General features: G+C 45.3%; 2 protein-coding genes across 5 annotated transcripts in view; one reads left to right on the plus strand and one right to left on the minus strand.

The window, feature by feature from the left end:
- CUNH6orf203 (chromosome unknown C6orf203 homolog) overlaps window positions 1-16,527 on the plus strand; it is a 17,596-nt gene extending 1,069 nt beyond the window's left edge. Inside the window, exons 2-6 of one of the 4 annotated variants that reach the window (XM_029554643.1) lie at window positions 288-340; window positions 4,322-4,393; window positions 6,715-7,196; window positions 10,485-10,557; window positions 16,034-16,527. In XM_029554643.1, the coding sequence (XP_029410503.1) occupies window positions 6,727-7,196; window positions 10,485-10,557; window positions 16,034-16,213 (723 nt within the window). In that variant the 5' untranslated portion in view covers window positions 288-340; window positions 4,322-4,393; window positions 6,715-6,726 and the 3' untranslated portion in view covers window positions 16,214-16,527. Of the gene's footprint in view, window positions 1-287; window positions 341-4,321; window positions 4,394-4,812; window positions 4,958-6,714; window positions 7,197-10,484; window positions 10,558-16,033 lie in introns of all 4 variants that reach the window. The other 3 variants (XM_008850307.3, XM_008850308.3, XM_008850306.2) reach the window with 3 other exon arrangements.
- Window positions 16,528-30,525: 13,998 nt separating this feature from the next.
- On the minus strand, window positions 30,526-58,964 carry Bend3 (BEN domain containing 3). The gene is made up of 3 exons (XM_008850325.2): window positions 58,915-58,964; window positions 57,982-58,184; window positions 30,526-33,151 (listed from the first exon to the last, which is right to left on the minus strand). Exons 1-3 carry the CDS (start codon window positions 58,949-58,951, stop codon window positions 30,911-30,913), a joined length of 2,481 nt encoding a protein of 826 aa, XP_008848547.1. The 5' UTR covers window positions 58,952-58,964; the 3' UTR covers window positions 30,526-30,910.
- Window positions 58,965-71,303: the final 12,339 nt, after the last annotated feature.

Here is a 71,303-nt window from a genome sequence, read left to right on the forward strand (position 1 = left end):
TATACATGCAAACAAACAATACTCGGTAAATTAAAGGGCAGCATGTGATAAGTGCTATGGGGGAAAAGTGAGTTAAGAAGGATTGGGAAGGTGGGATGGAAGGTGAGAATGGGTAGGCCTCATTTGAAGGGCAGTTACATAAGGGACCATTCTCAGTTTGCTTTCCATGGCTGCAACTGAATTCCACAGTTTGGGCAATTTAAAAAGAATAGAGATATATGTTCTGCCAACCTAGCCTGTGAGTTATTGGACTCAGCTGTGTTACCTAGTTTGTCTCAAATTCCTAGGCTCATGAAGGTTTTTTGCCTCGGCTTCCCAAGGGGACCTTCACTTGAAGAAGGTAAGTTACCTTTGCGAATAATCTAGGCAAGTGTGTTTTTGGCCCATCTAGAACAAGGAGGTTCCAGGTTTGGTGCGAACGTGTTCCAAAGTTTCATGTGTTAGAAATTGGATGCAGCACTGTTGAGAGGCTGGACCTTTGGGAAGTGAATAGGTCACGAAAGTTCTTTCCTGTGAATGGATTAATGGGTTATCAAGAGAGTAAGTGGCTTTGTTACAAAAACAAGCTCTGTCTGGCATGCCTCCCCATAATTCATCCACTTTGTTATAATACAAGAAGGCACAAGGCACTTCACTAGAGGTCAGCATCTGAAGTCTGCGAAAGGGAAAAAAGGTCTTTTGGTTTGGTTTGTCTTTTTTTTTAGATGCAGTAGACCTTCAATTTCCTAGACTCCATCAGCTACATAAAATTTTAAATTGTCCAGGCTGTGGAATTGAGTTGATCTCTGGAAATCCCACAAAAAAAGCTAAATGGGTGGTACAAATCCATAATCCCAGTATGCCTAAGGCAAGATGGGAACAGAGACAGGAGAATTGCCTGGATTCAGCTAACCTGGAGTACACAGTGTGCCAGAAACAAGACAGACCCTGCCTCAAAAATAAATAGAAGGTAAAAGGGGAGAAGGGACTCCTGGAAGACGGTCTCTGGCCTCCACATATACTCATGCCTCCCTATTCTTCATGAATTATATGCACATATACATATGCAATAATAATAATTAAAATTAAACTAGCCAGGCATGTTGTTTATACACCTGTTTCCAGCACTTGGGAGGTGAAGGCAGAGGAGTTCAACGTCAGCCTAGAAAATTTGAGACTAGTCTGGGCTACTTGAGACTCTGTCTTAAAGCAAGGAAAAAAATTAATCACTAGAAGTTGGGCCTGGGAGGGCACACTTACAATTCCGGCACTTGGGAAGCTTAGGCAGGAGGATTGTGAATTGGAGGACAGCTGGACCCTGTATTGAAAAGAAGAAAAACCAGGGCTAGAGAGATGACTCAGCAATAAGAGCACTGTCTGCTCTTACAGAGGACCTGGGTTTGGTTTTCCCAGCACCCACATGGTGACTAACAACTACCCATAACTCCAGTTCCAGGGGATCCCTGGCTTATGCAGGAATTGCACAAATGGATGCATTTGCATAAATGCAAGCAAAGCACTCATACACATAAAATGAAAAGTAAATAAAAAGGCCAACCATTAGCTTCTGTCTTAAGCAATTAGCTGAGAAAAGGAAGGCTGCAGGTGGAACAGCTCAGGGATCAGGAGTTTGTTTTTGGACTAACTGTAAGGTATCCATGTAGAGATGTCACATAGGCAATTGGACATTGTGCTGGGGATCCCCCACCCAGGATTTGTTGATTCACAAAGAAGATTCATAAGACTCCGCATACAGCCATACTTATGTCTGTGATTTATTATAGCATGGGGATATGAAGCAAAATAAGCAAAGTGGGAAAATGAGGGGACAAAGTAAAGAGTCTTCTCCCAGTGGCACGGCACACAAGACATGTAATTTCTCAGGGCGGAAGAGATGGCTCAGTGGTTAAGAGCACTGACTACTCTTGCAGAGGACCCAGGTTCAGTTCCCAGCACCCACATGGTGGTGAACAACTGTCCATAACTCCAGTTTCAGGGGATCTGACACATTCTTTTGACCTCCACAGGCATTGTACAACATGGGTGCACGTACCCACATGCAAGCAATACACAGAAAATAAAAATAATAAATATTTTTTAAAAAGACATGTAATTTCTCCAGCAACAAATTGTGTAAGAGTCCCAGGTAGGTGTTTGACATAAAGCAAATCGTACAGTTTCAGTGAGTGACTATCAGTTTAGGGACTGGGGGACACTGCCGAAGCCCAGTACCCAGCTTAGAAGCAGGCCTTTCCAAAGAGTACAGTCTCAGGTCCTTCATACTAACTGTGCCCAAGTATACACGTCTGGAATTTGGGAGGAAATAATTTGGCATACAGATGGTATTTAGGGCCACCAAAACCAGGTGTAGTAACCTTTATCTGTCTTAGCAGTACTTGGGAGGCTGAGGCAGAAGGATAAAAAGTTCAAGGCCAGCCTTTGCTCCTATGAAGCATCCTAGGTTAGCTGAAAAAAATAACGGTGGCTGGAGAGATGGCTTAGTGGTTAAGAGTACTGGCTGCTCTTTCAGAGGAGCTAGGTTCAATTCCCAGCAGCCACACGTCAGCTAACAACCATCCATAACTCTTCAAATTCCAGGGAATCCGATGCCCTCTTCTGACCTCTGCAGGCATTGCATGAAACAGGTGTACTTATACACATGCAGGCAATACACTCATACACATAATAAGTAAATAAATAATAAATGAAAGAAAGACAGACAAAATATATTATTGGTGTCAGCAGAGTCTGGAAAGGGATGACCAGTGTAGGGTCAGAGGAGGAGGCACTTATGTGATTGAGAAGATTAGAAGGCCACAGCAAAGGAAGAGAAACCTTTTCAGGTAGTAGAATCGTTTTTACTTTTGTGTGTTTATGTTGCATGCACATGGGTATGTAGCTATGCACCCATGCACACACATGCAGATGTTAGAGCAGGATGTGGGGTATCTTCCTCTATGGCTCTCCATCTTATTGCCTTGAGACAGGGTCTCTCACTGAACAGAAAGCTTGTCATTTTGACTAGTCTGGCTAGGTGGTTAGTGCTCTCTCAGATTCGACTTGTCTGCCTCTTAATGCTGAGGTTAGACATGCATAATCATGCTCAGCTTTTTACATGGGTACTAGGGATTCAAACTCAGGTCCTCATGTTTGCAAAGCAAGCTCTCTTACCCACCAAGCCATCCCCCCAGCCCCTAGAACCCTTTTAAGTTTCTTTTGTTTGGCTTTTTGAGACAGGGTCTCTCTGTAGCCATAGATCCCCCTAGATGAGCAGCCTGGACTCAAACTTGCAGCAGTCCTCCTCTCTGTCTCCCATTGCTGGGTTTACAGGTATGTGCCACCAGGACCAGTCCTGCATTTTGTTTATTCGTTCTGTTTTGTTTGGGTTTTTTTTGGGGGGGGGTCATTTTGAGACAGGATCTCCCTGTAGCCACAGCTGGTCTAGAACTCACTATGCTCACTATGTAGATGAGAGTGGCCTCAAACTTGCTAGGTAGCTGAGGTGGCATTCAACTCCTGTTTCTGCCTCTACTTCTAGTGCTGAGATTACATGCATATTCCACCACAATTGGCAGCTTTTTTTTTTTTTTTTTTTTTTTTTAAATTTTCCCTCTTTTCTGTTCTGAGAATACATTCATTTTCCACCACCATTGGCACGTTTTTTTTTTTTTTTGTCTTTTTTTTAAATGTAATGTAGGGCTGGAGAGATGGCTCAGGGGTTAAGAACACTGTTCTTGCTCTTGCAGAAGACCTGGGTTCGAATCCCAGCACCCATGTGGCAGCTAACAACTGTCTGTAACTCCAGTTCCAGGGGATCCAACAGCCTCTTCTGTCCTCTGCGGGCATTGCACAACATGGATACACTCACCTACATGAAGGCAATACACGCATACTCATAAAATAAAAATAATAAACTATTAAAAAGTAAATAAATAAAATGTAAGATGAAGCCGGGCATGGTGGCGCATGCCTGTAGTCCTAGCACTTGGGAGGCAGAGGCAGGTGGATCTCTGTGAATTCAAGGCCAGCCTGGTCTACACAGTGAGTTCCAGGCCAGCTGGGGCTACAGGGAGACCGTTTCAAAAAGACCAAAAAACAAACAAACAAAATGTAATGTAAGAACCCACCAGAGTTTACTAGCACTACATTGAATTAGAGGGGCCAGGGACCCTTTCTGGGTACCCCACTCCCTACTTAGGGTTCTCCTGGCCATTTCTGGATGTTCAGGTTTCCCCCTTGAGGCCTTAATCATCCGCTGCTAACATCTACAAATGGTCATCTCCAGCAAAAACTAGGATAATAACTTTGCTCAATTTTGTGATTTTCATGTATTTTATCTAAGCTTCCAGCATTTTCCAGTGTTTGTGTGCCAGAAAGTGAAGCAGATCAGAGGGAGTAAGTAATAAGCACAAAGGTAATATTTGGCTTCACATTTTGAAACATTTGCTATGTTGACATGATTTTTTTTTTTTTTTTTTTTTTTTTTTTTTTTTTAGAGTCTCCCAGTAGCCCCAGCTGGCCTGGAACTCACTATGTAGACCAGGCTGGCCTCTGCCTCCTGAGTGCTGGAATTAAAGGAGTACACCACCACGCCCGGCTAACACATGATTTTAAGTTCATATTTTCTGCTAGGTTTTCTAGTGTAGGTAAGTATGCTGCCTGTGGTGGGTACAAAAAGCAGCATAGCCCTGAAAGGAAACAGTGAAGACTGGGAAGCTATGACTTTTTTTTTTGATATTTATTTATTATTTTGTATGTGTGTATACATGCTAGCACATGCATATACTGTGGAGCTCAGAGGACAATTTGCAGGAGTCGGTTCTCTCCTTGCAGGTTCCAGGAGTCATCACTCTGTCATCCTCTCCCTGGTCTGGGTACCTCTTGGGATTTCTTCTGAGTTGGAGTGGCAGTTTCTCTCACTCCACTATCCTTGCTCATTGTACTGAACCATGAACTACAAAATCTAGAACCCGGAGAGGTACTATTTTCTTTTTATTCCGAAATGCAAGGATCAAACTACAGCCTTGCACATGATGTTTGGCAAGAAGTCTACAACTGGGCTACATCCCCAGCCTAGAAATATGCAATTTTTTTCCTTTTTCATGATTCTCTAAAATTAGCATTCTTTCTTTGAATAGATCTCTATTAAATTGGAATATGTATAAATATAATTTCTTGCCAAGCATGGGGTGCACACCTGTAATCTTAGCACTTTGAGACTGAGGCAAAAGGATCATCCATGAGTTGGAGGCCAGCCTGAGCCACATAGTGAGTTCCAGACCATCCTGGGCTACAGTAGCAGATCTGCCTCAGAAAACAAAAACATAAAAACCCATCATCCCTGAAATTGATCGTTTCTTTTTTCATTAGGGTTTAGAATGGGACTCCAGGAATGGAGGAAGAGGACTTGAGCCTGTGTTGTCAGCTTGTTCCAACCTCCAAGTCTTAACCATACATAGAAGTAGCTATGAGTTTTGTGTGAGATATGCAACCTTGTAACTGATGAAAAGTAAGAAGTTAAAAATGAGAGTCATTATCAAAGAAATCAGTCCCAGAGACAAAGGAAAGTCGGTCTCAGACTCAGAATATGAGGATAATTTCTGACTTGTAAGAGTTAGTCAATGAAGCTGGGTGTGGTGGCACAACTCCTTTAATCCCAGCATTTGAAAGGCAGAGGCAGGTGGGTCTCTGGGAGATCAAGGCAAGCCTGGCCTACACTACTGAGTTTTAGGCCAACTGGAGCTACAGGGAGACCCTGTCTCAAAAACACAAACCAGTACCCCCCCACACACACAAAATCTTTTATTAGTAAATCATGATCTCTAAAACCATCTTTTTTTGTGCTGGGGAGGCCTGCCACCATCATAATAACATGGTTTCTGCTGCATGTATGGTGACTATAGGATTTGATTACTGTCTGGCATGTCTAAAATGGCTGCCTATTTGTGGCGTCTTCAGACCCCGTTCTCCTCTGTGAGTAGTGCTCTGCTAAGCAGTGGGAAGGAGCTGTGAAAGGAAGAAACATGCAGATTTCTTCAGTTGTGTATTCCTGACTCTGATTCATCAGGGCTGGAGGTTGAAATAGTTGATTCACTTTTTTTTTTTAGTTTTTAATTATGTACACGTGTGTGTGTATGTATGTAAGTGCAGGTGCCTCCAAGAGCAAAGATATTGGATCCCCTGGAACTAGAGTTATGAGCTGCCTGATGTTCTGGGAACCTAACTTGGGTCCTCTGTACGAGCATGCTCTAACCACTGAGCAATCTCTCCAGGCCTCACTCTAGATTTTATAAAGTCACAATCATCTGGTCTTGGCAGTGTCAGTAGTATAAGGGTATGGTATATGCCCATAAGTCATCCTCCAAATTTTTCTTTTTTCTTTAACAAATAAATTGAGAACTGTTAATATTTTTCAATAGTAGTCAATACTCAAAGCTAATTGGGGAGAGGAAGAAGAGTATAATCAGTATTTTCATACATTTATTTGTGTCTCATTGGACTGTGAGACAGCCCTGTGAGCTGAGCAGGCATGTGAATTGCAGCTGGAAGACTCACCCTGCTGTGATGCATGGCCTGGACTGAGCAGACCCATATAGCCTTTCTTGCACAGGGATATGTAAATATAGCGCTAGATGTAAAGTGCTCGAGGCTCGTGTGCAGGCTTCATGTTCTGAGATCGGTGTAGCACTGGGCTTTATTTCAATAGAAATAAAGTTGAATTTTTTTCTGTTTCAGGTTATATGCACTATGGCTATGACTAGTGTCAGGCTACTCACTGGTGCTATAAGAAAGCCAGATGCCTGGATTGGACTCTGGGGTGTGCTTCAAGGGACATCTTCACACAAACTCTATGCTTCCTGGAATCGATACTTATATTTTTCTAGTACCAAGTTAAATGCATCAAATTACAAAACATTTTTCCATGATATTTTCTCTCTGAGACTTCCAGGGCTTTTAGTATCTCCAGAATGTATTTTTCCATTTTCTGTACGACTCAAAAGCAATATAAGCTCTAAAAAATCCACTAAGAAGACTCTGCAAAAAGTAGCAGATGAGGAGGACTCTGATGAGGAAAGCCAAAACACGGAGAGGCATGAGCAGGAGGAGGAGCTTGAGGATAAGCCTGGTGTGGTCAAGGACTACAAAGATCTGGAGAAGGTCGTGCAGTCTTTTCGGTATGATGTTGTCCTGAAGACAGGCCTTGATATTGGGAGAAAGTGAGTATGATGTGGGCTTTATTTTAAATGTACCTGTTGGTTCTCCGTACCATTACGAGTTACTTAGATTGTGTTATAGGGAATAATAACCACAGGTATAAAAGGACTCTGTAGGTAACCTGTTTCCATTATCTCATTTTACAGATGAGGAATCTTGATTCCCAATAAAGTCAGGTTACTGCCTTCAAATTTTGTGTGCCCCATTTCCTTCATTTTAAGACACAATTGAGTGTACCATGAGCCTTCGATTTAATAACAGACTTCTCTTCTTTTTCCTTTCTTCCTGATGTCAGGAATCAAATCCAGAGCCTTGCACATGGTAGGCAAGTGCTCTACCACTGAGCCACACTTCTACCCCCAATAACAGCTTCTTAAGAAGAAAGCAATTACTGTATTACAGTTAGATAGCAAGCATAGAAATCATGGGGATATGCCAGACTATGAGAAGGTAGACCCAGAACCAATAGGAGAAAAGAAGGCAGCAGCTAGCAGTGTAGGTTCTGGCGCCAGCAAGATGGCTTAACAGATAAGGGTGCTTGTTGCCAAGCCTAATGACCTGGGTTAATTCCTAGGACCCACATAGTAGTGAGAACTGACTCCTGCAAGTTGTCCACAGACCTCCATACCTGTGCTATGGCATGCATGTACCCATACTCACATACTAAGTAAATAACAAAAAATTAGTTTTGGGGTTTTTTTTTTTTTTTTTTGAGACATGGTCTCCCTGTAGCCCTAGCTGGCCTGGATTTGCTATGGAGACCAGGCTGGCCTGGAACTCACAGAGATCAGCCTGCCTCTGCCTCCTGGGTGCTGGGATTTAAAGGCATGCGCCACCACGCCTGGCCAAATTAGTATTTTTTATTTTATGTGTCTGAGTATACTGCCTGCATGTATGAGAGTGCACCTGTGTTGTGCAGTGCCTGCAGAGGTCAGAAGAGGGCAGTGGATTCCCCTAGAATTGGAGTTATGGACGGTTGCATGTGAGTGCTGGGAATTGAACCCAGGTCCTATGCAAGAGCGGCCAGTGCTCTTAACCATTGAGCCATCTCTCCAGCCACCACCCCCCAAATTGTTTTTTAAAGAAAGAAAACAATTTTGGGGTCAACAAGATGGTTCAGTGAGTAAAGGCAGTTGTAGATAAACCTGATACCCTGAGTTTGATCCCCATTCCCACAAGGTAAGAGGAAAGAACCAACTCCTACGTGTTGTCCTCTCACCCCCAGTGCTTCGCTGTGGCACGCACATATCTGCACTCACACACACACACACAAAAGAATGCAGGCTCTTGAGTTGGAGTGCTGGTTCATGCCTCTAATCCCAGCACATGGAAGACTGAGTCAGGAGGCTCTCAAGTCAAAAGCGACCATAGGCTAATATTGAGACTGTCTCCAAAAAAAAAGGTGGACTCTTGGGCAGACTACTAGGATTCTGTGTGCGACCTTAAACAAGTTTCTTAAATACTCTTTCCTCCTCTGTAAAATAGGACTCGTAGAAGCTACGCTAGAAGATAATGGCTAGGATTTTCTTTCCTTTGAGACAGCATCTCAATATGTAATTTGTGCTGACCTAGAGCTCACTCACTACCTAACCCAGGCTGGCATCTCACTGCCCAGGGTTTTAGGGGCTTTTTCTTGGGGGGGAGGGTCAGCTTTTAAAAAATTTGTGGCCAGATATGTTGATATATGCCTTTGAGCCCAGGTCTTAGGAGACAGAGGCAGGTGGATCCCTGTGAGTTCAAGGCCAGACAGGACTACATAGTGAAACCGTGTTCCCCCACCAAAAAATGCATTTGTGTATGTATATGAATGGGGTGGGGTGTGCATGTCACTGCACATGTGGAAGTCGGGACAACTTTGTGGAGTCACCTTTTTCCTTCTACTTTTATGTGAGTTCCAGCTTGTGCAGCAATCTCCTTTACTCAGTGACCCATCTTTCCAGCCTGTTTTTCAGCTTTTTAACCCCCATTATCACACTACAGACCAAGTTGACCTGGAACTCATTATTTAGTCCTTGGTGCCTCAAATTCATAGAAGTCCTTGTGCTTCAGCTTTGCCACATGCTGGGATTGCAGGCATGAGCCACCAGGTCCAGCTAGTTGCTAGATCTAATAAGGATGTAAGGAACTTGTAACTGCCTGGCATGTAGCAGGTACTCAGTGTATTTTAGCTATTATAAAGAAAATACTATGTTCATGTGTAACAAATATATCGAGTATAACTTGCAATTCTCTTAATACATTCATTCTCTCTCTGCTGATGAATTCTAATAGTGACTCTCAGTGTTCATTTATTCTTTTAGCATCATTGATTGTGTGTGCAAGGTAAGAACTGTGATAATAGTAAATTCAGAAAGATTTCCTTATGAAATGTTTTTTGTTTTTTGGTTTTTTTTTTTTTTTTTAAAGACAAGGCCTGCCTGGAACTTACTCTGTAGACCAGGCTGGCCTCAATCTCACAAAGATCCGCCCACCCCTGCCTCCCAAATACTGGGATTAAAGGCATGTGCCACCATGCCCAGTCTGTAATGTGTATCTTTATGGCATAGTTTAAATTGCACATTTTAATTTTTTAATCTGTGGAACTGAAAAGACTCATAGAGATGACGTAGAGCCCATAGGACCTGGCTTTGGGCATCCTGATTGCTGGTTATTATCTGGCAGGTTCCTCCAGGGTCTACTCTCCCAGAGTAGTAGCTGTTACTTCTGTTAAGCTGAGCCTCAAATGTCAGTCATCTGGAGTCAGATCATTAAAGGAAAGGATACTGGTTTTTGTCTCCATCTTCCACTGGCTTGGTCACCCAGTGTTTTAAATTCAGAGAGATGAAGAGCTGTCATACTGGAATTGCTCCAACTTCAGTGCAGACTGGCAGTTTCTTAATGGCCTGGCCATATGTGTGGTGCCTGGTTTTTCTCACAGTGCAGAGCAGGTATCTGAGGGGAAGGAAGTGCCTACTCATTCTGACTGTTGTCCTTATTGTGTGACTGCCATGCAGTTGCTGCAGTAGGTGAATGGCACTTAGCATCCCTACCAAAACCACCCATAAAGCCCCATCCAATTATCCACCCAACAGTACTGGCAGATCCTTGCAGCATTTGAGCATCTAATTGGAAATGCCCTTGAGTCACCTGTTTTAGATGTATATGGACAATGCCAACTTTCAGTACTCAAAATGGAGATTTCATTGGGGAGTCACTGTCAGAATATATATTAACAGCAGGAGTTTTCTCAAACCTGTATAATTATTGAATGCTTTTTGGCATTTTAAGTCTTTTTTGTTTGTTTTTAACAGCAAAGTAGAAGATGCGTTCTACAAAGGTGAACTCAGACTGAATGGGGAAAAGTTATGGAAGAAAAGCAGAACGGTGAGACTTAAACCTCCAGTGACAGTCACAGGGTTCTCTCTGTTGCTCTGCCAGCACTCAGTGCTGCTCCAAATTTCTCCCTGGGCTCCCTACTCAGGGAGGATGATGGCTCCTTCTCTGAGGTTCCTTTATTTATTTATTTATTTTAATTTTTTTATTTTTGGTCTTTTTGAGACAGGGTCTCCCTATAGCCCCAGCTGTCCTGGATCTCTCTATGTAGACCAGGCAGGTGATCTGATACCCTCCTCTGGCCTCCAAAGGGCTTGGGAGTGGTGGCTGTAAGTGGTGGCGCACACCTTTAATCCCAGCACTCAGGAGGCAGAGGCAGGCAGATCTCTGTGAGTTCAAGGCCAGCCTGGTCTACATAGTGAGTTCCAGGCCAGCTAGGCCTACAGGGAGACCCCGTCTCAAAACAAAAAAGGGAAAGGATTGTTTTTTTAAGTTTGAAAACAGGACTTGGGATATAGCTCAGTTGGTAGAGTGCTCGCTTAGCGTGCATGAAGTCGTGGTTTCATTCCCCAGCCCTGTATAAACTGGTGGTGCAAGCTAGAACTCAGGAGGTAGAGAGGAGTAGAAGCTCAAGGTCATCCTCTGCTACACAGTCTGTCTTAGACCAGCCTAGAATACTTCAGACCTGTCTCCACCCCTTTAATCCCAGCACTCGGGAGGCAGAGGCAGGTGGCTCTCTGTGAACAGTGAAAGATTTATCGTCCTCTTTTTTTTTTTTTTTTTTTTTTTTTTTTTAAAAAAAAAAAAAAAAAAAAAAAAAAAAAAAAAAAAAGTTTAAAACCTAAGATCCATGAGATCTTGGAGACATAATCATTAGCCCTGAGGGAATAACAAGGGTTAGACACAATTTTGGAGTGTGGTTTTAGTTTCTTTTTTCATATTTCTAAAACTTCTAGGGCAGAAGAATCTTGCTACTTCCTATTGCCCTGGGATATGGGGCATGAAGCATGTCCTTCGTGTTTCTGGGTGAGCACTGAGGCTTGCTTCAGTCCTTGCCCCCTAGGATCATTTCATGGGCAGATGGGGAAAACTTACCCCATTCTTAGCTCAGCTCTCAGTCAAGGCTGAGGGTCTCTGATAGCCTTGAGCTGGCAAGGTGCAGACTGGCCTGTCCACCACTGCTTAGTGAGGTGCACAAAAGCAGGTGCTCCAGATGGGTCCTGTTTGGTCCCTCTCTGCTGCTGTCTCGCTCCATAGCTGGGTCCCCTTTGCTGCATTACTCCCTGAATACCCCCTCTCTGCTGGGGCCTCATTTACAAACCCCATAAGCCTGTTTTTTCCCCTGCTCTGAGATTTTGTTAACTACAGCCTAACTGCTGTACTTCATTCTGCCTTGGGTATTCTGTTCTCAGCTGCTTTCCATATTTCTCCTGAGGGTCAGCAAAGGCAGAGGCCAGTATTAGCACTCAGCTGCCTTGTTACTAGGAGCCCTGGTAGCCATAGAAACTGCAGCTAAGGGGAGATTTGAAATGTAGATATTTGGAGCAGCCACTAATCCCAGCCAGTTTTGATTTGTGTCTGCTAAAGGACAGGGCCTTCGAGGGGACTGAAAAATGCCTGCTTTCCTTAGCCTGTGCCATGGAGCCAGTCCCTGGCTGTAGGCCCTGAGAACTGGGCTCTTGTCTGTGCTACAGCTCCAGCCCTGAACCTGCCACTAAGCAAAGCTTTTCTGCACTGGACAAACTAGGTGGGCCCAGAATGCACAGGTGCTGAGTGACTGTAGTTACACAGAGGAGAGAGAACCCCAGCCCAGGGATTGATGTCGCCCTTAACTCTCGCCTGTCCTTGAGTTGGCTGGGCAAAGGAGAACATCTCTCTTGCACCTAGGAGCCTACCCCCCAAGCATTCACCCTTCACTCTAGCTGCGCCTTTTACAAATGTCACTTTTTTTCTTTTATTCTTTTTTTTGATATTTTTATATGTTTATTCATTTTTATACATGCATTTATATTTGGTTTTTTGTTTAGGTCTCTTTGAGACAGGGTCTCCCTGTAGCACCAGCTGACCAGGCTGGCCTTGAACTGACAGAGATCCACTTGCCTCTGCCTCTGGAGTACTCAGATTAAAGAGTGGCCTCCATGGCTTACATGCATTTATTTTTATTATATCCAACCCTTCATTATCCTCTCTCATCCTTTTCTCACTCTCCCTGATCGTCTTCCCAATTAGTTCCCCCTATATTTTCATGGTTTGTTTGTTTGGTTTTTTTTTCTTTTTCTTTTTTGTTCATAGTCTCATTGTGTGTGTAGGCCTGCTTGGCCTGAAACTTACTATATAACCCAGCTGGCCTCGAACTTGCAGTGATCCTGCTGCCTCAGCCTCCGAAATACTAAGGTTATAAGCATGAGCAATCACATCTGACTTAAAAGTGAATTTTAGGACTAAAGAGATGGTTCACAGGGTAAATCGCTTGCTGCCAAGACTGACAACCTGAATTCAGTCCCGAGACCCACGTGAGGGAGAGGACCGACACCCACAAGTTGTCCTCTGACCTCCATGAGCACATAAAGGTACAAGTATCGCTCTCACCAAATAAATATAGTTTTTTTTTTTTTTTTTTTTTGGTCTTTTTTGAAACAGGGTCTCTCTGTAGCCCCAGCTGACCTGGAACTCACTATATGGATCTCCTCTGCCTCCTGAGTACTGGGATTAAAGGTGTGTGCTACCATGCCCAGCTTCAAAGAAATTTTTTTTAAGTAAATTTTGGACTAATGAGATGGCTCATGGGTAAGGGCGCTTGCTGCTAAGCCTGACAAACCTGAGTTTGATCCCTGGGGCCCACATGGTGAAGGAACAAACTGACTTCACAAACTTGTTCTCTGATCTATACACATGGTCACATACACCCATCCCTCCCTGGAAAGAACTAAATGTTATATGAAATGTATATATATATATATTTCATATAACATTTAGTGATGTTTAGTGATTTTTTTTTAATGAGCTGGGTGTGGTGGTGCACGCCTTTAATCCCAGCACTCGGGAAGCAGAGGCAGGAGGATCTCTGAATTCAAGGACAGCCTGGTCTACAAAGTGAGTTCCAGGCTAGCTGGGGCTAGAGGGAGACCCTGACTATAAAAAGACGAATATGTATTTTTTGAGACAGGGTCTCATCATCTAACTCTGGCTTGCCTGGAACTCTATATCGATGGACTCAAACTCACAGAGATTTGCCTGCCTCTCCCTCCTGAGTGCTGGGATTAAAGGTGTGCACTGCCACGCCCAGCTTCCCATCCCTATTTTATGTAGGTCATCTGCATTAAAAACAGTGCAAGTAGTAAACCTGGTATAGTGCCATCACACGTTGCTTAAAAAAAAAAAGTGATTTTAATGAAATAAAATATGCCAAAAAAGAGAGAGCAGGCAGTTTCTAAACACCTCCCCCTCCCCCTCCCCCATGTTTGAGGAGAGGAGAGGTTTTTTTGGGGGGTGGGGGTTTGAGACAAGATCTCACTAGGTAGTCCAGGCTTGCTTCCATATATTCACCCTTAGTCCTCTGAGTGCTAGATTAAGGTATGCAACACCATGCTCAAAAGCCCTGTGTTTCTATACAAAGATTTTACAGATGACTACACCGATTGATTTGGTCAGTTTTTGGATGGAACCCAGTAGAACCATAGGAAGACAGGGTTCCCAGATAATACCTAGGTAGACATATTCTTCATACCTATAGAAGGAATCAGTCTTGATGCCTAGATATGGTATAAGCCTTGTTTCTCAGCCCAGAGAGAAGGAAGTTATTGGTGTGAGTTTTACATCCAGTTACCTTGGGCTTCCTGGGAGTGTAGTGTTGTGGTTCCCCTGTGTGCATCACATTATAAACTGAACATTGGGCTTCCAAAGTCTTGAGTGAATGGTAGGACAAATAAAGGCTTGCCCTGATGAGGTGCAAACGTTTTGACAAATCTGGGTATGGTGGCACACCATTGTAATCCTAGCACTTGGGAGACTGAGGCAGGAGGATTACATGTTTGAGGTCAACCTGGGTTACATAGTTAAGACCTTTTTCAAGAAAAATATTTTGACATTCTGAAGTTATATCTGCTTTGGAGAACATTCAGAGAACATAATGGCAGTCAGGTAAAAGCCAGCATTTGCCATCATGTATCTTAAGCTGAAGCCCTGCAGTAGGCTTTTGAACAGCCCACACATGAGCTGCTCTATTCCACCTCCCTCTACTATTAGAAGCAATTGAGAGGCAGAGTCCTGTCAATCCTGCCCATTTTAGATTTATTTTTATTATTTCCAGTTATATGTATGCATGTGTGTCTGTGCCCACATGGAAGCAAGTGCCCTTAGGTCAGAGACATGAGATCCCCCTAGAGCTGAAGTTGTAGGTGTTTGTGAGCTGGGAACAGAACTTGGGTTCTCTGGAAGAGCAGCATCTGCTCTTAACCTCTGAGCCCCACTCCTACCTTATGTTTTAGTAGAAGCAGCAGCATGTGACAGCAGGATTGGTTTAGCCTCTCTTGAGTCCCTGGCAAGATCCCCTAAAGTCCTGAACTGCTTGGACCAGTTATTTGCTATGTGCTCCCTGTACCCTTAACATAGACCTGAGTCCTCAATGTTGGTTGGACCTTGGACCTGGCATGGCTGCCCCAGGGTGAGTTGACAAGATCTAGCCACAACTTCCTTCTGATAAGGCTAATTTGACCTCAGCCCTTTTAGCCCAATCCTCCACTTTTCTGTGCATTATGCCTTTGTTGGTTGAGGCTAGCTGCCCCATCCTTTTTTTTTTTTTTTTTTGGTCTTTTTGAGACAGGGTCTCCCTGTAGCCCCAGCTGTCCTGGAACTCACTGTGTAGACCAGGCTGGCCTTGAACTCACAGAGATCGCCTGCCTCCACCTCCTGAGTGCTGGGATTAAAGGTGTGCACTGCCACGCCCGGCTTCCCATTCCTATTTTATGTAGGTCATCTGCATTAAAATCAGTGCAAGTAATAAACCTGGTATAGTGGCTCACACCTTTAATCCTAGCACTTGGGAAGCAGAGGCAGGCAGATCTTTGTGAGATCACTGGTCTACATAGTGAGTCCCAGACCAGCTGGGGCTGTAGGGAAACCCTGTCTCAAAAACACAAACCAAAACAACAAAAACAAATCAGTTTGAGTTATCTTCCATTGCCTCTCGTACTTTGCACATACTTGCTAAGGCTGTGCCCCACCATTTTGTGTTTTGCCAGTCTTCGCTAAACAAATGAGTTTGTTCAGATGCTTCCTTCAATCACCTTGTTATGTAATTGAGTTGCCCGAACACAGATCAGGCATAGGCCAGTTGTCTGTGTCTGAATGATGGGCACTGGCTTGTGTTGAGCCCCTGTGCTTGAGGCTCCTTCCCTACATGCCCTTCACATGACACGGTACTAGGCTGGTACTTGCTCCTCCTTTATGACGCTCACCAAGTTAAAACTCAAAGCAGGGATGTGTTTCCCAAAATGTAGTAAACTTCCATTTTCCTTTATATTTTCAGGTAAAAGTAGGAGATACTTTAGATCTTCTCATTGGTGAGAACAAAGAGACGGGAACAGAGACAGTGATGCGGATTCTTCTAAAAAAAGTCTGTGAAGAGAAGACCGAAAGTGATAAACACCGGGTGGTGTTACGAAGATGGAAAAGCTTAAAGTTGCCTAAGAAGAGTACGTCTAAATAAAAGAGATTGCTTTTTATCCACCAAGCTGCTTTCTAGTTGTGGGGGGAGGGGCCAACATAAAAAGAGGACATTTTTACTAAAATAAGGTTCTCTCATCATTTGTGAACTCATTGGAACATTTCTTGGAAACTGGGTTCCATGAGTTTCCCTCCTGGGTAGAGCTTGTACTCCTTTGGACCTGTCAGCCTGAGAGCTCCTCTGTCCACACAGGTGCTGGAGTATGGGGTATTTCCTGCCAGAGACAGCCGTATGACTTGCATGCCATTTCCCACATTAACTACCTCGGGAGTCATAAAATTAACTGTTGTTTCTAAGTGGTTTTTGCTTATTTGCTTGTTTCTTTTGTTTTATGAGATGGGGGTCTCCTATAGCCCAGGCTGACCCTGAACTTACTGTGTAGCCAAGACTAGCCTTAACTCTTCATCCTCGTGCCTCTGACTCCCAAGTGCTGGGATTACAGGCTTGCAACAAGTATTTTTTTCCCGTCTGGGGTGCTAACTTTTCCAGATTCAGACTTCTTATGACAAAATCAACCATTCAACCCTTCAATTATTGAAGGAAAAGCTTTGGAGACCCTTCTACCAGCTGCCTTGTGAATTACCAACACTGGTCTTAGCTTCTCTCTGGTTTGTCTTCAGAGGTCTGGCGAAGTAAGCTGCTCCAATGGGCTGCTTAGCACGCACTTGCAGTTACTTATTTAGGGTACTGGTAGAGAAGCAAAGGACACAGAGACTTATCTTCGAATGGCCCTCAAGCTAAAAATGTCTTTAACATTTTAGTATTTATATTTGTTTGTGTGTGTGTATGTATGTATGTATGTACATATATATTATATGTATAAATACACATGCACATGTGTGTATAAAAGTAGACTTTATGTGATCCACAAAGCCTAAAATATTTACTATCTGACCCTTTGTACAAAAAGTTTGACCCTGAGGGCTGGAGAGATGGCTTAGCGGTTAAGAACACTGTTCTTGCAGAAGACCTGGGTTCAAATCCCAGCACCCACATGGCAGCTAACAACTTCCCATAATGCCAGTTCCAGGGGATCCGACAGCCTCTTCTGTCCTCTGCAGGCATTGCATGACATGGGTACGCTAAGTTACATGCAGGCATGACACTCATTACACATAAAATTATAAATAAAATTTTTTTAAAAGTTTGACCCTTGTTTCAAGATAATAAACAGTTTACAGGAAATACATAAGTTTTATCAAGCGAATGAACAGACTTACTCTTGATTCTCATTAAATGTTATAAAAGGAACCAAACCTATAAAAAATGTAGTGGTGAACATACGCACACACATTACATGGCATCCAGTAGGGTATCTGCACTCATAAGGTGTGTGGCTTCCCAGGAACCAATTCCTAGTACTTGGAAGGGGCAGTTCTTAGAAGACTCACTATACCATCCCCTAGTAAAGACTGACTGAGTCGCCAGGCATGGTGGAGGCAGACAGACATCTGTGAGTTCCAGGCCAACCTGATCTGCATAGCGAGCTCCAGTCCAGCCAACAAGATGGCTCAGCAGGTTAAGACACTAGCCACACAATGATGCAAACCTGATGTCCTGACTCATGGTAAAAGGAAAGAACCAATTCCCAACAGTTGTCCTCTGACCTCCACACATATACATGGCACACATATCCCATTAATTAACAAAAGTTTTTAAAAACTCAAACCCAGGAAGAAACAATAGATGCTGTACAGTAATATAATGTGGAATTTTCTGTTTCACCATGTTATTTTGACTTTTCTGAGTCATCAGTAAAAATAACAATATATTTAATTTCCATGAGATAGTTACAATTTTCATTTTTTATTTTATGAATTGTAATTTAGATGAAATGTTCCTACTTTTTCTCACCGTATTCTCCCCATTTCCTCCCTCTCCCTCTTCTTCAGTTTCCCTTTGGAAAGTGCTTAGAAAGCCTTCAAAGTCTTAGATGGTGAAGGGTGGCATAATCCAGAAATATGTTGAGTCTTGATTTTAAGTCTGTTAGCTAATGAACTACCTCAGTCATAGTTTGACTCTAACCTCTCTGAGTCTTGCTGTCCTCACTGCACAGATGAGGCTCAGCTCAAGCTTTGAGGAGGTCAAAAACAGGAAGGGCCTTTGGCTTTTCTTTTTTTTTTTTTCCGGTCTTTTTGAGACAGGGTCTCTCTGTAGCCCTAGCTGGCCTGGAACTCACAGAGATCCACCTGCCTCTGCCTCCAGAGTGGTGGGATTGAAGGCATGTGCCACCATGCCTGGCCTGGCTTTTTTTTTTTTTTCCTTTCGGTAAAGGTTTCGGTTTGTAGGTGAGGCTGGCCTTGAACTTGAGGTCCTTCTGCCTGTGAGGCTGAGTGCTGAGATTCTAGGTGTGCACCACCCCACCATGCCTGGCTCAGAAGGAGCTATTTGAAAGGTATGAAGCTCTTGGTGGTTTGTACCTCTCTTTAGCTGTTTGATAGATTGGACCCATTTAAAAATCAAGCTAAACAAAAGCTATCCACTCACCAAAAGTGTTTGGTCATAGCATGTGGCAAAAGGTGGAATGCCCAAAGCTATCTACACTGCAAGGGACTTGGAACACATGAAACTAGCAGAAATGTAAGAGCAGTTCATGAAGATATGTACAACTTGCAATACACTCATCGAATCAGAATGACAGCTGCTGCCTTTTAATGTGGTCCTAGCAGGCCTCCCCAGTAAAAATGTAACCAGCATAATGACTTGATCAAAGGAAACCTGGACATGCTCCAACGCAGTGGTTCTCCACTGGGGGTGAGTTTGCCTGCTGTCATTGGGGGCATTTGACAATGACTGGTGTATTTTTTTAATTTAAGTCAGTTTTATATATTTATATATACAGACATCCCATTTCTGCATATCCTACCAAGAAAGAATATCCTGTTTGCTCTTATTCAGTTGTAAACTATCAGGTGAGTCAAAGAAGGTGGCAGAATTAAGAAAGGTGACAGGTCCAATGAAATAAGAAGAGGTGGGGCAAAACAAAACAAAAATATTCCTTGACCCCAAGGTTTCAGCAGTTGTCATAATAAACGGTGCTGTGGACACCAAGTAGGGAGAACCTGGACATGATGCCCAATACTCCACAATGTCCAAGCAAACCCCACAGCAAAGGATGGTCCAACACAGCATGATGCTGATGTTGGGAAACCCATCTAGTAGGATGGGAAGAGGAAATGTATTCTAAATATATAGTTTGGATGGGTGTGGTGGTTCATGCCTGCAATCTCAGCGCTTGGGAGGGGTGGAGGCAGGAGGATCAGGAGGTTGAGGTCAGCCTGAGCTATAGGGGAACCTGTCTTAGAAAATCAAAAGTGAAAAAATAGAATAATTCTTACTTTCTCAGGAAGTCTTGAAAATACTTCTGGTATATGTTTGAGGTTTTTTTTTTTTAAAAGGTTATTATTTGGGAAGAGGTCCATCTAGCCCTTTTGCCAATAATGACAATCCTTTCTCAAGAAATCTCTCCTTTTGGCATACACCTTTAATCCCAGCACTCAGGAGGCAGAGGCAGTGGCAGAGGCAGGAAGATCTCTGTGAGATAAAGGCCATTCTGATCTATACAATGAGTTCCACAATATCTGGGCCTACAGGGAGACACTGTCTTAAAAAAAAAAAAAAGAAAAAGAAAAAGAAAAAAAGAAGAGGAAGAAATCTCTCCTTCAGGAAACAGGATGCCAACAGAATCCCTGCCAAATAACTACGTAGATGGGGATTATCTTAAGCCTATCTGCTATCTGGGAGGTATATCTTAAGTCATAGTTTATGCTAAACAATTGTCAGCGAGATAGAAAGGGGTTTTGGGGGGGGGGTTGGGGGGTCTTTTTGAGACAGTGTCTCCCTGTAGCCCCAGCTGGCCTTGAATTCACAGAGATCTGCCTGCCTCTGCCTCCCAAGTGCTGGGACTAAAGGCATGCACCACCACCCCGAGCCAGAAACCCATTTTTTAAGAAACTAAAAACATTTCAGTTGGGGTACATATTCATGAACCTTCTTAAAGGGTATACATGTGTATCAAGCAAGGGAAATGATATTCTACTAAATTTGTCTTATCTTGGTTCAATGAAGTTTGGAAGAGTTACTGTCCCAACTTCAGGGTAATCTCCAGGAAGCAATGAAAGAAAGGTATATTCCCAGGAGAGCAGGAGTCACGTTACTCCCAAGCTGATTCAGTGAGTCAGGCAGCTAGCTTGAAATCAGTTAGCGAGTAGCTTTACTTGGGAAATCGGCAAACACTGCAGATCAGGGTTTGTTTTAGCCCCTTGGAGAAGCACCTGTTAAACATTCACCGTCACCCCCGAGAGTGAGTTTTCCATTAGGAAACACCTTGGCACCGGTATCCTCCTCCCAGTTCTTTGAGGTCTTTTACTCCCCCGCTGATGTGTATCTCTATTCATCTTCCACTGCTGCTTGGGCAATTCTTTTACAGTGTGATATGGATATCTTTGGTTTGGATGCATTCTTGTAAAATGTGTTTTGACTTATTTTGTGGACATAAATCTCATAAATATTACATATCTCATTCTGTATTTTCTTTCCCTCAGTGTGCCTTAAGCTTCATCCATAGTACTGTGCACACCTAATCCACTGCTTCTCACTGTTGCCCCAGAGTACTTCTACCACATCTCACCAATTTACTTTCACAAGAACCCTGAGCCAGACTCCACCCCTTCCCCTCACCACAAATACCAGTGCTTGCTTTCTCGCCAGAATGGCTGGGCTGGCTCCCTTCCCACAAGCACCACACCGAGGTCCTGTAGGCCCACCGCCTCACTTAACTCCTGGCATTTGCCAACTTTCTCATTTGTGCCAATGTAATACAGGTGTAGCGTGCAGAGAGGTCACCGTACCATGCACTTTTTTCCCCCATAGTGCTGGGGGATCAAGCACAAGTTAGGCAAGCACTCTACCATCAAGCTACACCATAGCCCTACAGGGTCTCCATGTAGCTCCAGTCTCCAACTCACAGAGATCTGCCTGCCCCTACCTCCAAAGTGCTGAGATTAAAGGTGTGTGCCACCATGCTTTTTTATATATGCAACAAGCCCTTGCAGCTTTTTGACAACTGCTACTACCCAATCTATTCCCAGGAATTTCTCAAAGGGCTCTGGACTAGGATGAGCTCTCAAAGACCATCGTTTTATGGATTCTCTACCACTTTATGGATCTCTCAAGACATGTTTGCTAGCCAGGTGCTACTGTGCATGCTATGATCCCAGCACTCAAAGGCGGGGGTTAGAGACTGGAGGCCCACTGTATCTTCCAATCCAGGGCTGCATAGCAAGACACTGCCTCAACAAAAGAGACAGTTTACTGACCCTGGTTGGCTTTTGGGTTTGTTTTTTGTTTTTGTTTTTTTTGCTGGGGGTCGAACCCAGGGCCTCATGAATGGTAGTCACTGTTCTATCATGCCTCCAAGACCCCTGTTTGTTTGAAACATTTTTGTTCATCATTGTTGGTAACAGAGTTGGCTATATAAATGAAAAACAGGGTGGTCCAGAGGACACAAGGCCCAATGCAATTGGCCACCACAACTAACGATATTTTGTGATTCCATCATGGCCTTCAACTGCATGCAGAGGATCATTCGTCCTGGTACCTTAAAACACAAAAACAAAAAACTTTCTTTTGAAACAGTCCAAGCTGGCCTCTAACTCATGATCCTTTGCCTCAGCCTCCCAAGTGCCAAATACAGGCATGCACCAGCACACTCCGTTTGGGACTCTAAAATCTTTTCAAGACAGACAAGTGAGGCTTGACGATGTAGCCAGAGCAGACAGTATGTGTCTAAAATGAGCATTTAAGCTGAGAATCAAAGGTGAGGCTGATGATAGCAGCCAACTTTGGATTCCAGCAATGCAGTATTAGCTACCCAAAGAGAAAGCACCGCAGCCATGGGCCTTAACGCAGATCTCTTCACACACAGAACTGTGCTTGTGCTAAAATGTCAGCTTGTCAAAACCAAAGACTCAAATTTCGAATGCCTTTTGTCAGAAATAGCACAAGCCGAACACCAGCAAGAGCAGGGCTGCCGCTGACTCAAAGCACACAGCAGCCTTGGCTCAGTCTTGTGAGGAAGACGAGGGTCAGAAAACCATGCAGCGCTGCAGGTGTGCCTCAGGCCAGAGCTCAGCTTCACTCCAACCGCAAGGGCCTGGCTCTCCACACCAAGGGGGAAGCCAGGGCCCCCAGTCTGGTTATACCCATGCTCATCTTGAAAATCAGCTTCAGGCAAGATGTCAGGTTCTGTGCCGTTAATGATCAGGACCTTCTCTGTAAGCTTTCTAACTAGCAGTTCATGGGGGCAGGGTTTGTCAGGATTATGGATTGGGCCCAGGAGCTAGCAGACCCTCCAAATACATTCTCTGGATGGATCAGCCTCCTTTCGAGGTAGCAATGACTCTTGCTGACTTCTTTATTCTATTTTTTCTCTTTCTTTTTAAAAATTTTTATTAGAGTCTGTGGCCTAGGCTGGCCTTGAACTCAGTGATACCCTCGCCTCAGCGTCCTAAGTGGAGGGTTACACAAGTGAGCTACCATACCTGGCTCCCAGTGCAGAACATATCCCTGGTTTTCGTTTTCTTCAGCCTTTCTCTGTCTACAACACCGAGCTTCTCTGCTCAGCTCATTAGACCACTCACCCTATTTTATGGAATAACATTTAAAATCTAGAAAAGACAATTAAGCCAATTAAGATCATTAGACTGGGTCAGGCATGGTGGCGCATGACTGTAATCCTGGTACTTGGGAGGTCAAGGAAGGAGGTTCAGGAGCTCAAGTTCATCCTCGGGCTATACAGTGAGTTTGAGGCCAGCCTGGACTACATGAGACTCTGTCTCAAAAACACAAAACAAAATCCAAAAGCCATCATGTCTAGTCAGTGCTCATGAAGACTGCCACTACAGCAAGTGGAACCTGCCTCTTCCCATGCACTTGAAAGCAAGACCTTTCTAAACAAAGGGTTAGTTACAAAGAAGTCTGTTTAATATGCATGCAAGGGGAGGTCACTCACTCACTTTGGCTCAGATCTATCTCTAATCTAGTGCTAATCCTTCAACTTTTATAAAACACCAGCACATTCGGGAAGGTTACTATATAGGCCAGTGGCTCCCCCAGTCTAGTCCTGGGGCCAGCAGCTCAGGATCCTGGGAGAACCTGTTAGAAATACAACTTCTGAAGCCCCACCCCAGAACTTCCCCTACTGGTAAAGTACAGCAGTATTTTAACAAGCCTCTTAGGATTCTCATGCAGTTCAATTTTTCTTTCTTTTCTGGTCTTTTTGAGACAGGGTCTCCCTGTAGCCATACCTGGCCTAGAACTCACTATGTAGACCAGGCTGGCCTTGAACTTGCAGAGATTTGCCTGCCTCTCAATTTTTTAAAAGTGTATATACCCATGCTCAGATGCACCTGCATGTGTAAGTGTGTGCATGTAGAGGCCAGAGGACAACCTCAGCTCTTGTTAGGAATGCCTTCCTATGAGACATGGTCTTTCATTGCCTGGAGCTAGACTGGGGGTCAAAGGGACAGCATGTACCAGGCATTCTCCTGTCTTTGCCTCCCCAGCCCTAGGATCACAGATGCATAGCACCTAACCAGGCTTTTTCCATAAGGTGCTGGGACTAGAATTGGGGTCCTCAAGCAAAGTAAGTGCATTACCAAACCAGTCCCTCAGCCCCGAAGCAATGAATTTTTGAAATCCACTGCTGTAATGGATGCTGATGGACTCCTACTCAGATTTCTTATGAGCACACCCACTCCCTACCTGCTGAGGGTTCACTGCTAACCACAGCCACTTCGGGAGCACTGCCCTAGGCCAAAGGGAGTCATCCCGACAGCCACCCCCATCCCTGCTCCTTGAACTGCACTGTGAGAACTGCTGTATTGTACAGTAGCTTCCATCAGACAAAGATCAACAGTCCCTTCTGCCTTGGCCGGGCCTGATTCTACAGTACAGCTCGTCGTAAGGGCCTAGATTTGGCATCTCCCTCAGCCTTTGGAGGGCTTGCTGTCAACTTGCCTCTGTTCATAGGAAACCTGATCACAGAAGCTACTGGGACAACCTCAAAACGTTGACCTACGCAGTGTCACAGAACATGACTTAAGTCTGTACAGTTATTTCATCTCAGGGTAATTCTAAAACCACACTTTTGTCACCAGTGCCTTGCAATTATTTTTGAATCTGGTGAGTTTTGTTTTGCTTTTTTTGAGACAAGGTCTCCTTGTAGCCCCAGCTGGCCTGGAACTCACAATGTAGAGCAGGCTGGTCTCTATCTATGAAATCCACCGGCCTCTGCCTTCTGAGTGCTGGAATTAAAGGCATGTGCCACAATGCCTGGCTGGTTTGGGATCTGAACCTCTGGGTGTTGTGGCTCAAGGGCACTTAGCTCCTGAATGTGGTGTGATAAAAAGGAAAACCTGCTCAGTCCCTGGCACCCTTTGCCAGATGTGTGAACTTTGGTTAAAAACAAAACTTTACTTTTCTCTGTGCCCTTACCACAAAATGGAGGTCAGAGTACCCACAATCTTTTTTTTTTTCTTGGTATGTGTGGTATATGGTATGTGTGGTGTGTGTATGTGTGGTACATGCACGAGTGTGAGGGTGTGTGCATGCAGAGGTCAGAGCAGGTATCTGGTGGTATCTAATATTGCTCTCTGCTTTATAGCCATGAGACAGGGTCTCTCAGCAAACCAGAAGCTTGCTGTTTCAGATAGGCTGGCTGGCCAGTGAGCTCTGAGGAATCTTCCTGTCTCCATTTCTCAGTGCTGGGGTTACAATCATGTGCAGTCATAGCCATGCCCAACTTGTTACATGGTCACTGGGGATTTGAAATTAGATTCTCATGCGTGTAGAACAAGCACTCTTACCCACTCAGCCACCTCTCTAGAGCCCCAATACTGAGTTTTTTGGGTTTTTTTCTCCAAGTCTTTTTTTTTTTCCGGTCTTTTTGACACAGGGTCTCCCTGTAGCTCCGGCTAGCCTGGAACTCGCTATGTAGACCAGGCTGGCCTTGAACTCACAGAGATCCACCAGCCTCTGTCTCCTGAGTGCTGGGATTAAAGACGTGCGCCACCACGCCCGGCAAGACTGAGTTTTTATGAGAATTAGGTAAGATGGCCTATGTACCCTTCAAGCCTTGGCTTTCTCACCTATTATCAAAATGTAATTATGAAAGTTAACTTAAAGGGCCCTGGAAAGGTTCACAGAACCTCTTAGTAAGGTACAATTCTTAGCAGCATTGTCTGGCACTTGGTACACTTCACACACTCATTCAACGTTAGGTACCATTAGGCCAGAAGGCAGTGAATGTCCATTCCTTACCCTCCTCACCATGGACCAAGGATCTGTAGTTCATTAGTACTGGTTGTTTGCTTTAGGGTTTTGTTTTGTTGTTTTTGAGACAGGCTCTCATACAGCACAGGTTGGCCCTTGAACTCAATATATGTATAGTCAAAAAATGGCCTCAAACTCCTGATTTTCTTGCCTCCACCTCCCAGAATGCTGGGATTTTATGTGTACACCACCATGTCTGGTGTATGTGGTACTGGGGATCAAACCCAGGGCCTCATGCATGCAAGCAAGCACTCTACCAACCAAGATACATCTCCAATCCTCCCTCTTTTAAAAATTATTCTGACAATTTCAGACTTGCGTTTAATGCATTCTCATTACTCTCACCCCTACACTATCCCAGTCAGCCCTTGCTCCCTCCCATCGTTTCCACGTTCACATCTTGTTTTGTGACCCACTGAGTTTAGCTGGGGCTTTGTCACCCCATGGGTGTGGAACTATCCACTGGAGCCTGATAGGCACACAGCTGAACACAATGACTTCCCCAGGGAGGGGTAGGGCCCCATGTGGTATTTTGCTCTGTGATCCTGGATGGTTTTGCACTGTGTACACCAAGTTACCCTTGAATGCGCAGCAATCCTACCTCACCCTCCCAAATTCTGGGGTTAAATGTGTGCACAACCATGCCAGGTTACGGATTTTTTTTTTTGTCTTTTTGAGACAGGGTCTCCCTGTAGCCCCAGCTGTCCTGGAACTCACTATGTAGACCAGGCTGGCCTTGAACTCACAGAGATCCACCTGCCTCTGCGTCCCGAGCGCTGGGATTAAAGGCGTGCGCCACCAGGCCCGGCAGGTTAGGGATTTTTACATCTGGAAATTTCCTTAAAAGTCCACTGTATCTCATTACCCCAGTGATTAGAATTAACTTGGTATGGACTTCTTATTTTTGAGAACTAGCACTTGTAAGTCTGTGCTCATACGTTGTTGAGCTATTGGGTTTTAGTAAAAAGAAAACAAAAATCCTTCCAGTCAGAATACTGTCTTTCTTCAACTGTTTGATTAAACTGGCTAATGGATTTAGCCTGAGACTAACCCTGCTTAAGGTCTGTAAAACTCACAGCTCCAGCGTTGTCAGTCCTACAGCTCTTGAAGCTATCAAAGCAGAAATGGGGGCTGGGAGTAGAGCTTGTCTGTAGGGCACACACAGACCCTGGGTTCAAATCCAGCACCAAAAATTTTAACAAAACATAAGCAAATAAAAAGCTCTAATCCATTGCCACAACCTACTTTATATGTGATTCTTGAGCCATAAAAAGGTTGACAGCTGTGGACATTAGATTATTACTGAACATTATCTAATTTATAACACATATGATAATATAACGAGACATATCAGTTTGTATGCGAACGCTAATTTTTCAAGGTTATTGAGTTTTAAAGCCAAAGAGTTCAGGAAATATGCATCTTTTTTTGTTAGGAGGAATTACATCCTATTTGATCAAAAGTGGAAAGAGGTGTAAAAGGAAGCGATGCTCTGATACAGTGGAACCAGAGTGGTGGGGTTGGGCTGTCACCAGGCCAGGAAAGAAATAAGGCCCCCCATGAGCTTCTCATTTCCTTGGCAGGAAGCAGCCTGTGTGCAACAGGAGGGGATTCATTCATTTGGTCAGTTGTCTGTCACCTAGCTGTGGCCAAACTGAAAGTCTATGAGCTGTACCTAGTACTTAGAGGCTGAAATCCAAAAACTCATGTTCTCCCCTGCAGTCGGACGGAGGGCACGCAGAAAGAGACCAACACATGTTTAAGAGACCAGGGCCCTAGGAAATGAAATGCTAAGAGACAGTAGTTTTTCTATTTTTATAATGTTTTATATAATTCATAAAACAGTGCTTGTATAAAAATTCACACAAAGTTGCTAGAGAGCGTACAATTTCCAAAAATGTCCTGGGTTTTTGATACATTCAGTTTTCTAAGGATGCACTCAAATCAATGACAAAATGCAGACATGATGTAGTATTTCATTATCTTTGGTAAAACTATTCTCATTATTCAATCTCCTCACAGTAGTAACTCTGATATCCACTTTGTGCAGGGTCAGTCTGCTCTTACTAGGATGTCAGAAAAACATTAAGGCTGGATCTACCAGAGGCAAGGACATCAGCAGTGACAGCCCTGGGCCCTCACCCCCACTTCAGGAAAGCCCCCAAGCAGGAGTCTATAGGCCCTCTCAGTCAGGTAGGAAGCAAGTCTCCAGGGGAGACATGGAAACAGAAGCCACCTCTAAGGAACCCAAGTGGCTACACTGTGGTGTGGTCAGGCCAATCTGGTCACCACTAAGTAGATCCCATTGGTTGGTTGATGATTGCTGCTGATATCTCCAAAACTTAAAAGGAAAGGGAGGTCTGGTGCCCAACACTGAAGGGGAAAGGGCACTGAGAGCTAATGACACTAGACACTTTATTCCCTGTCAAACATTCCCTGTTCTCATACAGACACAGCCATGTGTACTAAAGCAGGATTTGAACACTGTACATTCACAACTACCTTCTTACATTCTTTAACAACTTACTAACAGAGAAAACCATGAGCACTACCACTTACTGTGACACACTAGTTTGCTTAATGTCAGAATGTGTCTGTGCTAATCTTCAGTCTCTGGATGCAAGGAAAAAAACAAACAAAACAGAAAAATCCCAAAACACAAGCAAAATCCAAAAAATTTAGACGGGTGACAAGGAAAGGAATTGTCAACAAATTTTTATGAAACACATTAAATTCTGAAAAAATAAGTATTTTGTACTTATATTGCTTCATGTAAAAAACAACATGCCCACTGGAGCCACCTGTATGGATGGGTAAGTGAGGACACCATACAGTCCAGGGGACAAGAATCAGCTCCCAGAGTGTGTCTATCTCTCCTCACTGAAAGGGACTATGGGGTTTGTGGGGAGAGAAGCCCTGCACAGGAAAAGTGTTAAGGAAACCAAAATATAGTTTCCCAACATTTAACAGGTTCTAGGTTACAAAGAGACATGTTTTATTCCTAGAAGCTGTCAATTCTTCTGATGTGACAGGACTTCTAAAAACTTAATAAAAGATTGTGCTTCTGACATTGTAAGGTCACATTCCACCCTTTAGAAAGCAGGACAATTTTCACATGGCTTGGAATCCTCTTGGATACATCCTCAACACCGGAACAAATTCCATGGGATCCTCCCCAACCAGTGGGACCAGTGGGAAAGTGCCACAGCCATCTTTGGGGTAGTGTGTGTGTGTGTGTGTGTGTGTGTGTGTGTGTGTGTGTTAGAGAGACTAAGGCATTAGAGAAAAGCTCAAGAGAGGAGGGTGGGGGGAAACTGAGTCTCCTGCCCCTAGCCCTTCTTTTTGGGCACAAAGAAGGTGAACTTGTTACTTATGGAGGTCCCCTCATTTCACGTAAAGTTTTTTTATTTAGTGAGGAGAAACTGTCTGTGCAGGTGTGAGAATGTGACACTGAATGCCACAGAGTCCCCGTGAAGTCCCCCACATGAATCACTGTGACCGTATTTCCACATCTACTTCACTTCCACTCCTCAACTCCAACAATTTAGATATGAAGATGCAGAATAATCTAAAAATGACAATGAACAGAAATTTTACATTTAAAAAAATTCTGTTATTTTTTTTAAATGCCCACTGGGTACAGGCAAAATTATGTCACATGGCTACTAGAACTTGACTTTATGAAGAAAATTCATAGCTTATTTCTATAATTTCTGCATATAAAGGTAGCAAAAATATTAAGCCACTAAGTTATGAAACCTGTAACCTCTCACAAGGGTTTTACCCTGGGTAATTCAATTATCTCCCAGATCTATGACAGGATAGATTTAGTTTGGCCTAGACTGTTGCCTTCCCATCTGGCCCCAGTGTAGAAGGGTAGGAAGAGATGTGCACCTTCATGCTAGGGATGGGCTTGATAGGACAGAACTACCTAGAAGGTCTCAGGGGAAAGGTCTAACGGGCTGGGAAGGGACATGGGAGTTCCATTTAAGATGACCTGTGTCCTTTCAATACCTGCAAAAGGGCCATGCCCAGGCCTCTCTGGAGGAACAAGGACATGATACTCATGAAAGGACCTAATATTGAGGTCTGGGAACTTGGACTCGGTACAAATACATGGAAAGTAAACAGTCCTTGGTGAACCCAAAAGAAGCCCACCCTTGTATCACACAAGAAGCCAGAGGTCCCTATACATTGTTTTCCAGCGTGTGTGCCCCTCCAACCAACATCTATGTATGGCGAGCGAATGGGGCTACGGAAGGACACAGCTCACATGAATCACTGTGGACCATGTTTCCAAATCTATCTACATTCATATCATCTTCTTCCAGTGTTCTCATCTACACAGTGAACACAATATTCAACCCACATGGCAGTGGCAGACAGGTTAAGCCACAAGTAAGCTTCCTGGGCACTACAGTAAGTAGAAGGGAATTGAATATGGTAAGAAAGAGCTCCACACTATGCCTATTCCAAGCCCTCTACTGCAACCCATGGAGTCTCTGAACTTGATCAGATGTCAAACACAAGATTAGTAAGACTAGTTGTTATGCTACTTGAAGCTGTCAAGTCTGAACATGGCATTTCTAAAAAAGTTCATCAACCTAAAATCATCTTTTTAAAAATCCCAGCAACTGAAGTCATCTTACAGTACCTCATTTCAAATATGTGTGTGTGTGTGTGTGTGTGTGTGTGTGTGTGTGTGTGTGTATCGCCTGCAGTATTGCAGGGTCTCCCTGTAGCCACAGCTGTCCTGGATTGGCTATGAGACCAGGATAGCCTTAATCTCACAGAGATCCACCTGCCTCTCCCTCCTGAGTGCTGGGATTAAAGGCGTGTGCCACCACGCCCGGCCATCATCTCAAATACCTTAAAAGATTTTTTTTTTTCCTAAGTAATATGGGTCCAGAAGAGTCCAATGATTTTTTTTTTTAAAAAGGATTCATTTTTTTTTTAAAAGATAAAAATGGAAGATGAGAAATGTGGGGAAAGAAACAAGTTGCTGAATTTACATTTTGAATTGTGAGGGGTGGAGAGGGCACTGCCAGGGAGAGGTGACCCTACTCTGCCAATACCTCTGATCTCACAACTTGGATACCCTCAAACTTGGGTTGTATCACCAGGTAACAAAGAACGAAGTCATGACTACAAGAGACCAAATTCAAAGCTTCTTTCTCCTGGCTGGGTGGGTGTTTACCTGTGCAAATGTAGGAAACCACTCCCCACTGACATAAGGTGCCTGTCTGTGGATACCATCCATACACGTGCTCCAAAGTGATGCTCAGTCCCAAGGGCCCCATCACTCAGCCTTTGGTGCCCTAAGTCTCCGGTCGGCCCCCAAACCTGTCATTTCTCCACTTTCTTGGCTTTCTTGAGGATGTCGCACTTTTTCCTGTTGGGGCGGCGACACCGCTCATCAATGCTGGGGATACATTCATAGTGCCATACCTCCTCCATCTTCTCCACGGGGTAGACAGCTTCCACATAATGGCGGATGAGCCTCAGCCGCGTGGGGTCCAGCTGCTTCTTGTTGCAAGCCCCGGAGTGGTTGTACTGTAGTCGAAGGTTCTCCGCGGTGAAGAGTTCGGGAAAGAGCCTAACCAGGAGGCGGGCAGCGAAGTTGCCCACAGACAGGCTCTGCTGCACGATCTCGCGTACCTCCTTGTCCGACAGCAAGTAGGGGGAAGGCACAGGAAAGTCGGGCGAGGGGACCACTAGCTCGTCCAGGGGGATCTTGCAGAAGTCCTTGCTGCTCCTTTCAGGAGGCAACGGGGGCCCTTCAAACTCCTCTCGGAACCTCTCAGGGTTGATTGCATAGCTTGTCAGATCCCGGCACTCAGGGCCCGGCACATGGACCTTGCGCTGCTGCTGGTAGGAGCGCCTCTGTTCTGTGTCCCGGCGCCGGCAGCGCTCATCCAGCTTGCCCACGAACTCCAGCGTCCACACGCGGTCATTCTTAGCCCGCGGGTAGAGCAGCTGTACGTAGTGACGGATCAGCCTGATGCGGGAAGGGTCCAACTGCTTCTTGCCCAGGGAGCCACTACAGTTGTACTGCTTGCGCAGGTTCTCGTGGGTGAAGAGCTCAGGGAAGAGGTGCACCAGCAGGCGGGAGGCAAAGTTGCCAATGGACAGGCTGCTCTCGTAGATGCTGCGCAGCTGCTCCTTGCTGAGCAGGCAGTCAGAGCCTGGCACTTCAAAGTCAGGCTGTGGGATGTCCAGCTTGTCAAAGTCGATGGGCACCAGCCAGATCTTCTTAGAGCGCCGGCCGGGTCGGTCGCCTTCGAAGCTGTCCTCTACCTTGACCACGGAGATGTCATCGGGCAGGCTGGAGGAGTCATAGCAGTCGTCGCGTGGGGGCTCACCCTCGCTGCCCGCCTCCAGCCCCAGGCCCTCCAGCTCGTCATTGATGCGCTGAGCACACTGCTGCACCCAGGCCTCCTCCTCCTGCATGTCAGGGAAGTAGATCTCGGTATAGTTGCGGATGATCTGCAGTCTCTGTGGGTCCAGCTCCTGCTTGCCCCCATCACCATAGCAGTTGTACTGCTCACCCAGCTTCCGATGGTCAAAGAGCTCCGGGAAGAGCCGGTGGAGAAGGAACACGGCAAATTCACCCGGGGAGGAGGCTTCGTCTAGAAACTCAGTGAGGTCCTGCGTGTCCACCACATGGTCTGAGGCAATGGTGCTGCTACGGTCCAGAGACAGGGCCTCCTCTTGGTCCTTGTCCAAGAAGTTGCCAGCATCCACTTGGTCTGCTTCAAAGAAGCTGGTGACCTGGCCTGCAGGCTGGCTGTCTTCCATTTCCCGCTGGGCCCAAAAGCGGCTGAAGAAGTCATTGAGTTGTGGCAAGCACTCAGCCTGCCACACGGCTGTGTCCTTCACAGAGGGGTAGTAGACCTCCACGTAGTTTCGGATGAGCTGGAGGTGCAGCGACTCTAGCTTCCGCTTGGCAGCAAAGCCACAGGCAGTACAGCCCCGGGAAAAGTCCACATCGCTGAAAAGCTCGGGGAAGAGCTGCACCAGCAAGCGGCAGGCCAGGTCCCCGCAGGACAGGCTCTGCTCCACGATCTGCTTGAGCTCTGCAGCAGTGAGCTGGTACTCAGGAGGAGGCTGGAACTTGGCCACCAGCTCAGAGGGGCTCACCTGCTTCTTGATGCGACTCACCTCCAGGGAGAGCAGGTCCACCTTGCTGTGGAGCTGGGACATGTTGGATGTGAGCGTGTTGAGCATGTAGAACATCTTCTGGATCAGGAAGTAGATATTGGGGTCACCATCAGAGGCTGCCCCAGCACCACATTCCCGCTTCTGAGACTCATTCAGCAGGCGCAGGGGAGAGGGACTATTGCTTGGGTTTGCCTTCTCAAAGAGCTCATAGGGGCTGAGCATGTCTCCTGGGGGAGGGTTCTTCTTCTCCATGATCTTGTGGGAGATGCCATAGAGAGGCTTCTTGTAGGAAGGGGCAGTGGTGTCGCTGGGGGGCTCCTCTTCACCAGGCCACACAGAGCTCCCGCTCCGGCCTCTGCTGGCCTGCTCTCCATTGCCTTGGCAGGGCGAGCTGTTCTCACGATTACGCATACCTGCCAGAAGTGCCTAGAAAACAGAAATCATTTTGCAAAGTTAGATGGCTGCTCTGATCTACTACACTAGACTGGGTTGGGACAGCACAAAAGACCCGAGGTCAACTCCCTGGTCAAACCACTCTGCCAATCTAGGAACACACAAGCATTACAGTGGCATCCCAGTGCCAACCTGTTCCTCCCTACTTCCTGGGCTCAAGCTGGACCCAGGAAGGCTCCCACTTTTAGAGGACAATTATGCCAGATTCCTGCCCACAGGCCTAACTGGAGGCCAAGCACAGATGCTGACAAGGCTGGACAAGAACTCCTAGGGACAGGAGGGAGACCACGAGAATATGAAGAGATCCTATAACTGCCCAGCTACCTCCCTGGCCCACACTTCATTCTGTTCTCAGACAGAGATTCCTGCCTATGGTGGCTTCAGCTTCTGGGAGAGAGTTTTTCTGAGATATACAGTGGCAGGAACAAAACTGGAATCTGGAAAACAGCAGTTGGCTGGCAAGTCTATGGCTGCAGGGACTCGCTCTTGCTTCAAGTTAGACAAGGCAGGGCCACTTCACAGAGCCCACATGGCGATTCCATCAGTGACTCTAAGTTTCAGTATAGCCACTGGCACAGCAGTACTCCATGGCTAGAACTCCAGGAGCTATCCCATCTATATACAAAAGTAACTCAAAATAGATTCTTACAGATGTTTTGGTGTCCATGGAGCTGGCTAGTACTTGCTTTATGGTGGCTTTGTAGAGGCTAAAACACAGCCAGTGGCATCTATTCCTTGTAGCTCTTCTACACACATACCTTACTTCCTGAGAGCAGAGGGCTAGGGAGATACTTGGATGGAGGGAGTGGGCCACAGGTGCTCTGCCACCTGTTCAACTGTTCTGATCCTTCCTGGGAGATTCCTCCCCATTCTCATCCTGCCAAATGATGGGAGCGTGTCACTTCCATTCTATCCCAACACCAGTGACTAGAGAGGAACAGTCATGGATACCTGGCAACCACACACTGGTGATTGAAGTAGGGCAAATGTTCTACCACTCTCCAATTTCTGCCTAAGAAAAAGACCAGTGGGAGCAGGGGGAGGGGGAAGGGGGATTGTGGTAGAGGGCTTGCCTCAGGACCTTGGGTTCCATTCTCAGTACTGGGAAAACCGAAAAACAAACCACAACAAAAAATTGGCTTCATGAATCCACAAGAACAGAGGGGTATGAAAGTATGTACAAGAGCTCAGCCACCTATCAGGGCCTCCTGTGTGGCCTTCCATGCTTCAGCTTCCTATGTCCCACAGCAAGGTAGTTTTGAGACATGAGATAATTCATAACAAGCACAGAGCCTAAGGTCACATCACGTAAGTATTTTAACAAATATTTATTACAATAGAATTATTATGAAACAACGCAATTTCAAAGCACAGCAGAGGCAATGCTGTGGGGCCTTTTTTAAGTTGTCATGATGACCCTCGAGCACTGGAGGACTTTTCCAGTGCACTGTAGGAAAAGGCACTCAGGGAAGGCACTTCTCAGAGGGGTGTGGGCAGGGTAGAATAATACAGAATGATTGAGCTGAAGGGGGATTATAAATACTTTGCAGTTATTTGGCAGAAAGACAGGAAGGTCTTACACATACACACACACACACACACACACGCACACACACACACACACACACACACACACACACACACACACAGCCTCACACATACTAGGCCTCAAACAGAGACCAGAATGTTCTACCACCAAGCTATACCCCAGTTTCCCCCCTCTTGAGACAAGGTCTCCTTGTAGCCCCAGCTTGCCTGGAACTTACAATGTAGACCAGGCTGGCCTCGATTTCTCAGAGATCCACCTGCCCCTGCCTCTTGAATACTGGAATTAAAGGTGTGCGCCACATCAGGCATCCCAGCCCTTTTTTAGGATGAGAAATTTATGTTTACTTATTATGGAAGGGACCAAACCCATTAGCTATGTAGCCCAGGCTAGCCTCAAATTTGTAACTCTCATGAATTGGCCTCCCAGAGTGCTGGGATTACAGGAGTACGCCAGCACACCAAACTTAGAAGGGTTATTTTTCAAAAAGAAAAGAAGCCAGCCATTTGTGTGGCATATGGTGACGCTTGCCTCTATTCCAACTCAGGAGGTGAAGTAAAAAGATTACATGAGCCCAGCAACTCTAGATCAGACTTGGCAACATAAAGTAACATGGAAATTTTTTTTTTTTTACATTTATTTAGAATGTGTGTGTGCCCAAGCCCGCAAGAGTGCACATGTATGCCACCCAAAAAAAAAAGTTTTCAAAAACATTTTATTAATTTTAGGTGTATGAGTGTATTGCCTGCATATAAGCGTACCCATGTAATGCAATGCTCTGGAACTAGAGTTACAAACAGTAGTTAGACACCATGTGGGTGCTGGGAGCTGAATGCAGGTCCTGCAAGAGCAGTCAATGCTCCTTAACTGCTGAGCCATCTCTCCAGCACACTCAAAGTTTTTAAATGAATAAAAAAATAGAGCTGATGGGGGCTGGAGAGATGGCTCAGGGTTTAAGAGCACTGGCTGCTCTTACAGAGGACTGGGTTCAATTTTCAGCACCCACGTGACAGCTAACAACTGTCCATAACTCCAGTTCCAGAGGATCCAAAGCCACCTTCTGACCTCCGGGGGCACAGCACGACATGGGTACACTTACACTCATACAATACACTCATACATATAAAATAAAATAATAATAAATAAAAGATAAAATGCTTGCCTAACATGCAGAAAGCCTTAGGTTGGACGCCGGCATCATATAGAACTGGACATCACAGTGCATATCTGTAATATCAGCACTTGGGAGGCTGAGGCAAGAGGATCAGAAAGAAATTGAAGGTCATCTTTTACTGTAAAGTTGAAGGCCAACCAGGACTAAAGCAGACTCATCTAAAAAAACAGAAGAGCAGGACGTGGCAGCACATGCCTTTAGTCCCAGCACCTGAGGGGCAGAGGTAGGCGGATCTCTGTGAGTTCAAGAAACCCTGTCTAAGACCAAAAAAAAAAAGACAGAATTACACATGCACACACCAGAAACCGCAAAAAGACAGGGTGGGCAGAGTTAAGAATCTTTACTGCTAATGTCGGGCTTTTTGAATTATGGGTTAGTATATGATGAAACTGATTCAGTGGATCATAACCAGAGTAAGAAAAAAGGGAAAGAAAAGAGAAGTAAAAGATTTTAAAATGGAAGAAAAGACGAAAAAAGAAGAGAAAATTAGACTATGGCACAAAGTAAATTCAGGAAGTTTTGCCTCATTTCTATGTGCTTATGTATTTACATTAGAGTACATACATGTGCACAGCATTGCTCTATACAGTAGGTTTGTAACTGTGGATCACCAATGAAAAGCACTGTCCTAGCAAACTCTAAGATTGAATTTTTAGCAATTTTATGTATAAGTTCTATTGCATCAAAATAATGAGGGGGCTGGAGATGGGTCAGTAGCTAAGAGCACATACTTCTCTTGCAGAGGATCCAAGTTTAGTTCTCTGGACTTCAAGGGCACTTGCACTAATGTGTACATACCCACACATAGATACACACATATACACATAATTTAAAAATAATAAAAATCTTGCCAGGTGTGGTGGCGCATGCCTGTAGTCCCAGCACTTGGGAGGCAGAGGCAGGTGGATCTCTGTGAGTTCAAGGCCAGCCTGGTCTACATAGTGAGTTCCAGGACAGCTGGGGCTACAGGGAGACGCTGCTTCAAAAAGACAAAAAAAATGAATAAATTAAAAAAAAATCAATATATATATAAAATTTTGGAGATTCCATAGATCATGAAATTAATATTAGCTTATGCCAATAATGAGAAATTTGAGTTTGAAATAGCAAGAATTAACAATCATAGCCACTGTAGGAGTTATTTTTTTGTAAACCAGGCTGGCCTAGAACTCAAAGAGATCTGCCTGCCTCCCCCTCTCAAATGCGGGGAATGTGCCACCAAGCCCAGTGGTAGTGGAAATTGTTTAAAAAGCAGTATTTTCTTTACAAGAGGTTCCATTGGTACATTTGAAACAAGACTTTATGTAGAAGGAGGTCATTAGAAAAAAATCACATCCAGCCAGGCGTGGTGGCACATACCTTCCTTTAATCCCAGCAATCTGGAGGCAAAGGCAGGGGAACTCTGTGAGTTCAAGGCCGGCCTAATCTACAGAGTGTGTTCCAGGCCAGCTGGAGCTACAGGGAGACCCTGCCTCAAAATTTTAAAAAAGAAAAGAACAGAACAGAACAGAATATACTATGCAATGAGTGCTCTAGAGGGAGACCTGCCCTAATACACAATGCAGAAGAGTACAGGTTAAAGTTTGTAGGGGCGTAGTGGACTGATGGAACACTAACCACAGATCAAGTCTCTGGACTCCCCCACTTTCCTAGAGCAGGCAGGAGGGGATACCCAGCTGAAAATCCCTTCCATGATTCTCAAAACTCAGTCTCATTAACATAAATACTCTTGTCCCCCACCAGTATGTTAGAAACACTTCTATCAATGGAAACACTCTTTACTAAAATGCTTGAATAAAATGTAAGAATCCCAGTAGAGGGCAATATTCTTCACTCCCACAAGTCTTGAATATACAATTCAACATAAAAACACAAGCACCAAAGAGAAGGTTCTTAGATATCCCTATACTGTGTCCTGTCAACCAGGTGCTTCAATTAATTCCACGAATGCTGCCAAGGTGTCGATGAGCTGGCTGCATTCATTGTCCATGATCAAATCTCTGCTCTGCTGTCTAGGAATATCAAGAAATCTTTAAATCTGTGCAACTTGGCATGGGTGTCTGGCTGACACAGTTCCCAATTCTCCCAGGCGCATTTTCCAACCATGTGGGAACTCTGCGGCATGTCATGGCTTGGGCTTTGGTGTCAGCAACTAGCCCAGATCTTGATGGCCATTTCATTCTACCACAAGCACCTGTAGAGGAAATGCCTGACTCTCTGGGCTAGAGAACGGGGCTGAATGAAAAGAAGTTGAAGCTACCAAGAGGGGTGGGGTAGGAAGTGGGGGGGGTATGTGTGTAAGATGATACCAGGTGTCCTCCAGGGCTCTAAGTACTGGACATCATCATCATCAGGCCCCCAGAGCCCAGAGCCATCACTGAATTCAGTGAACAATGAATGGCTAAACAGTGCCCAGGGTCAGCAAGGTGGAATACCAAGAAAGCAGCATGCCTGTGAAAAGCAGGAGTGGACAATAAATACGACATTAAGGGCAGGCCATGGGACGTGGCAGCAGGGGGAGCGGTGGTGTTAATATACACTCCTGGAATTACAGAGTGAGGGGATGCTTACCTTCCATTTTCAACAGAACTCTCATCCTTAACAAGTGCCCAGACCTAATCAAAATAAGTCTGGCAGAATTCCCTATACCCACAGCTGGTAAACAAACACTCCCATGTGCCCAGGAAGTGAGCAAGACCCTGGTAGTCAAATGCACAGTTCCCAATAGAGCAGGCTTGGCAGTACTGAGTTCTCAGCCTTCCCAGTTTTAGTGGGAAGGGCTTAGTACTTGGTTGTTGAGACTTCTTAGGAATCCCCAGTTTAATCTACAGATAGACACCTAGAAGGCACAGAGTGTAGTAGCATGAATGAGATGGCATTTCTGTTCTCCAACTGAAAAACCAACCATAGAAACATAGGACTTGGACAAAAAGGTCTGGAGTACAAAGCTGACCTCTACCTGGCATATAGTATATACCTCCATGTCTGTGAGCAAAAGATAATTACCAGGCTGGCAAGAATGGCTCAGCAAGTAAAGGTGCTTGCTGCCAAGCCTGATGACTTGAGTTTGATCCCTAAGACCCACATGGTAGAGGGAACAAACCAACTCATGCAAATTGTTTACGACCTTCACATGCATGCTGTGCTGATAGCTTTAGTGTCAACTTGACACACCTGGGTTGAGGGAGCCTCAACTGGGAAATTGTCTCCATTGGACTGGCCTGTGGCCATGTCTGTGGGGCATCTTCTTGATTTGAGTGATGTAGGAGGGCCCAGCCCACTGTGGGGTGGTGCCACTCCTGGGCAGGTGGGCCTGTGTTGTATAAGAATAGCAGGTTGAGCCGGGCATGGTGGCGAACACCTTTAATCCCAGCACTCGGGAGGCAGAGGCAGAGGCAGAGGCAGGTGGATCACTGTGAGTTTGAGGCCAACCTGGTCTACATAGCTAATTGTCTCAAAAAGACAAAAAAAAAAAAAAAAAAAAAAAAAAAGGATAGCAGATTGAACAGGGGCCAGGAGAGCAAGCCAGTACCAGAGTTCTTCCATGGCCTGTGCTCCAGGTTCCTGCCCTGAGTTCCTACCTTGGACTCCCTCAGTGATGAACTGTGACCTAGGAGATGTAAGCCGAATCAGCCCTTTCCTCCTCAATTTGGTATTGGTTAGAGTGTTTTGTCACAGCAATGGAGAAACAAGCTAGAACACGTGCCATGGCATATACCCAAGCATGCCTGCACCCCCCCACACACATAAATAAATGTAATTTTTAAAAAAAGATGATTATAGAGCTGGAGAGATGGCTCAGCAGTTATGAGCACTGACTGCTCTTGCAGAGGGCCTGGGTTTGATTTCCATACCCACATGGCAGCTAAGAACCACCCTTAACTCCAGTTCCAGGGGAATCCAATGCCCTCCTCTAAGACCTCCATGGCATTGCATGACACACGTGAACTCATATACATGCAAGCAATACACTTGTACACATAAAATAAAAATAATAAAAATTAAAATATTAAAAAAAGATTACAAATTAAAACCTTGGCTTTACACCTGCTATATTTGGCTTTGCAGCCACTCCACTGGAGGTGCCAAGTGAGTCTTCCTATAGCCCCTGTAAGCCTTTTCCAAGAAGGATTTGTTTTTCTTCTAAGTACTATATTAACTGCCACTCATAAAACAAGCTATCAGTGTGAACTGAAGTTTCAGGGAGGCACACCTTTGTGTCAGAACTATCATTCCTAAGTTCTCTGCTCTGCCTTCTTCCTGAGGGTAGAACAGAAGCCCATCTCTGACCAGGTGGTCCTTAGGCCTAGGGGTGTCCTGGGGGGCATCAAACAGCCTCCTGTGACAGTTATGAGTGCCAGTTTCTTTCTGATAAATGTGGAAGGAGGCAGCTGAAAATGGGGCACAGGGGTAGTCAGAGCTGGGAATTCTGGGAAGGGAATTAAACATTTTTTTTCTTTTATAAAAAATGTTTTAATTATGTGGGCGGCGGGGGCGGGGGGGGATACCGGTGCCCCTGAAGGCCTGCAAAGGGCAGTGGATCCTCTGGAGCTGCAGTTACAGGTGGTTGTGAGCCATCAGATATGCCCTGGGAACTGAAGCACTCTGGCAGAGCAATATACACTCAACTGCTGATCCATTTCTTCAGCTCCAGAAATAAACATTTCTGAAGGCTGTTAGGAAAAGCCCCACCAGGTTTATCACATGGGCTCTCATTGAGGTGAGCCACAAATCCCACATCATATGGATGCCCCTGAATTCAAAGGACATATAATTGGTGATCAACCCCCTTAGGTGTTCCTTGTGGTGTTTGCCATGCTAGGGGGATGAGCTAGAAGTGATGGGGGACAGCCAGCGTCTTCCCTCCCAATATCTCACATACGGAGCAGGCTGCCCCTGGCACTAAATTTTAAGATGCCCGAACTGACTCATCTGCCTAGAGGAGACACTAATTTTTCACCACTGGCTTGTTTACACTGTATGGAACAATAGTGCTATTTGCTAACTAGGTACTGAAAACTATTGTTTGTTATTTTTATGGTGTACGTATAAGGTCCAGAGCTTTGTGCACACTAGGCAAGTACTCTACCAATGAACTACACTCTAGCCCTGACAGCAGTCATGATACTGGAAATGGCCACCTAAGCATGAAGCCCTTCCAAAAACTACCAGGTATGCAGCAAGGGCTACGGTTAGCAGCCAGAGTGAAGACTGGGATATTTCTGATTCACCCCTTTATAACAAGCTTATAGATATGGAAAAATTCAACTTTCTTTAGCATTAAAGATTTTTTTTTTGGGGGGGTCTTTTTGAGACAGGGTCTCCCTGTAGCCCCAGCTGTCCTGGAACTCACTATGTAGTCCAGGCTGGCCTTGAACTCACAGAGATCCGCCTGCCTCTGCCTCCCAAGTGCTGGGATTAAAAGCATGCAATACCACATGAGCATTAAAGATTTTTAAAGCTCATCGGGCGTGGTGGTGCACGAGCATTAAAGATTTTTAAAGCTCATCAGGCGTGGTGGTGCATGTCTTTAATCCCAGCACTTGGGAAGGAGAGGCAGGCAAATCTCTGTGAGTTCAAGGCCAGCGTGGTCTACATAGTGAGTTCCAGGACAGCTGGGGCTACAGGGAGACCCTGTCTCAAAAAGACCCCCCAAAAATTACAGCCAAATGTCTATCAACTAATAAACAAAGTGTGATATATCCGCAATGGATTATCATTTGACTATAAAAAGGAATGGTCTCAGGATTCTAATTCTGCATGTAAAGAGTTTGGAAGTTTCTATTCCATCTTAACAACAAATAAACATCTTTATTAGTCACTTTTCTGTTGCTGTGATAGAAACACTGACCAAAGCAATACTGTAAATGGAAGGAAGAGCTTATTTGAGCTTACGGTTTCAGGGGAATTACAGTCCATCATGGCAGGGAGGCATGGTGGCTGGAGCAAGAGCAGCAGAAGCTAAGCTCTCACATCATCACGCAGACACAGGAAGCAAGAAAGTGACTGGAGATCTGGCAAGGCTTAAGAACTCTCTAAGCCCACCCCCAGTGACATGCTTCCTCCAGGACAGCCACACCTTCTAAAACCTCCCTAAACAGCACCATCATCTGGGGACAAAATGTCCAAATATTTGACGCCTATGGGGGACATTTTCATTCAAACCATCACAACATCTGAACAAACTAAAAAAAAAAACCCACACATTTCTAGGATCCATAGACAGGTGAGGTCATAGGCTGGATGCTACCCTCGAAACTGGAGAGGTGAACAAAGAGATCACAAAGTACTCAGTGGACAGCCAAGATCAAGAGCCCTCCAGGGGAAGCCTGATGGGGAGGGGAGGCCAGAACCTGTGATGATGAGCTGCTAGTGAGAGTTTAAAACTCCAACAGGCTCCAGTCATCAGAGAGCTCCTACATTTTTGTGGGTTTTACTTTTAAAAGTTCTAGAAAGTTCTCACAGTGAATATCAGAGAAAAATTCCCTCCAGCCTAGGCAGAGGAATTAAAAACAAAACAGCTTCGGAATATTCCACCGCATTCTGTTTTTAAAGAGATTTCCTCTCAGGAGAAACTAGTAAACCCTACACAGGCCTATGTGACCTGGAGGAAGGGAGTCACTCAACTCCAGCCCACACTAGCCAGAAGATTCCACCTAGGGAAGGAGTAACTAAGTACTAGTAAAGTTTATAGTGCAGTGCACAGGTCTGCTAAAAGACTGAGATACAGCTCAACAGGAGAGCTCTTGCACAGCATGGATAAGGCCCTAGGTTTAAACCCCAGCATGCAAGATGAAACAAAACAATACAAAACGAATGAAACAGAAAGTATCAGAGGAGGAATAAGTGAATATAAAATAAAAACTTTTAGGGGACTGCGAGATGGCTCAGCAGGTAAAGACACTGCCATACCTGATGACTCCTAAACCTACATGGTAGGAAGAATCTACTCCAGCAAGTTGGCCTCTGACCTCCATGCAGCAAGCTGATTGCACACACACACACACACACACACACACACACACACACACACATACAAATAAGCATAAAAACAAAACACAATTTCTTTTTCTTATTTATGTAACATGACTGTTCGAAATAACAACAGCAACATGTGTGCTTGTTCTGTCCACATTAATATGCCTGCTGCCTATAGTAGTATATTATTTTAAAACAGACTCGATTCATTTTAGATGTACTACAGACTCTAGGACACCACTGGAATACAGGAAACAAAAAATTAATGATAGGAAAAGAGAGAAAATGGAATCATATAAAATACTCAAAACTGAAAAAGAGGGGCTGGGAAGATGACTCAGCAATTAAGAGCACTGGCTGCCCTTGGAATGGACCTGAGTTTGCTTCCCAGCACCCACACAGTGGCTAGTAACTGCCTGTAACTCCAGTCCCAGGGGATCCAACACCCTCCCATATGCACGTGGTGGGTATATATACACTCAGGCATAAAAATAAAAAACAAAACCCGGGCATGGGGCCACACGCCTTTAATGAAATCAAACTAAAGCCCCCCAGGTCAAAGTGGATTCAAACCAAGTCCCCCAGACCAAAGAAGAATATTCTGGGAAGCTGTACAAGGAAGTAAGATGTAAAAACTAACTGCTGAGAAAAAGCTGACCTTTTCATGCTCTGTGCACAAGCCAAAGATCACCCAAAACTTCCCCCTCCCACTGCTGCCGGTTTTGGTTTGTGGTTTTTGCCTTTAAAAGAAGCCTGTAAGCTGAGCTCTGGGCTGCTGCTCTCTCTCCGAGTGAGGCAGGAGCCCGTCTGCGCAAACGATTAAATCCTCTTGCTTGTTGCATCTCCTGGTCTTGGGACTGAGTCATTGGGGTGCGACCTTCCATGGACGTTGGGTACCCCAGACCGGGGGCCCAACATTTGGGGGCTCGTCTGGGATTTGGACGCCCCCAGACCCATTTCCTCAGATCAGCAGGAGGTAAGGACAGATGTCTTGTGGTTTGTCTTGGTCTTATTGTCTGTCAGTCATTTCCTGTTCTGGGAACATTCCGTCTGAACATTTGTGCCTGTACAGGACCTGTAAGTCTGTATTCTGGGAATCAGCGGGAGTGGCAGACGTGCCCAGGGACCCCTGATTCCAACACTCTGATCTTTATGACCACAGTGGTCTGGAGTGGGGAGGACAGCGTAGCTTTCCTCTCCCCGGGAGAAGAAGGGAGATTGGCTTGGCTACTCCCCTCCCGGTCTGTACTTTCAGTTTTGAGTCAAAAGGCGCACTGAGGACTTTTTTGTTTGTCTGTTTGTCTGTGTTTGTACTTGAAAATCCTGAAAGTAAAAGTGGTGAGTGTAGTGTCTCTCTGGGTGTAAGAAGAATGTGATTTCATGCGGTGTGTGTACGTGTTTGATGGTGTGTTAATATCTTAAAAGGAAAAGGTCTGGTTTTATATTTTTCTCTATGCTCTCTATTTTAAGCCTTCCCTGCCTTTTTCTCTTTCCTTTCATTCTTGGTCCAAGTCTTCGCGAGGGACCGTTAAAGGCAAAAGAGCAACTGAGGTTTTCTGGTCAGGGCCACTCCCTGATGTAAGCCAAAGGCTCTTAGCCCTCTAGCGGACCCCAACTGCCTGCATGTGTGGAGACAGGACAGTTTTTCTGTATCTCCCTTTTCCTCTCCATCTCTTTTTGGCCACTGAAAAAGCCCTGCGGGCACGGGTTGAGCAAGTAAGAGCCATAGGGCGCTCACCGCTAAAAAACTCCCGTAAAAGGATAAGGGGGTCCCAGGTGTAAATCCCAGATAAATTCACGTCCCCCGCAGAAGAAAAACTGGGCAACGATAGGTACTTGTTCATAAGCACACCCACTGGTCATTATTATTTGGAGTGGCATATTCTCTCTTTCCTTCTTACAATCCCCCTCTCCTGTGACCTCCACTGTGGGTCAACCGCTAACTACCTCTTTAAGGTTAACTTTGGAACACTGGAAGGAGGTCATGGAACGGGCCCACAACTTATCACTGGAGGTCCAGAAGAAGAAGTGGCAGATTGACCTTGCTACTATCTTACAGGTTAAGGAATACATTTTCCACCCAAGACCACACGGACATCCGGACCAGGTGGCCTACATAGTCACCTGGGAAGACTTGGCCCGGAACCCCACATCTTGGGCACGGCCGTTCCTACCTCCTAGGGGAACTGAAGAGACTGACCAGGGGCCTCCTGCCCTTTCTGCCCCCTTGAGTCTTACTTCTTCCCTCCTGCCCCTTCAGTTTGCCCCTGAGAAGAAGAAGCAAAAACCAGTCCTCCCCAAGGACCAAGCTTCCCTAACCCTCCTTGATCCTCCACCTCCCTATCCACCTGCGCAGGCACCTCCACCCCAAGAACTACCTTATCCCTCTCCTGATTCCACTGAACCTGACAGATCCCCTCCTCTATCTAACAGACTCCGCCTAAGGAGGGATAGAGGGGGCCCTTCTAATGAAACCTGGACTGCCCAGGTTTTTCTCCTCCGAACTGTAGGGGATCAGATCCAGTACTGGCCTTTTTCAGCCTCTGACTTGTATAATTGGAAGACTCATAACCCCTCTTTTTCTCAGGATCCTCAGGCTCTAACTGCTTTAATAGAGTCTATTCTCCTTACCCACCAATCCACCTGGGAGGATTGCCAACAACTCCTCTAGGCACTTTTAACTACAGAGGAAAGGCAGCAAGTCATCCTGGAGGCCCGGAAAAATGTCCCCGGGCAGGATGGGAGACCCACTCTGCTCCCAAATGAAATAGACACAGGATTTCCTCTGACCAGACCCAACTGGGACCCTGAAACCGTGGCTGGTAGGGAGTGTCTACGTCTTTATCGCCAGACTCTGTTAGTGGGTCTCAAAGGAGCCAGAAGGCACCCGACCAATTTGGCAAAGGTACGTGCTATAGCCCAAGGAGAAAATCAAACCCCCGCAGGGTTTCTAGAACACCTGATAGAGGGATATCGGATGTACACCCCTTTTGATACCACAGCCCAGGAGCATCAGGCAGATCTTATTATGGCCTTTATAGGACAATCAGCTCCTGACATTACAGCGAGTCATCCTGGAGGCCCGGAAAAATGTCCCCGGGCAGGATGGGAGACCCACTCTGCTCCCAAATGAAATAGACGCAGGATTTCCTCTGACCAGACCCAACTGGGACCCTGAAACCATGGCCGGTAGGGAGCGTCTCCATCTTTATTGCCAGACTCTGTTAGCGGGTCTCAAAGGGGCTGGAAGGCGCCCAACCAATTTGGCAAAGGTACGTGGTATAACCCAGGGGGAAAATAAAACCCCCACAGGGTTTCTAGAATGCTTGATAGAGGGATATCGGATGTACACCCCTTTTGATCCCACAGCCCAGGAGCGTCAGGCAGATCTTATTATGGCCTTTATAGGACAATCAGCTCCTGACATTCGTGGTAAGCTCCAACGGCTGGAGGGCCTTCAGGGGTACTCCTTACAGGATTTAGTAAGAGAAGCTAAAAAAATATAACAAGCAAAAAACTTTAGAAGAAAGAGAGGACAGAATCAAAAAAGAACAAAAAGCTAAAGAGGATAAAAAATAAAATAAAATAAATAAAAAATTAAGTCAAATTTTGGCCACAGTAGTTCAGGGAACAGGACCAGGACCAGGGAGGAACCTGGGAGACAAGAAAAGGCCCCGAGTGGATAAAGACCAGTGTGCCTATTGCAAGGAGAGAGGACATTGGGCTCGAGAATGTCCGAAGAAGCTAAACAGACTTCAAAAGAAAACAACCCCAGTCCTGACTCTAGGGAACTAGGGGAGTCGGGGCCAAGAGCTCCCCCCTGAGCCTAGGGTAAACTTAAAGATAGGGGGGCAATTGACTACTTTCATGGCAGACACAGGAGCTCAACACTCGGTCCTAACAACAACTGAGGGACCTATGAGTTCCAAGACAGCCTGGGTCCAAGGGGCCACTGGAGGAAAAACATACAGATGGACCACAGAAAAAAAAGTGGACCTCAGCACAGGACAAGTCTCTCACTCGTTCTTATTGGTCCCCGACTGTCCATACCCTCTTCTTGGGAGAGATTTACTCTCTAAGTTGGGAGCCTATATCCATTTCACTACAAAGGGAGCTACTGTAAAAGAAAAAGATGGAGCTCCACTACAGGTGTTAACCCTGCGGCGGGAAGATGAACATCCGTTATATGAGGGACTGGTAACAAAAACTCCTGGTATATCTGATTGGCTAAGTAAAATCCCCTCAGTATGGGCCGAGACAGGAGGCCCAGGACTAGCATGTAACCAGCCTCCAATAGTGGTCACACTAAAACCATCTGCAACTCCGGTTTCAATTAAACAATACCCTATGAACAAAGAGGCCCAAGAGAAAATTAGAGCTCATATACAAAGACTTTTACAAATAGGCATACTTCGCCCCTGCCAATCCCCTTGGAACACCCTGTTGCTCCCCGTAAAAAGCCAGGAACAAATGACTATCGACCAGTTCAAGACTTAAAAAAAGTCAATCGGAGGATAGAAGATATCCATCCCACTGTTCCTAATCCCTATAATCTCCTGAGTTCTTTACCTCCCAGTCACAGGTGGTATACTGTACTTGATCTGAAGGATGCGTTCTTCTGCCTAAGGCTGAGCCCAGTTAGCCAGCCCATCTTCGCTTTTGAATGGAAAGACCCTGAAGCTGGAATATCGGGGCAACTAACCTGGACGCAACTTCCCCAAGGATTCAAAAACTCCCCTACTCTGTTTGATAAAGCTCTACATCATAACCTGGCTGACTTTTGGGTAAGAAACCCACAGATTATGCTCCTCCAGTATGTAGATGACCTCCTCTTAGCGGCTGAGACGGAAGCAAGCTGTTTGCAAGGTACAGAGGCTCTCCTATTGAGACTGGGGGAACTTGGATACCAAGCCTCAGCAAAGAAGGCCCAAATCTGCCTAAGCAGGTAAACTACTTGGGCTACCGGCTAGAGGGAGGACAATGGCTAGAGGGAGGACAACGATGGTTAATGGAAAGTAAAAAACAGGTGGCAGCCTCTATTCCCCCACCAACTTCAGCCAGAGGACTCAGAGAGTTCTTGGGAAGCACAGGATTCTGTAGACTATGGATACCGGGCTTCGCCGAGATAGCAGCTCCTCTATACCCTTTAACAAAGAATGGGACCCCTTTTGCCTGGACAAAAGAACACCAGAGAGCTTTTGACAAAATAAAAAGAGCGCTACTGACAGCTCCAGCGCTAGGATTGCCAGACTTGACAAAACCTTTCATCTTATATGTAAATAAAAATAAAGGGATGGCAAAAGGAGTTCTTACTCAGACCCTGGGACCCTGGAAAAGGCCAGTGGCTTATCTCTAAAAAAAAACTGGACAATGTGGCCGCTGGCTGGCCCCCATGCATGAGGATTATGGCGACAATAACATCCCTGGTAAAAGACTCAGACAAACTCACCATGGGCCAGCCCTTGACTATTATAACACCACATGCAGTGGAGTCTATCATTAGACATCCCCCTGACAGATGGCTGTCAAATGCCAGGGTAACTCATTACCAGGCACTACTATTGAATCCAGAAAAGATCAAGTTTGGTAGCCCTGCTACCTTAAACCTTGCCACGCTGCTACCAACCCCTGAGAAAGACACTGAGATCCCCCATGATTGTCAGCAAATACTTGCGGAGATGCATGGGACTAGGGAAGACCTCACTGACCAGCCCCTAACAGATGCAGATGCCACCTGGTATACGGATGGGAGCAGTTTTCTGTGAGATGGTGAGCGTAAGGCGGGGGTGGCAGTGGTTGATGGAGAAAAGATAATTCGGGCCCAAGCACTGCCAGCCGAAACATCGGCCCAGCGGGCTGAATTGAAAGCCCTGATTCAGGCCCTAAAGTTAACAAAGGAAAAAAAGGTCAACATTTACACTGACAGCCGCTATGCGTTCGCCACGGCTCACGTACATGGAAAAATTTACCGGAGGCGGGGGCTCCTCACCTCAGCTGGTAAGGACATTAAGAACAAAAAAACAATAGTGGCCCTTCTACAAGCCTTGTACTTGCCTAAAAATGTCAACGTTATCCATTGCCCTGGACATCAGCGAGACCAGGGGCCGATTGCTCGGGGCAATCGGATGGCAGATGAAACTGCCCGTCAGGCAGCAGAAGGTACCTACATTCTCTACACACATGCAGACCTTAAGGCTGAAATTGAGACACAAAGGAGAAAGGTGCTCTTTTTACTTACACTAAACAGGATCTGGAACTCGTTCGGAAGCTCAACGCTACCCTGGACCCAGAATCTAAAATGTAAAAATACCAGGGTAGGCTAGTGCTCCACCAGTGGACGCACTTAGGACACAAAAAACTAAAAACACTATTAAAAAAAAAACAATTCTATTACTTCCCGGACCTTAACCAGCTAGTCCAAAAAATAGTGGGAGAGTGTGTCTCATGTTCCCTGGTAAATGCTTCCAGATCAAAGGTCCCATCTGGCATAAAAAAAAAGAGAGACACAACCAGGGACTAATTGGGAGGTAGATTTTACTGAGGTCCTCCCAGGGAAATATGGTTATAAATATCTCCTAGTGTTTATAAACACTTTCTCAGGGTGGGTTGAAGCTTTCCCCACCCGGAAGGAGACAGCCCAGACTGTGGTAAAGAAACTGACTGAAGACATCTTCCCTCGATTCGGACTACCTAAGGTAATTGGGTCTGATAATGGCCCAGCCTTCATTCCAAAGGTAAGTCAGGGAATGGAAGCCCTGGGGATTAATTGAAAATTACATTTTGCTTTTAACCCCCAAAGTTCAGGACGGTTAAAAAAAAATAAATAAAACCATTAAAGAGACCTTAACCAAATTAGCTCTAGAGACTGGCACTAAAGACTGGGTGCAGCTCTTACCTCTAGCTCTATTTCGAGCTAGAAATACTCCTGCTATGCAAGGTCTAACCCCCTACAAAATTCTTTCTAGAGGTCCACCTCCTGTTCTCAATGTAACTTTGTCCCCCTTGCCCTCTTCTTTTGATAACCCTTGCCTACTCTTGAACCACGATGGAAAGGACCCTACACGGTTCTCCTGACTATGCCCACAGCCCTCAAAGTCCTGAACACATGAACCACTCCGGCTGAAAATTAGTCGCTATCATCATCATCATCTTTGTAGCCCTGATCATCCTTGTTGCCATCATCACATTGGTACTCACTGACCTTGCTTAAGAGCTGTAACACAACTTCTCACGATGCAGCTGATTCTACTCCTCGGAGAGATCTGCCTGCTCCTGACAGTGAGAACATTCCAGTCCTAAACTTTTCTGCAGCCGGTCAGACTAAAATTGCCGTTGCCACTCAGCCAAACCCGGTGGTAATTGCCCCTCGTAAAATTAGCCATCCAGATGCCCTAAGTCCGATGCTACAGGTGTTACAACAGTCATTTTTGTTCCTTAATGCCACTAGACCTAAAACCACTCGAGCTTGTTGGCTCTGTTATAATGCCTCCAGAAAACCTATAGATTTTATGATTAAAATCTTGTCATAAAAAAAGGGGGGAATGATGAAATCAAACTAAAGCGCCCCCAGGTCAAAGTGGATTCAAACCAAGTCCCCCAGACCAAAGAAGAATATTCTGGGAAGCTGTACAAGGAAGTAAGATGTAAAATCTAACTGCTGAGAAAAAGCTGACCTTTTCATGCTACGTGCACAAGCTGGAAATCACCTGAAACTTCCACCTCCCACTTCTACCGCTCCCCCTCCCACTTCTGCTGCTTGTGGTTTGTGGTTTTTGCCTTTAAAAGAAGCCTGTAAGCTGAGCTCTGAGCGGCCTCTCGAGTGAAGCAGAAGCCCGTCTGCGCAAATGATTAAATCCTCTTGCTTGTTGCATCTCCTGGTCTTGGGACTGAGTCATTGGGGCGCGACCTTCCGTGGACGTTGGCTACCCCAGACCGGGGGCCCAACAGGGAGGCAGCGGCAGACAAATCTGTGAGTTCCAGGCCAACCTGGTCTACATGAGTTCCAGGCCAGCTAGGGCTACAAGAAGACCCTGTCTCAAAAAGACAGGAAGGAAGGGAGGGAGGGAGGGGAGGGAGTGAGCCAGGCATGGTGGCACATGTCTATAATCCCAACACCCACAAGGCTGAGACAGGGGTATTGTAAATATCAAGCCAGCCGGCGCTATAAAGCAAGTTCAAGACCATCCTGAGCCATATAGCAAGCCTGTCTGACTTACTTTCTGTTGCTGTAACCAAAACCAAGAAAGGGTATATTTTATCTTACATCTTCCAAGTCAGAGTTCATCACTGAGGGAAGTCAGGTGTGCTGGATAGCTTTAGTGTCAACTTGACACACCTGGGTTGAGGGAGCCTCAATTGGGGAACTTCCTCTACTGGACTGGCCTGTGGCCAGGTTTGAGGGGCATCTTCTTGATGAGTGATGTGGGAGGGCCACACCCACTGTGGGTGGTGCCACCCCTGGGCAGGTGGGCCTGTGTTGCATAAGAAAGCAGGCTGAGCAGGGGCCAGGGGAGCAAGCCAGTAAGCAGCATTCCTCCATGGCCTGTGCTCCAGCTCCCGCCTCCAGGTTCCTGCCCTGAGTTCCTACCTTGGGCTCCCTGATGAACTGTGACCCGGGATATGTGAGCTAAATAAACCCTTTTCTCCCCAAGTTGGTAGTGGTCAGAGTGTTTTGTCACGGCAATGAAGAAACAAACTAAGACATCAGGTTAGGAACTTTGGAGGCAAGAGCTGAAGCACAGACCACAGAAAAATGCTGTTTACTGGCTTGCTCCTCTGGCCTGTGCTCAGCCTGTTTTCTTATACAACCCAAGACCACCTGCCCAGGGGTGGTACCATCCACAGTGTGCTGAACCCTCCCACAGGCCAATCCAATGGGAAGCAATTCCCCAGCTGAGGTTCCCTCTTTCCAGCTGTGTCATGTTGACGACTGAAGTAATACAGCACAAAGATCCAGTCCCAACCAGAACAAAACCCACAACCAACCAACTACAACACACAAACAAAAAACAACTGGAAGGCAAAAATAAGAACAAGAACAAAAGGTAGTAAATAGAAAACAGTAACAGGGTCAGGGAGATGGCTAAGTGAATGAAAGTGTTAGCTGTGAAACCCTGGGGACCTGAGATCAATCACCAGAACCCACATAAAAAGCCAGATGTGGTGGTGTACACCTGTAATCTCAGCACTCCTATAGCAAGATGTGGGGGGGGGGGCGCTCAGAAGCTCTTGGGCCAGATAGCCTGGTGTACATAGCACAGAAGTAGAAACGAGATCCTGCCTCAGCAAGAGGAAAGATGAGCAGACTCCCTGAGGTTGTCCTCTGACCTTGACACGTGCACACATGCACTCAAGCACACACAAGTGCATCAAATAATTTTCTTTAAAAGAAAAAATTACAGTAAGTTATATAGATATAAATACAAGAATATCTGAACAACGACACTCCACCTAAATGCAACAATTAAAAGATAGAGATTGGGGCTAGAGAAACGACTCCATTGTTAACAGCACTGGCTACTCTTGCAGAGGACCTGGGTTTGGATCCCAGCATTCACCTAGTGGCTCACAACCATCTGTAACTCACAGTTGCAGGGGATCCAACACTCTCTTCTGGCCTCCGCAGGCATTACATGATATGGGTATATTTACATACGTGCAAGCAAAGCACTCGTACTCATAAAACTAAAAATAAAAGGGGCTGGGGAGATGGCTCAGCGGTTAAGAACACTGACTGTCCTTACAAAAGATCCGGGATCGAATCCCAGCACCAACATGGTGGCTAACAACTGTCCGTAACTCCAGTCCTCCATGGGCATTGCACATGTGTGCATTTACCCACAAGCAGGCAATACACTCTGACACATTAAAAAATTTTAAAAAGTAAAATTAAAATAAATAAAAAAGGATTGACAAATTGACCTACCTGTCTTATTAGTTTCTTTCAGAGTTGTGTGATAAAACACCCTGATAAAAGCAACTTAGGGAAGAAAGGGTTTATTTTTAGCTCACAGTTCCGGGTTACAGTCCATCATAACACAGAAGTCCAGTGGGGAGAATTCGAAGGAGCTGCTCACATCCCATCCATAATCAGAAACAGAGCAATGACCGCATGACTGCTATGCTCAGTTCAACTCACTTTCCCACTCATACAGTTCAGGATCCCCTGCCTAGGGAATGGTGTCACCCACAGGAGGCAGTTCTTTCCATCTCAGTGTGATCAAAATAATCCCCCGTAGACATGCCAGCTTAATCCAACTTAACCCATAGATCTCTCACTGAGACTCCCTTCCCAGGTGATTACGACTTAGGCTGGGGATATACATCAGAAGTACAGTGCTTGCCCAGCATGCATGAGGCCCTGAGTTAAATATTAAAAATCAAATAACACATGGATCAAAGAAGATTGAAATCTCAAAGGAAATCTAAAAAAAATTTTTTTAATATTTATTTTTATTTTATGTGTATGAGTGTATTGCCTGCATGTGAGTGCACCCGTGTCATGCAATGCCGTGGAGGTCAGAAGAGGGCTTCGGATTCCCTTAGAACTGGAGTTAAGGACAGTTCATAGCTGCCACATGGGTGCTGGGTATCGAACCCAGGTCCTCTGCAAGAGCAGTCAGTGCTCTCAACTGCTGAGCCATCTCTCCAGCCCCAGGAAATTCTAAAATATTTTTAACTAAGTGACAAGAAAAACACAACTTATCAATTTGTGGATTACAGTACAAAGAGGGAAATATGCAGCACTGAAAGTATATGTTACAAAAGAACATGGTCTGGCACAGTGACACACACCTGTAATCCTAGCACTTGAGAGATAAAGATGCAAGGCTGGGAAGTTCAATGTCATCTTTGGTACATAGCAAGTTAAGGGTAGCCTGATACCGTAGTTCAAAAAACTAGAAGAAAAGAAAAGAGAGACTGCACGACACGGGTGCACTCACTTACATGCAGGCAGTATACACACACACATAAAATAAAAATAAAATTAGAAAAGAGAGATATCACTATAGATACTATGGTCACTGAAAGGCTAATAAAAGAATACTAGAGTATTACAAAACAGCTGCAATCTTTTTGTTTCTTTGAGACAGGTCTCACTCTATAGACTATATTCACAATTTAAAACTTAGATGAAATGGGCCAATTCCTTAAAAGACTTAATCTGCTCAAATTCATAAGGAGCTAGAGTAACGGCTCAGCAGTTAAGAGCTCTTCATGCTCTTGTAGAGGACCTGAGTTCAGTTCCCACCACTCACATCAGATGGCTCACAACAGCCCGTAACTCCAATTCCAGGGGATCCAATACCCTCTGGCTTCCATGTGCATCTGCATATTTTACGTGGTGAAAATGAACTTACACACACACACACACACACACACACACACACACACACACAAACAGGTAAGGCTAAATACAGCTAAACATATTTTAAAAAGTGGAATCAATAATTAATAACCTTTCAAAAACAAAGCCACTGGCCCAGATGATTTCAAATGTATACTGCACTAAACAATTAAAGATGAAATATCATACCACTCTTCTGAAGGCTAATACAGAAGGACTCCCATGAATTCAAGGCCAGCCTGGGCTACACAGTGAGTTCTAAGCCAGCCTGAGGAACTTTGCAAGGCCTTAAGAAAATAAACTAGGGTTGGGCATGGTAGTGGCACGCCTTCAATCCCAGCACTTAGGAGGCAGAGGTCCTTGGATCTTAGGAGGCCAGCCTGGTTTCCAAAGCAAGGTCCAGATCAGCTGGGGCTATGGGGAGACCCTGTTTCAAAAACAAAACTAAACAAAAAAGAAAATAAACTAGGGACTAGGAATGTTGCTTAGTTGTTAGTAAAGTACTTGCCTAGCATGCACAAAGCCCTGGGTTCAATCTGTAGCACTGCATAAATGAGGCTTTGTAGTTTAGGCCTGTGATCCTAGCACTTGGGAGGCATGGGGGAAGCACCCTACCAACTGAACCACATCTCCAGCCCATGATAGGAGTTCTCTACAGTATCTTTCAGAGAGAAGGAATTTTATCTTAACTCATCCTCAATGAGGGCAGGATTACCTTACTATTAAAGCCAGATAAAGTAAACTACACAACAATATCTCCCATCATTGCTCACTGAAATTTTGGTTGGGATGCATTGAACCTACAGATCAAATTGGAAAGAGCTGCAATCTTGATTGCATTGGGTCTTCCTATCTATGAGCATGGAATATCTCTTCATTTATTCAGCTTTCTCCATTTATTTAACTTTTTTCTACTAAGACAGTGTCTCATGTAGCCCAGGTTAGCCCTAGACACTATGCAGCAGAGGATGACCTTGAACTTCTGATACTCTTATCTCTGGCATGCTGAGTTTATGTGTGGGCTACCATGCTTGGTTTCTATGGTACTGGGGATGAAACCCAGGACTTTGTGCATGCTAGCAATCACGCTACCCACTGAGCTATATTCCCAGTCCCCCTGACCCCCTGTCTTTTGATACAGGGTCTCTCTGTAGCCCCAGCTGGCTTGGATTTCACTATGTAGACCAGACTGGCCTTGAACTCAGAGATTCACCTAGCTCTGCCTCCTGCGTGCAAGGATTAAAGGCATGTGCCACCTGGCTTTAACTTTTGTTTAATATTTTATTCATAATTTTTATATTATGTGTATGAGTATTTTGCCTCCATGCATGTTAAGTTTTCCACATGTGTGCAATGCTCCAGAGACAAAGGGTGTTGAATCCCCCTGAAACTGGAGTTATAGACAGTTACTAGTCACCATGTGGGTGCTGGGAATTGAACCTGGGTCCTCTGTCCTCTGGAAGAACAGCACATATTCTTAACTGCTAAGCCATCTCTCCACCCCCTTATTAAACCTTTTATAGTATTCTTCATGTATAATTTGTACATGCTTTATTAGAATAATTTATACCAATGTACTTTTCCTTTTACCTTTATCTATTTCTTTGTGTGTTCATGTCTTCCCTACCCTGTGAAGGTCAGAGGACAACTTTCAGAAGTCAGTGCTCACTTTCCACCTTGGTGAGGCAGGGTCTCTCCTGTGTCTGTTGCTGTGCATGCTCCAGGCTAGCTGGCTCAAGGGCTTCAGAGCTTCACAGGTTCCAGGAATCAAACTGGGGTTGTCAGACTTGCATGGTTAGTGCTTTTAAACCACTGATCTATCTCCCCCAACTGATTTTTGTATAGTAAACTTGTAGCTTGCAATCCTGTAACTGCTCCAGTAGTTCTTTTGATGGTTCTCTTCGGTGCTCTACATAAAGTCTTGATACATGTAAAAGTTTCATTTTTTCCTTCCAAAGCACTGTAACTTTTATTTTCTTTCTTTGTCTTACTGTATTATCTAGGAACCCCAGTACAATGTTGAAAAGAAATGATAAGAGATCCTCATTTTGTTCCTGATCTTAGTGTGAAGACCCAGAATATCCAACCCAATATTGAAGGAAAAAGAACAAAGTATCAAAGAGTTGATACTACCTGTCTTCAAAACTTAATATAAAGCAATAATGAGCTGAGGCCAGCCTGGTCTACACAGTGAGCTCTAGGCCAGCTACAAAGGGAGACTGTGCCTCAAACAACCAAAGGTAAATAAATAAATTAAATTTAAAAAATAAAAAAAAAGAATGAAGGATAGATGCTACAGAATGACTGAAATTTGAAACCTGATGCTAAGTGAGAAATTGGACAGAAAAGGCCACACACTGTAGGATTCCATCCAAATGAAATGTTCAGAATAGGCAAATCCATGCAGACAAAAACTACATCAGAAGAGGTGGGAAGAATGGGGAATGACTGCTAATAGGGCCATGAAAATGTCCTATGATTAACCGGGGAAGTGATTTGCCCAACTTTGTGTGTATACACAGACACAGACACACAGACACACACTGAACTGCACAAAACTTAAATTAGTAGACCCAGGCATGGTGGCAAGCACTTGTTGTCCCAGGACTCAGTAGGCAGAGGCAGAAGGATCACTGAAAGTTAATGGTCCATCTCAAATACAATAAAAAGTACAAAAAAGCCTGGGATGAAGCTTGGTGGTAGAGGGTTGCCTAGCATGCATAAGGATGAATGAGTTCAACTGCCACTAGTAAAAAAGGGGGGGGGGGGGGGCAGGTGCATACCTTTAATCCCAGAAGTGGGGAAACAGCGACAGGCAGATCAGGCCAGCCTGATCTACATATTGAGTTCCAGGCCAGCTGGGGCTAGAAGGAACCCCTGTGTGCTGGATAGTTTTAGCTGTCAACTTGACATACCAAGGTACAAGGAGCCTCAACTGGGGAATTACCTCCATTGGACTGGCCTGTGGCCATGTCTGTGGGGCATTTTCTTGATTGGTGAGGGATGTGGGAAGGCCCAGCCCACTGTGGGTAATGCCACCCTCAGGCAGAAGGTCCTGTATTATATAAGAAAGCAGGTTGAGCATGGGCCAGGGAAGCAAGCCAGTAAGTAGCTATCCTCCATGGCCTGTGTTTCAGCTCCTGCCTCCAGGTTCCTGGCCTGGGCTCCCTCAGTGATGAACCACAGCCTGGGAGATGTAAGATAAAATAAACCTTTTTGGGAGAAACTAGAATACCCTGTCTCAAAAGAAAGGGCAAATGTATAAAATAAGTAAATTAGAGAGTAAAAGGCATAATATCAAAGAATCCCCAACTCTACAAAATAAAATACCCTTCAGTGTTATTTTCTTTAGAACTGTGACAGAGAAAATTTACTTAAGAGTTTAGGAAAGAAGTCCCCCTAATGGACAGAAAAGATCCTTAGTTTAGGAAAGGACCTGCTAACTCTAATATTACCAGGGATCAGCCTACCATTTAAAGTCATGGTACATGTCCATGAATAGTCCTTGCTATCAACAAGTCCTTGCCCTGCACCCCTACACGCACAGCAAAACCAAGAACTCAAAAGCAGTTGTACTGTAAAGACTACCATTTCCCCATAAGAACATAGAAAAGTATTTCTGTCGAAAGCACCTTCTAGAAACTAAAGCTAGAAGTGGGAAGCTTAAACGAAACCCTTCTCATGCCCAAGGGTTCAGCAGCTGAGCAGAGCACAGAGAGATTCAGCTTGGACTGGACTAGAAGGGGTCAAGCCCTCACCTCTGGTATCAGCCGCCGCCTCTTCACGCTGGGGACAGAGTCTGGCTGGCCTTCGCTGCCTGGTTGCTTCCGTTTGCTGCAATCCTGGAGGGCAGTGAAGACATTGTCCAGAGGGTGCTTCTCAGAGGCCCTGGAATTCCTAGAGCAGTCCAGCACAGCATTGTCACCCTCTGTCTCCACCTTCACATTGTTATTTTTTAGAACTGTGGTAGAGAAGAAAGAGGGCTCAGGAGGACAGACCAAGGATAGGAGAGCAGCAGAGTTCTCTAAGTGACAGGTGTTCATGGGCCACCTATGGCACTGTTACCCAAAGATGGTATCTAGTACTTTTCAACATGGTCTTTGTCTTACTATACACCAGCGTTACACAATCAAACCATGTTCCAAATTAAAAACGAGCTTAAAAGTCTTTTATGGGGAAGAGGGAGAAAAGTATCATCTATTTTAGGGGGAGGGCATGGGGTTGATGGCAGTGCTGGATAGATCTAACCCAGGGGCTCTAGCCTGCAAGGCAAGCAAAATACCACTGAGCTACATCACCAGTCCTACATACTATCTTTTGGTGTTTTAAAAAGCAACTCAGGAAGGGTACATAAAATGTCTATAGGGCTGGAGAGATGGTGAAGCAGTTAAGCGCACCTGCTGCTCTTTCAATGGATCTGAGTTTGGTTCCCAGCACCCATGCTGTAGCTGCCCAATCGTCTGTAACTCCAGCTCCAGGGTATGTGACAGTTTCTTTTGGGCTCTGTGGGCACGTGTGCACATGCAGCATACATTCACACAGATACACACACATACACATATAAATGATAAAAATAAACCTTAAAAAATAAAATGAAGATGTTTATAATGGGCTTTTGTTACATATCGTCAAAAATTTTTGAAGTATGTGAATATATAACTTATTCAAAAATATTACAAACTTTTTTTTACCTTCTTCTACATCTTCACTGAATTCAGTTGAGTTCATCTTCTAGTCCACTAAATGAAAAGATAAAGACAAAGTACTCAATTATTGCTTGATGTCTTTTTTTTTTTTGAGACAGCATCTCCCTGCAGCCCCCGATGACCTGGAACTCGCTTTATAGACCAGGCTGGCCTTGAACTCACAGAGATCTGCCTGCCTCTGCCTCCCATGCGCTACCATGCCCAGCTTGATTTATTTTTTAATGTTGCTTTCCCACAGAGAAAATCTGTCACCCCCGAGCCCAGCTCCAGGACCAAAAGTAAAGGCTGTGCAACAGGCTAGAAGCACCCTTATTATTTTTCCATTTTTATTTTTAGACAGGGTCTCCCTGTAGCCCCAGTTGGCATAGAGCTCACTCTTCATGCTGGCGTCAATCTTATAGAGATCTGCCAGTCTCTGCCTCCCCAGTGCTGAGATTAAAGGCATGTACCACCACGCCCTTATTCTTGTCTGCAGATGCTGAGAGGCAGCCTCTGCTGGAGCCCTCTGAAAGACTATACAGAAGAGCATGGCTTACCACATCTACGGAGAGCCACTTACTGACCAAGATTCCTGAGCAAATCAAATTGGATGATCTCCTTTTACTCCCTGCTTATAAATCATAGCCAGGAAATAAAAAGCTAACAGAAGAAGGCTGTGGGTCCCAATACACAGATCTGAGAGACAAGCATTCCAGGTGGCCAAGATACCTGTTCAGCTAGTGATATAGCCACTAGCTATACACAGCAGCCATATACTCAGAATGTGGCCAGTCCAAATGGAGATGTGCCAAGAATGTAACCAAATGGGGGTGCAAAACATCTTATTAATGACTGCTTATACTGATCACATGCTAACATGTAATATTTTAGACTGAACTAAATAGCTATTAAAATTTAACATATTTTTTAAAGAAAGTTATTAGAAAACCGCACAGGAAGTCTCATTATATTTTTAGTGCACGACACTACCTGGCCCTTCCTTCAGAAGCAACAGGAGGAAAGTGCACTGTGGCTGTATATGTGTGGTGCTAGACCACCACAAGGTCACGTCCACAGATACCAGGTGTGGGACTGAGGCAGGACGACTTGGCAGTGCTCTGTCTGGGCAGAGCCATTCCTGTCCCACTGCACCAGCCACAATGGAACTGACACCATCACTGAAACCACTCATTAGTCCTTAGATTCCCCAAATTCCACAGCAACATGTACATCCATAGTTCAAATGGGGCTGTGATACTTGGAAAATAATGTTGACACTGGTTCGTACAGCTCCTACAACTGACTAAAGTAACTACAGAGTTAGTTTTTTTAAATTTGTTTTTATTTTATGTACATGAATATTATGCCTATATGTATGTAAGTGCACCCATGGCATGCAGTGATCTTGGAGGACAGAAGGGAGCATTCAATTCTCTGGAACTGGAGTTAGGGATGTTGTTAGCCTCCATGTGGGTGCTAGTGTTCAAACCCAGGTCTTCTGCAAGAAAAGCCAGTGCTCTTAACTACTAAGTCGTCTCTCCAGCCCTCTAAAATTTTCATTTTTATTAAGGATCAGAGGAAGTCAGAGCAGGGAGAATCTCAAGATGTTTCTATAGCAGAGACGCCACTGCGAACTGTAAGGGGTAGCCACAGAAGGGTATGTGCTCAAATATTATCCTGTTTGAATGGAATGGAAGGGAGAAGAAAGACCATGTCTAGCTAATCTATGTGCACAGCAGCAACTTCAAAATTCACCAATAGCATCATTTGTACAGTGTATATGGACCAAAGCACTACTCTCAAGAGTATCAGAATAACCCCCTGGTTACTAAATCAGGGCTAAGAAAATAAACAATTCCTGCTCATAAAGCTATCTCCTACTTGAAAAACATAACACAAAGAGATACTGAAAGAAAAATTTAAAAAGTCAACTTCAAGGGTTCACACACTATTTTTATCACAGATGACATTCAGTGACAACTTCCATTGTATATCAACAAGTAAACCTTGCATCTGAGCTGGATGTTCCTGAGCAGGCAGGAAGGTCAGCAGTGCCAGGCAGAAGCTCAGATGTGATTCCCAGTCCAGTCCTCAAGTCTGCCAACTGCCCTTGAGGCTGCCACATAGTCACATAACCCATTCCCTCTAATCAAGGTCAGGGGTGAGAAGCAGCAAAACAGGAACGAGTGGCCAGCTGTCAGAGGCAGGCACACTGCACAAATGATGTTTGTTTTGGGACAGGGTCTTGCAAGCATGCACTATCATGCCCAGTTACAAATCACATTCTTACAAAAGAAGGTAGGAATAGGAGACGGCAGATATTTTATTTGAAGGATAAAAAGAACAGACCTTGCCAGGCATGGTGGTGCACGCCTTTAGTCCCAGCACTCCGGAGGCAGACGCAGGCGGATTTCTGTGAGTTCAAGGCCAGCCTGGTCTACATAGTGAGTTCCAGGACAGCTGGGGCTACAGGGAGACCCTTTCTCAAAAAGACCAAAAACAAAAGAACAGACTTTGTAAAGACTCTGACTTAGTAAAAAAGACCAAAAGATGAACAAACACTAGAAGACAGGGAAGATGAGAGAGGGACAGCTGCCAATATCACTGGTCACACAAGGAACGACACAGAACGGAGGGGACAGGTGGGCACAAAGCTAAGGGCAATGCGTCCAGGCTGCTGGTGGAATCTCTAGGATTGAGATTTGGTAAACAGAAGTTATGTTCTGAACCAACACCATGTAACACTACTTCAGACAATTTAGCACCTATGAGGCCCAGAAACTGACAAGAGGAACAGCAGCAGCACGTGAGCTACCTGCAAGTAGGAGGAAGCTGAAGGTCCAAGGAGGTCCAAGGTGGTGCCTGTCTTCCTGGGAATTCAAGACACCAGAGTACTTGTACTTGGAAGATAATCCCTGTTCCTCTACAGACTAGCAGCAGATGCTAGGCCAGTGCATGAATAACCCAGAACACAGGCAAAATGCCTTGCAGGGCCTGGAAACCCAAAGCTGCCTCTGGTGTATATGGTGGGCCTCTGCCTGGGGCCTTTAATCCCAACTTCACAGATAAAGAAACCCCCTGAGATGCAGAATTTGCTCAATGTCACATTAGTACTGGGTGGCAAAACCAGGGTTCAAAGTAAGTCTGTCTGTACCTTCCACCAGACAGAGCAGGAAACTCCTCATTCTCCTTCTAGTAAGTGCTTTTGAGGAACACACTGAGTTCCAGACTCAGGTCTCAGTCCAAGAACTCAAATCTCCTTTTATTGCCAGAAAGCCACCAGGAAATCCAGGCTTAGAAACAGATATCCCCACCCCCACAGTACAGGAAGCATTCTTCAAGAGAGCATGCAGGTCAGTCCCTGCATCCCCAGGCTGGGTAGAAAGGAGATGAGTATCAATCGCATTGCTACTCTACTTCCTGGTCATCTGTCCAATGGAGGGTCACATGCTCTTCATGGGTGGACACAGAACACCCAGACGCCTTGCATGCCACAGACATTCCTTGTAGTTGCATAACTGCAGGTTATGCAGGAACCAGTGAGTTCCCACCACTCTTCTACTTAACTATGAGGAACCTTGCATTCCAGCACTCCTTTTACTTAAGAAAGGCCTGAACCAAGACAAGGAAAAAAGTTGGGTGTGGTAGCGCATGCCTTTAATCTCAGCAGTCAGGAGGCAGAGGCAGGTGGATCTCTGTGCGGTCAAGATCAGCCTGGTCTACATAGTGAGTGCCAGACAAAACACCATTGATGAGCTAAGAAGTTCTGGCAATAACTGACACATTAGTGAAGACTTCATTGTACAACTCAACTCTCCCTGAATTATTCCTCTGCTGATGTACAAAGCTCCTTGGTATGGGGTGGGGGTAGATTAAGAAAAAAGCATCAGCTCTCAAAGAATGGGGTAAAAACAACTTTGAAGCTGGGCATGGTGGTTTATGTCTACAATCCCAACATCTGGGGAAGACACAGAGAACGGCAAATTCAAGGCCAGCCCAATCTATATTACCAAGTTCCACCCCAGTCAGAGGTAAGACCCTGTCCCTAAGAACCAACTTCCTGATAGGTACATTATAGGCTCTACTGATACATTTACTCAATACTTTATTTTTAATAATGAGCTAAATTTCAGGGGAGAAACAAATCAAAGCACTCAGGCCCAGTCTTCTGGATGTGGATTGAGCTGAGTGCTTCAGGCAGCCATTTAGAGGGTTGGCAGCTGGCAGGGGAAACTACTGGTCTAACAGGCATGTCCAACCTATGGACCTCAGTCGCACTGGGAATATGGTTCCACACAAACTAAAACTTAATCTGGGTGTGGTAGTACATGCCTTTAATCCCAGCACTTGGGAGGCAAAGGCAGATGGATCTGTGAGTTCAAGGCCAGTCTGGTCTACATGGCGAGTTCTAGGCTAGCTGGGGATACATGGAGACCCTGTCTCAAAAAGACAAAAAAAAAAAAAAATCTTATTTGAATTTAGAGTTCTTTTTATTTTATAACTTGATTGTGTAATTCTTGAACATGAACTTCATAATGTCAACATCACAATGTCAAAAAGTTGAACACACCTAAAAGGAACTCAGCCACTCGCAGGTACAAACGTACCACTTGCTGGGTATGTGTGTGTTCAGGGTGACCCTTTCTTTGGGGTATACCCATGGTAGGAAAGTGAGGGGTGAGGTAGTACTGCAGAAAAGGGAAGGAACCAGTAAGGTCAGGGTAGTGGTGGAGAGTAAGGAAGAAGTCAGGCAGATATGGACATAAGGATCAGAACGGGAGAAACCTTGAACATCTCATGGAGCAATTCCTTGACAAGGGTTTGGCGTTCTCAGGACTACTTCCCTAATTGGACAGGACTTCTAGTGTTTGCCCACAGGCAGCTGGAGTGGCCCCCAGCATTCATCCTTGAGTTCTTTGATGAGCCAGTCACTGTCAGAGTACAGACCAACCAGACCTTCTTTGAAGAGCACTGGAGGCTTAATCAGAACTGTCAGAGGTGTCAGCTGGCCCCAGTCACACAGGACAAGCAGCAGGCCCAGAAATAGGAAGTACTCAGGGCTTCCTGAAACTTTAAAAGTTCACCTCAGCCAGCTGACTCAGGATTCTGCTCCATTAACTTAGAAACTACTGCCTGCAAGGCCATGGGACCTGCCAGCAGGCTGAGGTAGAGGTCAAGGAAGAGTTCTTCCCAGTAGTCCTGACCTCAAGCCATTCCAGGACAAATCTTCCTCAGCCCAAGCAAGGCCTATTTCCAGATGAAAAGCTAAGCAAACACTACCAGATTCCCTTGAGAATGTGGGCCTCAAAAGTAGAAGTGAATGGAACCCAAGACAAGGGGTACTGGGCTAGGTAGTCCTTCACTTACAAAAGGCAAAGCCAGGCCGGCATGGTGGTGGCACATGCCTTTAAACCCAGTACTTGGGAGGCGGAGGCAGGCGGATCTCTGAATTCAAGGCCAGCCTGGTCTACATAGGGAGTTCCAGGGCAGCTGGGGCTACAGGGAGACCCTGTCTCAAAAAAAGGCACCCCCCCCCAAAAAAAGGCAAAGCAGAGAGAATACGCTCCAACTATTTAAAGATGATGTTAATAAAACAATGTCCAGCTGGAGAGATAGCTCAATGGTTAAGAGCACTGACTGCTCTTATTTAGCTACTAGACCCAGCTAAATAAAAAAATTAAAAAAATAAAATAAAATAAAATAAATAAGGGGCTGGGTGTGGTAGTACACGCCTTTAATCCCAGCACTCAGAAGGCAGAGGCAGGCAGATCTCTGTGAGTTCAAGGCCAGCCTGGTCTACTTAGTGAGCTCCAGGACAGCTGGGGCTACAGGGAGACACTGTCTCAAAAAGACCACCCCCCCCCCCAAAAAAAAACTCTGGCTGGGCGTGGTGGTGCAAACCTTTAATCCCAGCACTTGGGAGGCAGAGGCAGGTAGATCTCTGTGAATTCAAGGTCAGCCTGGCCTACATAGTAAGCTCCAGGCCAGCTGTGGGTTATAGGAAGATCCTGTCTCAAAGAGACCAAAACCAAAACAAAAACAATACTCAAGGATTTTAAAGACTTAACTAAAACCAAAACTTTCACAACTGCCACACTGTTAAGACCTGATTTCAGGACAGCTCTACCACAAAGCCATACTGAACTTTTAAAGAACAGCTAGTATTTGTGTAACTGGCTCTAGTCTAAAGGTTTTACATATGTCAATTCCTAAAATTCTTACACCAACCTCCTAACTATGCAACAGAGGCAAGAGGGTCGGTTACCCTCTGGGCCTCACTGGGGGGGGGGGGGGGGGGGGGGGGGGGGGGAGGGGTGACAGATACCAGGAAGAGAGCAAGTTGGGTAGAGTCCCAAGTTGACAGCCTCATGTCAGCATTCTTATAATGACCACCAAGATCCACTTTTCCCCAGCCTATGGGCTCAGATGAGCTTGTCAACCAGCCAGAGGAGGACTCCAAAGACCAAGGAAGGAATTGTTCAGCTGCTCTTTTAAGAAAATGGTGGCAGCCAGGAATGGTGGCACATGCCTATAGTACTTGGGAGGCAGAGGCAGGTGGATCTCTGTGAGTTCAAGTCCAGACTGGTCTACATAGTGAGTTCTGGGACAGCTGGGGCTACAAGGAGACCCTGTTTCAAAAAGATCAAAAAAAACAGAAAATAAAATGGTGGCACACGCCATTAATCACTCAGGAGGCAGAGGCAGATGGATCTCTGAGATCAAAGCCAGCCTGGTCTAGTGCTCAAGGCCAGATGGAGCTACAGCAAGACCCTATTTCAAAAAAAAAAGAAAATGGAACTCCTAAACAGTCAGACAAGATGGCTAATGCCCCAAGGCTGAAGTAGGAGGAGTGACTGACCTGAGTTAGAAGCCAGCCCAGGCTGTTACAGAGTGAGGCTGTTCAAAAAATAAAAGTTATAAAAACAAATAAATTTTCAAAATGCCAACTTTTAGTCTAGTTAGATGTTTAGCATCTAATCTAGCTCACCTCACAAAATTTTTGTGAAAAAGGTGTGTGACAGCACACACCTTTAATCCCAGACTCCAGAGGCAGAAGCAGGTGGATCCCTCAGTTCAAGGCTAGTTTGTTTCAAAAACAAACCAAAGCAAAATTTTAAAGTGCGTATTAAGGATTCTTTTTTGAGACAAGTTTTCACCATGTAGCCCAGCTCTTGCCCCCCAGCTCCCTAGTACTGGGATTAGGAACATGTGCCACACACTCAGTGTTTAGTGGCATGGTGGTGCACGCCTTTAGTCCCAGCACTTGGGTGGCAGAGGCTGGCAGATCTACATAGTGAGTTCCAGGTCAGCTGGGGTCACAGGGAGACCCTGTCTCAAAAAGAACCCCCCCCCAAAAAAAAGAAATGTAAAGTCAAACAAAATGGCTTAAAAGTTTTTGAAGTTTATTAATTTTCTTTCAAATGAAAGAAATGAACTGGAACAGGGTGAGGGGAAAAACAGGGTGAGGGGAAATCGGATGTCCTCCCTGAGGACAGAAGAATGTTCCCATGCCATCTGCCCTCTAGGGGCTTGTCTCTGGGTTCACAGGTCAGCTGAGAGCCTGGGTTCAGACTGGCCCTCTTGGCAGTGGCATCCTGCCCATGGGACTTGCAGGACATACTCAAAATTTGCTTTTATTTTTAGACACATCTGCAAATGCAGTTTGAAAAATACCACGCAAAATGCCTCACAAAACTAGGGCAATTTACCCAAGTTTTCTAAAGCTGTAATTGTTACTGCTTTCCTTATTCAGTCAGAGCACAACCTCCTCTTCCAGCAGACAGCAAAGCACAATGCGCACCATTGCACATGGCTCAGATGCTGAGAGCCTGGGTCTAACTTTGTGGCCCCTGAGCTTTCTGAATCTGCCTCAGTGTCTTCGTGGATAACAGATTCTGCTTACAGTCTCTTTGGCCTCAGGAAGGGCTACCTCCTCAGCCTGCTTCAAGAGGCTGCTTATCATCTTAATCTTGGCACCCAGAATCGGGCTCAAGGTCCTGAGGGGCAGCATGCTCCAGCATCCACTTCAGGATTGGACAAAGGCGACTCACCTTCCTAGGAGGCAGTAGTGAGTTTCCTTTGTCCTGTCCATTTTTTCAAGTTGTGTCTAATTAGAGTTCTGGGCACAGTCTGGTTGCTCTAGGCAAGTCCTGAGCCCCCACTTCACTAGCTCCATGCTCAAACCAACAGTCCTTGCATACAAGTGATTTCTATCTCACTGGTCAGTTACAAATGAAAATCAGATGCAAGAGGAGATGGGAGCCATTGGCAGAAAACAAAAAATGTCAGGGGGTTGGCCAGACTAGGAAGGCTGAGTCAAGAAATATGTCATGAGTTCAAGACCAACTTGGCTACAAAATGAGATCCTGTATCAAACACCCTTCCCCTCAAATTCAAGAACACTAACTTTAAATCCCAGCATTTAAGAGGGAGGGGCAAGAGAATCAGGGGTTCCAGTATAACCTAGCCTACATATCTATGATACTTGTGCTTGGGAGGAAGAGGTAGGAAGACAGTCAAAACCAGTCTGCTGCATGGCAAGGCCCTGTCTCAATCCTACCCCCAAAATAAAAATGGAAGAAAAAATAGTGGGTATTCTTTGGGCAAACTTTAGTTCTAAAACAATGGTTTGTAAAACTCTGGTTTTCAGACAAAATTGAACATATTAAGCACTAACGACCACTTCAGAAAAAAATAGTCCTTGCCTTTTATAACACACTAGAGACCTAATACTAAAATGCAGAAATCTTGGCCAGACATGTACAGGGACCTGTGGCACCTAGTTCCAGAAATCATAGGAGCTTTGAGCCAAAATAATGTTCAAAGAGCTACTGAAGCCTTAGCACACAAAACATAGAAATATTCATTTTGTCTCTTATATTTTTGAGACAGGGTCTCCCTGTAGCCCCAGCTGGCTTTGAACTCACAGAGATCCACCTGCCTCTGCCTCCTGAGTGCTGGGACTAAAGGCATGCGCCACCACATCTAGCTTTACTTTAATTTTTTAAAGAAAATGTCATTCAGGGCTAGCAAGATGGCTCAATGGGTTAAAGATGCTTGCTGCCTGATGACCTTAGTTTGTTCTCCAGAACCCACAGTGGAGAGAATCGACTTCTGCAAGTTGTGTTCTGGCCTCCAAATGCATAGGCGCACACACATTATAATAATTTATCATCTAGAAACCAAGGTGGCTTACTCTGTAATTGCAGCACTTTGGAAGGTGAGAGAGGAAGATCAGGTGTTCTGTGTCGTCCTTGGCTATGTAAGTTCAAGGCCAGCCTCAGCTACATAGTGAGTTTCAGGGTAGCCAGAACTACACAGTGAGATCCCTCTCAAATGATAAAAAGCAAAAACCAAAACAAATAACAATTACCAATATTCTCTAGTCTCAATAACAAATTCTTTTGCTGGCTACCAATTTTCATGTTTATGTATTATATAATGAAGTATGATTTTTTTTCACCTTGGTGCCAATACAATTCATACAAGCTTGCTGTTTCTTCTCTGCTGCTTCAGGGACTTTCTAGGCTACCCTAAAAGTAGCAGGTGCGACATTCCTACAGGATATTAAACTTTTACCCAATCAAACCCTTGTCAAGGCTGAGCCCAATTTCCCTATTCCTGATCAATCATTCTGCCAGTAACTTTGCTCATATAAGGGGTCCTTAGGTGCCAAAAAGGTTTGCCATGGGGGAATGTGTATTGTGTCAATCTCTAACAGATGGTTGGGATGCTGGCTATCTTATCCACAAGGTCCTAACTAGCTTTTTTACTTGCTGTGTATATATGGGGAGAAAACTAACTTTCCTGTTAAACTTCAATAAAGAGCATCTCTGGGGCTGGAGAGATGGCTCAGCAGTTAAAGAACACCAGCTGTTCTTTGCAGAGGATCTGGGATTGATTCCCAGCATCCACATGGTGGCTAACAACCATTCATAACTTCAGTTCCAGGGGATCTGACACCCTCTTCTGACCTCCTTGGGCACTGCACAACATGGGTACATTTACATACATGCAGGTAATAAACTCATACACATAAAGTAAAAATAATCTTTTAAAAAAAAGAGGGCATTTCTGACACAGACATGGCTCATACCTGTAATCCAGCATTAGCCAGGCAGAGGCAGTAGGATCACCCTAATCAAGTCCAGTCTGGGCTCCATAGTGAGACCCAGTCTCAAAAAAACAGAACAAAAGGGCTAGAGAGCTAAGAGCTCTTGAAGAGTACTGGGCTTCAGTGCCCAGCATCCACATGGTGACTAACAACCAATTCCTGTTCCAGGGGATCCAATGCCCTCTTCCGGCCTCCATGGGTATGACACACACATGGTACAGTAAACACATAAAATAAAAATTAAGAAATAAAAAGAAAACCAGCTGGGCATGGTGGCGCACGCCTTTAATCCCAGCGCTCGGGAGGCAGAGGCAGGTGGATCTCTGTGAGTTCAAGGCCAGCCTGGTCAACATAGTGAGTTCCAGGACAGCTGGAGCTACAGGGAGACCCTGTCTCAAAAAGACCAAAAAAAAAAAAAAAGTAAACCAAAACAAATTGACATACTTGGTAAAGCCCATGTTTGGAGACAGGTACTTTTATGTAACAAGACTTTAATCTTTTTACATTTATTTACTGTATATATGTGTGTCTATGACCAGAGGTCAGTGCACAGCTTGTGAGAGTCAGTTTTCTCCTTCTACCATATGGGTTTTGGGGGTGGTACTCAGGTTGTCAGGCTTGTTAGCAGGCATCTTTATTCACTGAACCATCTCACAGGTCCCTGAGGGATTTTAAAAGCTCTGGTTTTGTTGATTTCAAGGGCCAACTAGTAGGATCTAGTTGCTCTGACCCCCATCTTTTTTTCCCTCCAGCCTTAAGAGGTGTCCTCCACTCAGCAGGTTAATTTAATAAGCACATACTAAGTTATTAGGACTGGAATGGTAACTAGGATTGTAAAACTGTTAAAATTAAAAAAAAAAAAAATTTAAGGGGAAAGAGTAGACTCAGCCATTAACAAGCACTGGCCGCTCTTCCAGAGAGTCCAGGTTCAGTTCCCAGAACCCAGCTGTAACTCCAGTTGCAGGGGACTGGACACCCTCTTCTGGTCGTCACAGGCACCAGGCACAAATATGGTACACTTAGATATATACAGGCAAACTATTCATACAATTTTTTTAAAAAAACAAAAACACTGGGGCTGAAGATGTAGCTTAGGTGGTAGGGTGCTTGCACAGCATAGGAGGCCCTGGGTTCAACCTCCAGCACCACAGAAAAGCACTTGTGGGGGCACACACCTGGAATCCCAGCTTGGGAGGTAGTAAGATCAGGATTTCAAGGTTATCCAGGTCTACCTTGCAAGTTTGAGGTTAGCATAGGTTACACTTAAAAAGAAGGAAAAAAAAAATCTTGCCCAAGTCCTAGCATTGCGGTTTGCCAACAGTCCTTTAAGGTGAAATAAAGAAAAGTTAAGTACGGCCGGGTGTGGTGTCCCACGCCTTTAATCCCAGCGCTCGAGGTATTAGTAGGGAGTTGAGGCCAGCCTGGTCTACATAGGTAATTCCAGGCCAGCTGGGGCTACAGGGAGACCCTGCCTTCAGTTAAGTAGGGATGAACAGATACAATGAGAAAACTGCAAGCTTGGCAGTGGGACAGAGGACCTTCTCCATCTATAGTGCATATACAAGCTTGCACGATGGGTTCATTCCCCTTGCCTCAATTTCCTAGACGTTTACCTCCCTGGCACCGGATCCCCTACCCTGTGACGTGTTATTTGTAGTAAAATAATCAAGTTACCTAAGAAAGTGAAAATTTCTGACTCCAAAATGCTTAAGCCTAATTTCAAAGCATCTTTGGTTGGCCTCCGCGACCAAACTTCTTCCAGGTGGGTCACCTGGTCAAGGTCTTCTGTAAAAGCTGCTTTTTAAAGAGAATCAAATAGAACACACAGATGTGCCTGTCTCAGCACACAGGCCTTCAAACATCTGTACTGCATAATCCGCGCCGAAAGCCGGGCAAAGTCTGCGTGGGAAATCACGTGGACCACGAGGGGGGCACCACGAAGACCAGAGAGCGCCCCGGGCCGGCCTCGCCGCCCACCAGGAAGGCCTCGCGCCAGCCGGGGTGCACACCCAAGGCGGCGCGGCGGGCCGCCTCCAACTCCCGGGCAGCGGGAACCGCGGAGCGCCGTGGAACGGCGGGGGAGGACGCCGCGCCCTCTAGCGGCGGGGCCCCGCCCCCCGCGCTGCCGGCTGCCGGCTGCCGGCTGCCGGCCTGCCTCGCTCTATTTGCAGCCTCCCCGGGAAGCGTAGCTCCGAGCGCCGGCTCACCGGCCTCGCGCTCGGAGCTCCGTGCAGTCCCCGCCCCCTGCTCCCGCTGACACCCTTTCCACACGCCGTGCCGT

The sequence above is a fragment of the Nannospalax galili genome, unplaced genomic scaffold (assembly GCF_000622305.1).
Source record: "Nannospalax galili isolate Female #2095 unplaced genomic scaffold, S.galili_v1.0 scaffold324, whole genome shotgun sequence".
Taxonomy (NCBI): Eukaryota; Metazoa; Chordata; class Mammalia; order Rodentia; family Spalacidae; genus Nannospalax; species Nannospalax galili.

Bases quoted from the DNA above. Each gene is read 5' to 3' on its own strand.
- Bend3 (XM_008850325.2), bottom strand. From the start codon at position 58,951: ATGAACTCAACTGAATTCAGTGAAGATGTAGAAGAAG. The intron at 58,185-58,914 runs GTAAAAAAAAGT...TCTCTACCACAG, and splicing joins CAGTGAAGATGTAGAAGAAG to TTCTAAAAAATAACAATGTG. The intron at 33,152-57,981 runs GTGAGGGCTTGA...TCTGTTTTCTAG, and splicing joins GGCGGCGGCTGATACCAGAG to GCACTTCTGGCAGGTATGCG.